The sequence below is a fragment of the Ylistrum balloti genome, unplaced genomic scaffold, assembly GCF_031769215.1.
Source record: "Ylistrum balloti isolate Yb309-2 unplaced genomic scaffold, AGI_CSIRO_Ybal_v1 Utg369580, whole genome shotgun sequence".
Taxonomy (NCBI): domain Eukaryota; kingdom Metazoa; phylum Mollusca; class Bivalvia; order Pectinida; family Pectinidae; genus Ylistrum; species Ylistrum balloti.
This window is the reverse complement of record NW_026781871.1, coordinates 52,388-116,252: the sequence shown is the minus strand read 5'-3', so window position 1 is coordinate 116,252 and position 63,865 is coordinate 52,388. Positions and strand designations below refer to the sequence as shown.

Genomic DNA, 63,865 nt, shown 5'->3' with positions numbered 1-63,865 from the left:
CTTGAGTCATTTCAGTTAAACTCACCAGTAAATAATCCTTTGTGTACTTGTGTTATGTCTTCACTACCTTTTTGTAGTTTCAGCTTTTTACCATTATTAAATGAATACTTTTAAATAAAATTTCACTAATTTGAATATTGCGTTCAATTTGGATAAAGTTTTATCTGGAATTCCTCATCTTACTTCAAAGGTTGACAAATGTTGACAATAAATATGTTTCGATAGATCACTGTCTTAAAATTCTGGCAGAATTTATATAACTTGATAACATCTACAAAACATTATCGTCAGAATTATCTAATCCTCCAAACTACACAATATTCATATGAAATCTGACGTTGCAAAGCGTGGCTATTCTCAATCTCGATTATTCCTTTCCTTATGGCTGCTAGCTACCAGCCATTGAACATGTGATTAATAGTGGATCAAAGACAGGTGAAAATCGTAAACTTCACACATCAAAATCTTGGTATTGATTTTGATTCCATACTCATTTCTATTTTCACTCTGGGTACACTTTAAAGTATTTCAGAATTAACACATAATATTACTGTTTTATTATGAATTATGTACAATTTAGTAATTATGACATATTGCATTGCCACTATCAGTGTATTTTAGGAATGCCTGCATCTCTTGAAAAAATAAAATTATTATAAACATTAAAGATATAGAACCACGGACTTAACACAGCATTAGTTTGTTTCTCTGTGAGAAGGTAACACCTGGTAAACACATAATCATTTTGCTGTTGTTAATTATGTACAATATGTTTCTGTTCTGATATGTTGCTGCTACTCTATGTATATAGTATAAAGTGTTCCTTAGAGCAGATTTTGATCAAAGTCCCTGAGAGGCCATCCCATGACTCTTGTGAATGAAGAACATTGAACAACAAATCACAAGTATGAAGTTATTGCCTTTTTTGTAATGAAATAGTGCGCTGGTCTACGTGACATAATTAAGAATGCCGTGTTCCTGACACTGGTTTTCTGTTATTGCAGCAGCAGTTCGATTTAATACGAAAAATAATGGATGCAGACTGACAAGTCTCCATACCCACATCCATGATAATATATTATAACTTGTTCACTTCCGATGTGTACTTTATATTTTTAACATTTAACTAATAATTAGATATATTAATTAACTAATTAGCAGAGATACTCACGCGCCAAACATTGGATATTGGATTTTTTACGAGTAAATGAACACTTACCTTGTTTAAAGAAATTAAATCCCAAACAGTTTAACACAAAGATAAATTTATAAAAAATCTCCTGCTTTCATAATGCAGGGTAATGCATCACTGTCCAGCTTAGAGTAGACAATAACTAGATCTCTACTTCCATTGCTCCTATAAAACGTTGCCTAATTATGTAATTCTCTGCATCCTCCAGATTTCTGGCCACAAGAATATCCAGAGTATCAACAGTTACTCAACTTTAAACACAAACTAGCACCGGACGATTTCAAGAGCGATATCGTCATGCTTGGATCATGTTGGTGACGGACCTTTCAGTTTCACTAGAGCTAATAGCACATTTAGTGCAAGCGAAGTCATCGTCAGACCTCCAAATCCTGAATCAACTGTGTCTGCAAACCCCAACGGTGCCCTTACTTCAGTATTTGCAGGTCCTATTCACGGTGGTTCATTCACAATAAACATTAACAATATAAACGTCCCAGACCAAGGGTGCTGTCCTCTGATTCTGACAGTGATTGAGTTTGAAGTTTCCGGCGGGAACCAGACGACACCACTATATGTGTCTGTATAAAAGCGCGCAAAATAGAGTCCGCGATTTTCTACGATTATATAGACAGTTCAAGTTTATAAGACAACTAATCGTCATTGTGTTATTATGTGTAAACTTTAAAATTGTGAAAATAATGAAGAAATAAATTATTTACCACCATATATATTTTTGAATATTAATTGGAGCCTTTTCACTCCGAGTGATATCTCTACGCCACATTTGCATATTTCAGCAAATTGTTTACATACGTATACATGTATTGGTCTTCGCCTACCGCCTGTGATCTCGAAATAAGAATGGTAGAAACAGATTACACAACGAGTGGTTTTAAATAAACGCCGTATCCAACAACCACTCGTTGTGTAATCTCTATATAACCAATGACAGGCGGATACGTCATAATTAAAGGGCTAACGTTAAGCTAACCAGTCAAGCAGCAGCTTCGCAAATTCCGAACCGTATTCAGTCCAAGATCCTCCTTCATCTTTCGGCATCTATCGATCTCCTGTCTTATATAAATTCTTGTCTGTCCTCTTTTCTGGTCTGCCTCCTTCCTCTTACGCTTTCTGGCACTTTCTGTAAGGTAACTTTTAGGTCCTCGTGGCCTTTTGGTATTACGTGTTACGAGCGGTAATGTATGAATTCGGCAAAGACCGACCAATATACCCGTATTACTGATATTTCAAAATCTTAATATTTCGTGCAAGTGTACCACATAATTATGTGGAAAAGAAACTGTTCTAAAATAATTTGACCACACATTTTCAAAGATACCGGAACAATGATGTAGAAATAAAATAGTTTTTCCCCTCATATCAATATAAAAAGAAAGTATATTGAGTTGCTTTGTTTCAAGGTGAAAATATACACTACTTACAAAAAAAGGACACTCAGCCACGGATAATGTTTTACTGGTTGTGCATTAGTTACTGTAATATCATCGCACAATGTGTAAAATCTTGTATTTGAAGCAGACAAAACTTCCCAGACATGATACCAGTGTAATTGCCCTGTAATTATCCAGCTATCTATGACCACATTTATTATAGATAGGTTTGATCAATCCTGTAGTTCCACCTTCTGTTGTTATGATAGTATCTTATATAAGGTTAAATACATCCTCATATGTATGCATCATTACGCCAACTCTACTCTTCATATACTCATTTATTGTATTATCTATACTACTACATGTTTTATTATTATTTTTTTTTCATAGCTAGAATAATCTCATCAGTAATTCTGCTATTATCGGAGAGAAAAATCACAGCATCGTCACCTCGTCAGGTGCACTTTTTTATAAGCGAGATCAGTGTTTTTCACTCTTAAATTTAATCATTCTTATTTTACATTATAGCATATAAATTTGAATAGATAAATAAAAAAATAAAATGGAGCTTAAGAAAGCGGGGTCCGCGTTACCAAGCCTTGGGTGCACGCATTGTGTAGCTAATGCTTCCAAAATATACCTTTTTATTTATATGTGCATTATTTATCTATATTTATGAAATAATTATTTACGCGTATTTTCATTTTCATATTGTTTTTGGTTTATTTTATATGAACAAATCTTATTTATACAAAAATTGTTTTTACGTGATGTATTTCATTTTTTTATATAAATCTTTTATTGTTTAACTTTAATGTTGTATATCAAACGGTTTGTAATTATATTTATATAATAATTATTTCCGCATGATTTTATTTCAATATGCAAATGTAAGTTGTTTATTTTGTAATGTTAAAACGTTGGATTTTCTGTTGTTCTCGTTGTCTTCTTTTTATCCTTGCCACAATCAACTTTCACTATCTTTTTGGGGAACTATGAGAATATGCCTTGCATACTTTGTCTGAGAATTCAGAATTTTGAGAAAGTTTCGTGCAAATGGGACCAGGATGCTGCTTTAGAAAAAAATGTATGTAAATTGATAGAGTGAATAATTAAACACATTAAAGGATTTGCGTTAGTCATTTTATTAAAACGAAAGATGCATATAACCAATATAATTTCATGTTATATATCAACAATATATATACCGTAATTCTATAACAAAGCGTAGAAGTGTATTTCACAGTTTATAACGGGGCGTCCGTTTCTGCACGTTCCCGCTTCATTTTTGTCCGTGTTTGCTCGTTAGCCTATATGGCATTACGGAATTCATATGAATTGCCTTAGTAAAAGGAAGCTGAAATAAGACAAAGATAGTCTATTTGATCATGTGTATATCGTTTATTAGTAATAAAATATAATACCAGGAACGTATATATAACAGATATAAGTCCCTGATAATACAGGACCCGTTACGGCCCGTTCCTGTCAATCGTCGGGCCGTTTTCTCTCCCGTGATGAATCGTATTCAGTAGATTTGATAATATTTGGTGCAGATTTGGGTATATTTGGTATTTGGGTATATTTCGGTAAGATTTGGCTTTATTTGGGTAAGATTTGGGTATATTGGGTAAGATTTGGCTTTATTTGGGTAAGATTTGGGTATATTGGGGAAGATTTGGCTTAATTTGGGAAAGATTTGGCTTAATTTGGGTATATTTGGGTAAGATTTGGCTTAATTTGGGTACATTTGCGTAAGATTTGGCTAAATTTGGGTATATTTGGGCAAGATTTGGGTATGTTTGGGTAAGATTTGGCTTAATTTGGGTATATTGGGGTATGTTTGGGTAAGATTTGGCTTAATTTGGGTATATTTGGCTTAATTTGGGTATATTTGGGTAAGATTTGGGTATCTTTGTGAAAGATTTGGGTATATTTGGGTAAATCGTCGCGCCCGGCAAAGACCGCAATGTTTACATTCTTTATTTTTTAGATATCAATAAAAAAAACTAAAAATGCTTGCAGAGACTTTTCATTTTAGTAATTAATTGAAAGTCTTAGTTTTGTAACATACTATTGAAAAATAGAACGCACGCTTTTCCCACAAATTTACGATTGGTTCTCAGAATTTTACTAATAATGCTATTTTAAGAACGGAATTTCCGTTCGCAACCGAGGCCTTCTTTTATGTTGGCAAGCCTTTTTTTTAATGTTAGAAAATATGTTTTCGGAGAGATATCCTGCCTGACCATAAGTTATGTAGAGATTCTTATGTGTTTCCTGTAACTAACTCCTCATCCCATTGCTAGTTTGACCAATCCGGCTACCGTAGCGGCCTGAGGAGATAAACTCCAACCGGCACATCTCAGGAAGCCGTTTGGACCGCAATGCGATGTAAATAAATAGCAAGAAGCGTCATTTGCGGAAGTAGATACAATGGAGAACTGGCGAGTTCAATGTGCCCTTTTTTTCCCTATTTTAGCCATCGTTTTCGGCCAAGGTAATTATTATACCTATATGTATTATTAATGTTTACGCATATATATCATAAATTTTTCACACTCGTCTCATGGTTAACTTTCAGATCGTTGCATGAATCTGCGATAAGCAGCTCTCAGAAATATTGATTAAATCCTAGTAATCTCACTGGTTGATAAGACTTTAATCTGAAATAGGTTAGATCTGCATTCTACTGCAACAGTGTTTGAGGTTTACACGACGAGAAAATTCTGACAGAAGCCAGTCAGCACATTATATGCCCTGGGTCCCCTAGGCCAGTCGGGGTACCGTAATTATGAAGTCGGTTACAAACATTAGAACCGGAAGTCCGGATTTGGTTAAATTAATTTTTGTTTTCTTCTATTGAGGATATGTATATATATATGCCAAAGATAATATTTTTTTTCAGTTATTGAAGTTTCATTTTAAGGACCAAGATTTACATGATTAACTATCTTTTCTTACATGTATTATTGGTTAAATGTCCCTTTCTATACCCTAAGTATTTACTTTTTTCCCAAATTGGTCTACAGAAATATCAAGATAAAACTTAACAGTTACACTGTATGATGATAGCATTGGCTGTCCACTAACATTCCATCTGTTACAATAACTGAAAAAACATACATCATAACTGAGTTTTAACTTGCTGATGATGCTATAGAGAATGCCTCTAAAAGTATGTATTTGTCTCCTGATTTTGGATTATTTCTTTGTAAACACTAAGGCTGACCTGAGGGGTCTGAGGGTCAGGGCCAAAAGGGTAAAGTTTGGCTATATTGATACAAATGACTTCTCCAGAACAATGCATTGATATATTGAATCACAATGATTCTCTGAAGGAAAACAAAGAAGATGTATTCATATATATAATTTTCAATATAATGATAATAATAATAATATAATATTTTATCATATGCCCCATTACAAATATCACTCACTGTCAATATATATATATGATGAAAATATAAATCACATATAAATATATGAATAAAGTAGACAGCACTAATTATAAATTAAGTTTAGACCTACATGTATCTATATAGATATATTAGAAATTTATTCAAAAGGACTGATATTTATATCATCAATGAATTATTAGCAACACTATGGACAATAAAAATGAAAGCAGAGCACCTGTCTAACATGCATGCAATGTATTTGTATAAATATGTATAATACAATCATGGATCTATAAACAACTTTGTGTATCATTTGAGTATAAACAAATCAAAATGTCAGATTAACAAAAAGAACATGAAATGATAAAACAGAATTGGTGTGTAACTTTCCCATTTCATACCATTTTATCAATGATAGTGTAGAAAACATTAGCTACACCTCATATCCATATAGTTGTATTGTGTACGGAGCGATGACCCTTGTTTCAGAAGTCCCATATTTTATTAGTATAACATTTATTTACAGTAAAAACATATTTTAATGATGTAATATCACTATATTCATTCAAAGAAATATTTTGAACAAGTTTTCATAAACCTTGTGATGAGGTATTTAAGCTGTTGTTCATAATAGCCCGTTTTGTTCTTGATTTAGCAAAGATGGATGTAAGATTCATTAAGAAAATACAAGAACTGTCTACTTATTCCTTTAAATTGCCAGCAACTTGATAAACAGAGGTGAATAATATATGTTTATTTTTAGGCCCACTCTGGATGAATTTTTAAATGAGATATGGGTAACAATGAATATAGACTACTATAACTTATATACATTCTGTTATTTATATTTGTGTCTATCAAGAAGGCAGTGTTCCAGCAAATGACCCCTACTGTCTCCAGACAGCATCCTAGGTATGAGCCCTACTGTCTCCAGATAATGCCCTATGTATGAGCCCTTCTGTCTCCAGACAGTGCCCAAGGTATGAACCCGTCTGTCCCTAGACAGCGCCCTAGGTATGAGCCCTACTGTCCCTAGACAGTGCCCTAGGTATGAATCCTACAGTCCCCAGACACACCCTAGGTATGAACCCTACTGTCTCCAGACAGTGCCCTAGGTATGAGCCCTACAGTCATCAGACAGCGCCCTAGGTATGAACCCTACTGTCTCCTGTGGTCCGATTGAGTATAAGCACAAAGGCATTGCTTCTTCTTTCATGTAGTTTATTTAGGTACAAGCAGAGTCATAGTTTGTGAGAGATGGTGTTCATTTCTCCAGCGCTCCTCGACCTTCTCCGACAAACCTCAATATCTGTCGTCTATTTAACCCCACTGCCAAAAATGACCGTTGATCAAACCCCACTTAATCCATGTATCTTGAATCATGAATTTTTCGCTAATGTTAGCTAAATTATTGCTGACCAACACAACCCGTAAATCAATACATACTAACTTTACATAGGAATAGGTACATAGATAATATGTATATAGAAATAGATACACATACAAATGTATACTGCGTAATTTAATGTGATGAAATCTTCCTGTTTGTAAAGTAATCCTACTTCACCTGCTTATAGTGTCCAATGTCTTGCCACATCAGCGTAAATCTTATTAACTAAAGATACACATTAGGTCTGATAATAAATATTAGATCAACGGTACATTTATTACCTTAATGAAATCAATAATTGATTCTATTTCTGCTGTATTTTTTTATAATTTGATAGTACACAATTTCCCTATAAGCCATCTGGCTAAACTCCAGACAGCACCAGGTTGTACGACATTATAATATCCCTGATGGAACAGATTTCCTAGAATTACCTCCCTTTGTATCGCTCTATCAGATGGTGTAGCGATAAGTTTGACTGACCAACATCAACTGAGAGTATCTACAAAGGATGTTGTTACCAATGTGAATCCATTATCCACAGAAGAATTCTAGGTAATGGCTTAAATTTAGCTGTTGACCACTCAAAAATACAGTTCATATGTACTTAAAAGTCTCTCTTTTTTAACTTTGAAATGAAGCAATAAAAAGAAAGTCTTGTTATATGTTTTTGTGATGGTATTTTAAGTTTATTTACATATATGTAGATATTACACAAGAAAGAAGCATACATGCCATTATTGGTATTTTCAACCTGTGCAATTTTGAAGTATACTTCAATTCAATTTTCAATACTTATGCCATTTATTTAATACGATAAGAAATGTCAACCTTGATAATATCAATTTACAGTAAATTCTGACATTTGTTATGTCCAAAATGAAAATACCCTTTAGAAAACTCTGAAAATGTAATCAAGGCACTGCGAACTACAAAAACAAAACCATCAAAAGAATATGGCGTTCAAGGATGGACTTTGATCGATAACACAGGAAAAAAAATAAAATAACCGGAAAATGTGGCCTCTACAATTGCAAACACACAAAGAGTTAGAAGTTGATTCCTTATATGTTAATCATATTCAATGCATTAATGATGCTAGGTACTCAAATTTTAAGAATTATTACCTTTTTTTAACCTTGCTTAACATTCGTTCATCTGCTCTAGGTAAAATGTACTGACCAATTGATATTCTTCAAGGAGTATGACCATCAAATTTTTATTTATTTTTTTTTTCTTAAATTCTCTTCAATCTTAGTAAAACAGTGGCTATAACATTCACAAGAAAACATATCAATCATCACAAGTACTCTGTACTACTAACTACCCCTCCTTTGAGTAAGTTTGGTCTCTCTGGATTCTGAAGTTGGAAATCTCAGGATTCTTTAACAAGAAATTTTGTTTCATTATCTTCCTTCAAAAATGAACTTTGCTTAACTATCTCTTTAATGTTTCTTAATTGCATTCTAAAAAGTATCCATGCTATTATCTGTCAATTGTTAAATTGTCAAGTACTTAGATTATTACAAATCTTCGATGGTTTGTCTGCTTGTGGTGCTTATAATGAAAACCTTCTCCATTGTTCTTTCACTGTCCTCTTCATAATGATAAGTTGTACTAATATAAGGTTTCCTCTGGAATTCGAAACTACAATTTTGTGTTGTTTAAACAATTTAGAAAGCTTAGATATAATCAAGGTTTTTTTTCTTTTTATCAGATATCCCATCAGATAGAACGATGAAGGTATGTACTGGATCTTCTCTAAGATTGGATTTTGATGGTGCATCCTACAATGAAAAAGTTCTATTAAACTGGCTCTTCACACCAGTGGGAGGCAAACGAAAAGACATTGGCCTGAAAACAACTGAGAGTGCCTTCAGACCTGTTGGTGACTATGTTGGCCGTGGAGTAGAGAGAGTCGGTGTTATTGGAATAATTATCCCACATGTAACAGCAGCTGACAGTGGGCTTTATGAGTCCCAGGACCCAAACTTTATATACAACATAACAGTACAAGGTAAATGGCTGTAAAAGCCTCTATGTCATGGTTGTAAGGCAATGCCTAGCAATACTGACAGGAAGAGTCATAGAGAAATAGAACCTACATAACCAACCAACCAAAAAAGGGAAAACTTAGTTGATGGTTTAAGGTTGAATCACCCTTTTTGTATCATGCTGTTTCATGGGGATATAACTGCAATTTTCATTGGCTAAGAATGACACATTTATATACATATATATATATATAGAAAAAAACTTGATTTGACGAGATGCGAGTAAATTATAAATAAAAATGATTTTTGACAAAAGAAGAAAGACATTACATTTTGCACTAGCGCTTTCACTGTAATAGATCTTCAGGTGCATAGTAACTGTACATAATGGTGTGGCGTCACAACATGTTATCTGTTGATGACGTCATAATATAAAAGGGGCATAATTATATTTTGCAAACTTTACAATGCGGTTAAACATTAATATTCAAGTCTGGTTTTAAAATGTTTATAATTTCTGACTCCTTGGCTTCTCTTTGTATCTGACTCCTTGGCTTTTTTCTTCTACACTTCTAGACTTGAATATTAATGTTTAATGCTACCATCTTTCAAAACTATGTTATGCATTCATACGGTCTCAATGAGACAAGGAAATATTATACTAAAAACTGAATGAAAGTGACAGGCAAAGTGTTCCTGGAACTATTCAGTTTGAGATTTGTGTCAATCACAAACTAGCATTCCTCTGGTTTGAAGTTGATTCTCTGAGACGGGACAATACGGCAGAATACACAAGATTATGGGATCAATTACATCTATTCTACATTTTGTACCAAGTGTCATGTTGATAATTGTAAAACTGGTTGAGTAATGGAGAGATTAATTTTACTCAAAGTTTCTGTTTCACAGTCAGGATGATTTTACACTAACAAGATAGACAGCTTTGTACATGCATGTATGTTTAATACATATAGCATGAGAAAGGGTGAAGTGTCTCATGGCACTATTGCCTTAATACAAATGTACTCAAAAAGTTAGCAATGTGAAAAGATATATTGTTGATCAAAACTCATCTATGTACCAAGTTTCATGATAAAATTGGTCGAGTTACAGAGACATGGAATCCCATTGTTGAGTTTTTTTAGAAATAATTCATCCCAGTATCATTTTAAGACTTGTCAGTGATGTATATATAAACATCTCTGGTTTGGTAATCGTCATCACACAATATTATGCTTTATACTTTACGACTAGAATTGAACCATGTGCAAAACTTCCAAATTATAGATCCTGGAATACTGTAAGGTTGAAGTTGTAGTGATGATTAAAATCTCTGTTTCAGATCCATGTTTGAACATCTCACATGTTGTTTCTAGGGATGACAAAAAATGTGTAGATATACATTGTGCCACAGGATATGATTTCAATAGGATCGAGGTAAGACTGATAGAAGCATTGTATTGAATGTATATACCTTTATAGATATATGTGCCTGCATTAGATGGTGAACAGTTCATTAGTCTATTAATATATTTTGTGAACACTATTCTCCTAGAATCACTGAAGGGTTTGTGCCACAATTTTTGTAAAATAGTTGTACAATATTCAAAACATCTGCCTCAAAGCAAGCATTTTGGATTTTTAGCTCACCTGCCTTAAGGGCAAATGAGTTTATGCTGTGGTGCAGAATCTGTTGCTCATATGGTGTCAATTTTTTCCTTTAGGAATTTTCTTCTTAATAACCAAAAGGCCAAAAATGAAGATATTTGGCTGGTAGACTTCTTGAATGAAATCCTACAAGTTTGCCAAATGAAATGTTTAAGGTCACAAGTCGTACATTTTGAACTTCAATGGATATAAAGATGGCTGCAAATTGCCATTTTGTTGCTTTCAACAAGTATAATATATTTCACTTATATTTTATATCAAGAAACATGATAAGATGAGAGAACCAACACTCTTGAGGTTTAAGAAGGCGGCAATGTTCCTGAATGACACTAATGCAAGCTTTCTGCTGAAATGGGAACAAGCCCACATTCATTTTTATTTGGTTTGAAGAAGACCTATACCTCTCCTCTGATGACAATGAAGAAGAGCCATATGAAAACAGACATTACTCTCTTTTTAATTTTATGACTGAAAATACAGTGTTAAACAGTAACCTGAATGACACTTTCTGTCTAGATGAAAAGTCTGAACATTTGATAAACGAACAAGTATCTGTCCACAGAGTTTATGGCATATTTACGCCCACTTTGTAAATGTACTTGCGTTTTCAGTTATCACCATGAAGTATTGTTAATTATGACATCATCATTTGAACTGCAAATCAGCACCTTACGGGTAGACTGCATGTTCTTGGATGTTGAGATTCCTATATTTAACTATTATGTTATATTCTATATATTACTTCCAACATGTATGATATTATTTACACATTACTATTCTTATTAAAAAACTTTTGCTTGATTCATTCTCCCTTTATTATAAGTGGTCATACAACAAAGGTTGAGTGCCTAGATTCTTCTACTTTGATCTCTGTTGTATTTAACAAATGACAGGTAACTTCTAGGAGGTTAAGGTAAAGGCTACTACATCGTTGTCAGAACACAAGGTTTAATCTGTTAAAGGCACAACAGGTCTCTTAATCATTGTTTTGTTGTGATGATGAAAGATGTCATTTTGTGTGTTTACAGGTAACAGAGGGAGGTGACCTGCAGCAATTTGACACCGATTCAATTACATTCTGCAGTACTTCTGTTATCGCTGTGGCCTGCGTTGCTGATAATCAAGGTCAGGAGATGTCAGATACAACGACTGTTGTTCTGACAATCAAAAGTGGTGAGTTATTTCTCAAGATTAAGATTACGCCCCTCACCTTCAATAATTTTTCTCAAATTAAGGTACATTGTATCTTATAATTTATTTTGGCCCACAGTAACTAGGTGGATGATCTTTTTGTTAATGAGGTAAATTTCATATGAAGGTTCTGGTGAGTCTCTTTTATGCCCTTGAAAATTTTCGGGGGAGCATAATAGCTAGTCTCTGCATTGTTCGTCCATCCGTCATTCTAAATGTCCATTGGTGTCTGGGCATAACTTTGCCCAAAGTTAACAAGCAGGGGTCCGGAAAAGCACTCGTCCGGTCGTCATGGACGGGTGAAAATTGTCTCGGACAACCAGATTTATCTTTGTCAGTCGATGTTCGTCCATCCGTCATGACAAAAAGATCAAAATTACATTTAAAAAGTTGTTTTCTGGGATCCATGGTCAAGATCACTTATCACTTCATATTTAGAAATTAACCAAACAATTACTACTGGTAATTAACATACTGCTGAGACATTTTTTAATTGATATTATATTAGTGCATTAATGAAAATGGTTACCTTTTAAATTTTTTCTGTAACTTACTTTTCCCCTATCAAACAATAATTTCCTGTTGAACCATATCACAATCAAGGATCTGTAGTTTGTATTACTGCCACATTCTGTCTATTATATCAGAAATATTTGTTAAAAATTACAGATGATGACTATAATGAAAAGGAATCTGGTGAGTTTCTAACTTTATCATAGTCCCTTAAAGTATAGCTAAACAAGCAAATTCTTTTACTAAAAATAAATCAGTAGTGATTACAAAACTTACATCAGAGACGTATATATCACAGACGTGATATATACGTCTCTGCTTACATGTATGGAAACTTAAAACTTCAAAACCAAAACCAGTGCAGTCTTCATTTGTTAAAACACAAATAATAGCATAATAGCTAGTCGAGTACTTTTTTCCGATGAAATTAATGTTACAACTTAAATTTCAATAAAAATGTAAAGAAAATTTAAAACAAAGAAACATGTTCACGGTACTTCAAAAACAAAATATTCCAGTCTGCACTCTAACTTTTGATTACACCGGAACTCCCATGACGTCAGTCATTTACCTTAGTCATTTTCATGCTATCATACTGATGTCGGGTGCTCTCAGGCAGTACCAACATGTACCGGTCTGTATTTAGCAGCACCTAGTCAGTAGGATATAAACAAACTCAACAGCTAGACCTAAGTCGCGCACAATGTCTGATGCAAAGCAGCCATCACTGCATAGTTTTTTCACTAAAACTTTAAATAAAACTAGAAAAAAGTCACATGTCTCATCCTGGCTGATTAAGTTGCCATTTCATAGCTGAATTTGGACTTGTTAATTTCCAATCTGGACGAGTACATTTTTCAGTCCACAAGCCCTGTGCCTAGTGGTTTAAAACATTTTTCAAGACCCCTGACAAGGATCATGAAATTTGGTGTATACAATGGGCATACTAAGACAATGTGCAGTGTATCAAATTCAGGGCTCACAACCCTCAATTACAGAGTTATTGCCCTTTCTGTGTACCAAATACAGGGTCAGTGACTGCTCAGTTAGGATAATGAAAGTTGTTTTCAGGCAGCATTTACCAGTTTCACTGATACTCATGTCCTTTGAAATTAATTTGAACAACATGACAAAATGATCAAGAATACATTTAAAAAGTTGTTTTCTTGGATCCATGGTCAAGATCACTTATCACTTCATATTAAGAAATTAACCAAACAATTACTACTGGTAATTAACATACTGCTGAGACATTTTTTAATTCATATCATATTGGTGCAATGATGAAAATGGTTACCTTTTAAATTTTTTCTGTAACTTACTTTTCCCCTATCAAACAATAATTTCCTGTTGAACCATATCACAATCAAGGATTTGTAGTTTGTATTACTGCCACATTCTGTCTATTATATCAGAAATATTTGTTAAAAATTACAGATGATGACTATAATGAAAAGGAATCTGGTGAGTTTCTAACTTTATCATAGTCCCTTAAAGTATAGCTAAACAAGCAAATTCTTTTACTAAAAATAAATCAGTAGTGATTACAAAACTTACATCAGAGACGTATATATCACAGACGTGATATATACGTCTCTGCTTACATGTATGGAAACTTAAAACTTCAAAACCAAAACCAGTGCAGTCTTCATTTGTTAAAACACAAATAATAGCATAATAGCTAGTCGAGTACTTTTTTCCGATGAAATTAATGTTACAACTTAAATTTCAATAAAAATGTAAAGAAAATTTAAAACAAAGAAACATGTTCACGGTACTTCAAAAACAAAATATTCCAGTCTGCACTCTAACTTTTGATTACACCGGAACTCCCATGACGTCAGTCATTTACCTTAGTCATTTTCACGCTATCATACTGATGTCGGGTGCTCTCGGGCAGTACCAACATGTACCGGTCTGTATTTAGCAGCACCTAGTCAGTAGGATATAAACAAACTCAACAGCTAGACCTAAGTCGCGCACAATGTCTGACGCAAAGCAGCCATCACTGCATAGTTTTTTCACTAAAACTTTAAATAAAACTAGAAAAAAGTCACATGTCACATCCTGGCTGATTAAGTTGCCATTTCATAGCTGAATTTGGACTTGTTAATTTCCAATCCGGACGAGTACATTTTTCAGTCCACAAGCCCTGTGCCTAGTGGTTTAAAACATTTTTCAAGACCCCTGACAAGGATCATGAAATTTGGTGTATACAATGGGCATACTAAGACAATGTGCAGTGTATCAAATTCAGGGCTCACAACCCTCAATTACAGAGTTATTGCCCTTTCTGTGTACCAAATACAGGGTCAGTGACTGCTCAGTTAGGATAATGAAAGTTGTTTTCAGGCAGCATTTACCAGTTTCACTGATACTCATGTCCTTTGAAATTAATTTGAACAACATGACAAAATGATCAAGAATACATTTAAAAAGTTGTTTTCTTGGATCCATGGTCAAGATCACTTATCACTTCATATTAAGAAATTAACCAAACAATTACTACTGGTAATTAACATACTGCTGAGACATTTTTTAATTCATATCATATTGGTGCAATGATGAAAATGGTTACCTTTTAAATTTTTTCTGTAACTTACTTTTCCCCTATCAAACAATAATTTCCTGTTGAACCATATCACAATCAAGGATTTGTAGTTTGTATTACTGCCACATTCTGTCTATTATATCAGAAATATTTGTTAAAAATTACAGATGATGACTATAATGAAAAGGAATCTGGTGAGTTTCTAACTTTATCATAGTCCCTTAAAGTATAGCTAAACAAGCAAATTCTTTTACTAAAAATAAATCAGTAGTGATTACAAAACTTACATCAGAGACGTATATATCACAGACGTGATATATACGTCTCTGCTTACATGTATGGAAACTTAAAACTTCAAAACCAAAACCAGTGCAGTCTTCATTTGTTAAAACACAAATAATAGCATAATAGCTAGTCGAGTACTTTTTTCCGATGAAATTAATGTTACAACTTAAATTTCAATAAAAATGTAAAGAAAATTTAAAACAAAGAAACATGTTCACGGTACTTCAAAAACAAAATATTCCAGTCTGCACTCTAACTTTTGATTACACCGGAACTCCCATGACGTCAGTCATTTACCTTAGTCATTTTCACGCTATCATACTGATGTCGGGTGCTCTCGGGCAGTACCAACATGTACCGGTCTGTATTTAGCAGCACCTAGTCAGTAGGATATAAACAAACTCAACATCTAGACCTAAGTCGCGCACAATGTCTGACGCAAAGCAGCCATCACTGCATAGTTTTTTCACTAAAACTTTAAATAAAACTAGAAAAAAGTCACATGTCACATCCTGGCTGATTAAGTTGCCATTTCATAGCTGAATTTGGACTTGTTAATTTCCAATCCGGACGAGTACATTTTTCAGTCCACAAGCCCTGTGCCTAGTGGTTTAAAACATTTTTCAAGACCCCTGACAAGGATCATGAAATTTGGTGTATACAATGGGCATACTAAGACAATGTGCAGTGTATCAAATTCAGGGCTCACAACCCTCAATTACAGAGTTATTGCCCTTTCTGTGTACCAAATACAGGGTCAGTGACTGCTCAGTTAGGATAATGAAAGTTGTTTTCAGGCAGCATTTACCAGTTTCACTGATACTCATGTCCTTTGAAATTAATTTGAACAACATGACAAAATGATCAAGAATACATTTAAAAAGTTGTTTTCTTGGATCCATGGTCAAGATCACTTATCACTTCATATTAAGAAATTAACCAAACAATTACTACTGGTAATTAACATACTGCTGAGACATTTTTTAATTCATATCATATTGGTGCAATGATGAAAATGGTTACCTTTTAAGTTTTTTCTGTAACTTACTTTTCCCCTATTAAACAATAATTTCCTGTTGAACCATATCACAATCAAGGATTTGTAGTTTGTATTACTGCCACATTCTGTCTATTATATCAGAAATATTTGTTAAAAATTACAGATGATGACTATAATGAAAAGGAATCTGGTGAGTTTCTAACTTTATCATAGTCCCTTAAAGTATAGCTAAACAAGCAAATTCTTTTACTAAAAATAAATCAGTAGTGATTACAAAACTTACATCAGAGACGTATATATCACAGACGTGATATATACGTCTCTGCTTACATGTATGGAAACTTAAAACTTCAAAACCAAAACCAGTGCAGTCTTCATTTGTTAAAACACAAATAATAGCATAATAGCTAGTCGAGTACTTTTTTCCGATGAAATTAATGTTACAACTTAAATTTCAATAAAAATGTAAAGAAAATTTAAAACAAAGAAACATGTTCACGGTACTTCAAAAACAAAATATTCCAGTCTGCACTCTAACTTTTGATTACACCGGAACTCCCATGACGTCAGTCATTTACCTTAGTCATTTTCACGCTATCATACTGATGTCGGGTGCTCTCGGGCAGTACCAACATGTACCGGTCTGTATTTAGCAGCACCTAGTCAGTAGGATATAAACAAACTCAACAGCTAGACCTAAGTCGCGCACAATGTCTGACGCAAAGCAGCCATCACTGCATAGTTTTTTCTCTAAAACTTTAAATAAAACTAGAAAAAAGTCACATGTCACATCCTGGCTGATTAAGTTGCCATTTCATAGCTGAATTTGGACTTGTTAATTTCCAATCCGGACGAGTAGGAAAAAATCGAAAAATAAATAGAATCACACCGTAAAATTAACTATTAAGTAAAAATGCAACATTATCTGTATCTTCTAAAAGAAAAATTTGCTTTTGGCATGCTGTTGTTTCCATAAGATGAAATTTCTTTATTTCTAAATGATTCTGTAAATTTACTGTTTAATCTTCTGATACAAAAAACATCTATTATGACTTGCTCCATCCCAGATTTCATGATGCAGAAAACTGGTGCTTGAGAAGGGGATGAAAGTATGTTGCTATTCCTGTCTTTTTTTTTTTTTTTTTTGAGCTTAACGTCCTTGTTCTGGTTATAACCGAGCCTAGGACACTAAGGGGGAGGGGCTGGTAGGGCCGAGGCATTAGGGTGTGCAATTCCTGTTGTTCATCTGTCTGTACCTTTTTATGCTAAGAGCATTGCTCTTCAGCATGTTGCTGTCGCCCCCGAGTATCAGTATTTCGTTTTCATTGTTTCATAAATCGAAAGTTTACTCCTACTCCATCTGCCGGACATTACCGTAATCATTGGATTATCGCCCCTACAAGTTGCTGATGCGAGTCATTAAATGAAACAACCTTATCGACATTTTCTTCATTACTTGTACATCAAGAAAACGTTTTGTGTTGTGTATTAATGATAATCAGACATCGAAATTTGTAAATACAATGACAAAGACTCACGTTTTATGGTGGTAAATTTTGCGAGGCGATGCCAATATGGCGGCTTAACTTTCTTTTCCGCGCGATGCATTGTGGGTGTCATATACATTTGTATTACTTTCTTTTTTTTCTTTTTCGAAAATTTACCTCCCGTTTAATACTATTGAAAACTATTAAAATACTGAAATATGTAGTTGAAAATAAAAATGAAACTAAAATAAGAATGATTTAGAGTAGCATAGAATACTGTATCTAAAAACTGAATAAAACAAGATATAAGCATCTTTATCATATTTTTATTATTATTATTATCATTATTATTATTATTCCATGATGTCTGTCCACATGGAATTTGTAAGCACTCTTGTGCATTCTTATACCACCAAGAGGGTGGGTAAATCGAATCAAGTTGTCTATCTGTCCATCCATCTGTTTGTCTGTCTGTAGACACATCTTGTCTGGACAACTCTAATGAAACTTTATAGTAATATTCGGGACAATGTGTAGATGTGCATGCACCATTTCCCTCGAAATATTGATTGCCATGGCAACTGGTCAATATAGACAGGTTTTGCATGTCGGTCAACTTCTAAACCTGTGGGCCAATTTCAACAAAACTTCGCAGGAATGTTAGGGAACGTGCACATGCTGCTGTGTTTCAGAGGATGTTTCTGTGCAAAAGGTCACCATGGGGAGATAACTAAGGCTCTGGGTGTTGGGGGTATTAGTTATCATTTTGGATTACAGTTTCAGTTATCCCTGGGTAATGTGGAGAGGATATAGTAATGATTTTGAGGATTGAATGTACTATATGATTACCTTGTAAACGCATTGAGACCAAGACAGTATACCTTTATCAAATTTGGAACATGTATCCCTTATGAGAAGTTGGTTTCTTTAGAAATTCAGGGTCGGATGTCAAAGATCAAGGTCACAGTCAAAAAACGGATAATTGCATGGGGTGTTTTCCTTTGCATTACCCTCGTTTTTCTATCAAGTTTCACAACCTAAAAGATATTCACATCTTGCAAATTTCAAGGTTCATTGTCGCTGTAAGGATGTTAAAAAATGATAATACAAGAGGAATAAAATATCTTGCGACAAGTTTTAGAGAACAAAGAATATATAAACATGTCAACAGAATTGTAGAACCAGCAAAACAAGTGTAAAATTGAAACAAAGACAATATCTACTTGAAGATTCCCTGAAAAAGTACAAGGAGAATAAGACCAGGTGTTCCGGAAGAATAGGCATCTTCTATTTTAAGTTATGGTGACAAATCATGTTTGTTTTAGAAAATTGGCACTCTTATGCAGCCTTTTACAAACAATCTGGAAAATGAAGCTGTCCAAAATTTGTATGTAGCATGTTATTTGCATGATGGTCTAACTAATGGTCTTAAACCAATAAGATACGCAGTCTTTAAAGTGATAATATGGTGTCCAAGATCAACATTCCCTACAATGTATCCAAAGAAATGGACAACTTCCCTATCATTGCATCTTGGAGCCTACTTGGAACATGTATTACATAAGTAATACTACTATGCTTGTTATTTCTGATATCTGCTGGTCATTTTTTATGGGCTGCAATGATTTACTGCTTGCATATAGTGTAACAAAATGAGTAAAAAATGGGTTTAATGGTAATTTTGGAATGGTGTGTATCGTAGAGAGCAGCATCTTAGTTTAAAGTACATCAGGTCAAAAGTCAGTTAATCCCGTGAGTGATAGATAGTGATGCACGCCTGATAACGGGCGGGGTGTGTACCCAAGTGGTGAAGCACCATGGCAGAATATCGCCAGTATGATTGATCAGGACAGAAAGATGCTCTCTTTTGTATGCCTCGCGCTGGCGAACATATTTGTAAGTAAACAAGATAAGAAACAAGGTATAAGGTAGATCGAAGATGGGAAGTTGATAACGGGTACTCCTAGTCGCACGTGACTTCATAATTAGATGCTCCGGGGGCTAGGTTATTGTTGTCCAATTGGGACTAGGCTTAAATTAAGTATTTGGGTATTATGTATACAAAGATAATAGCCGGCAGAAGGTAGTCGAGTCTGGGATCGAGTAGCTAGAGAGAGTTGGGAGTCGGACGTGGAGACGGGCAGAGTCCCGTATGGGACCTGCTCCGCGATGGAGCGGGTCCTGGCCAAGTTGGCCCATGAAATTTTGTATGGAACTCTTTGATATGGACGGGCAGGTTTTTCATTTTTGTCTGCCTTACCCAGGTGTTTAGTTTTGGTGCCACGACATGATGCTGTATGTTGATTAGGAACTATCTTTTGTAATGGATACTAACGCGAAGTACTAACTATGGAAAACCACTATACGATGAAATAAAAGTTTCGGTCAACCCAAGTAAACACTGTGTTTAGTCATTGTGTTACAATAGTTGGTTTCACTATATAGCAAGCTAATAACTAAGAATTTATTTTTTAATGGTCTTAGCATACCAGTACTTTCAGTACTTTGATTATGTTTGCCTTTATCCATAGCTGCCTCCGAAAAGATGTTTACTTTAGATAACTGTTCAGGTCAAGAGGTCAAAAGTCATAGTCAATGTTACTATGATTAGAAAATCGGTTTCAGCTCAATATCTTCTTTCTGGCCATTTCCACTTAAATGTCATCCAAGTGCTGCCTCATTGAGAGTGTTTGTTTTGGACAGTGTCTATGATATGTTGTTGAGATGACACCAATGTTTTTGAGTAAAGAAGAGTATCTTACTACATTATGATAAAATAGTTACAGAAAAAAAACATCCTGGTTAAGAAATTGCTCTCAGGCCACTTAACTGTTACACAATTAAAATGTAAACTAAGAAACAGCATCACTTGAATGATTAGGAATTCAAGCTTTGTACTTTATTTTATTGTTTTGCAGGAGGACTCCGAGGAGAGATAATTGCAGTCATCGTTATCTCTAGTTTCGTTGCTATTGTTGCCATAATTGCAACAACTGTTTTCTTTGTCAAGAGACAAAGGGGCAACGGTAGAGGTAAGTTATCTTATTTGTGCTTACAAACATCAACTAAACGTATTCTCATGGCAGTTTACGGGAATTAGTCAGGCAGTAAACAAGTTTCACAATCTTACTTTATTACCTTGTAATTGGAGAGTTCCATTAGAAAAGGAGGTGCAGTCGGTGAAAACTTCCCTTGCATAAAGAAGTAAAATGTAGACGTGTGCAGATTGAGCATTGTTTTAAATGTGACAAGAGCACCATGTTTAAGAAGATAAGACTGGAGGCCCATTGAACTGATCAGTCACCTGACTAATCTAAACCAAACTTAAAAGTAAAGGGCAATAAGTCTGAGTTGCAATCAAATTAGTCTCATTGTCAAAGTCATCAGCATTCTTAATGATACAAGACCGTATTCCACATTTCTGAAATCTGTTCGTATTTAATGAGGATGTCTTGTTCAATAGGTCCAATGATAGAAAACCTGCAAAGAGCAATGATTCTGTAACTAATGAACAAATAAGTCCAATTGCTGAATTCCTCTGAGATATTATTGATATAATACAGCATACTACTAAGTTTCATCAAAATCTGGTCATAAAACTACAAAGGGCCATAACTCTATTATAATATACATCAGTCTGAAGTCCTGCTTTTTCAACAAAATGAAGACAAGTGTTCAAATTTGCCAATCTCATATTTACTTTTCACATCAGTTCTAAAACTCTTTCTCTGTTGTTTGGTAAGGAGATAGGATTGTGACTTGTCCTATGATTTGAAGTTGCTAAGCAACACTTATGTGATTATGACTTTCTCTGGAAAAGTAGAAGGGTAGAAAATGAAAGTAGACTTTATTTCACACGTATGATGCTAGATGTACTTGAATGGTTTAAAATGGATGGCCATACTTTTATGTTACACAATTGATTCATCATGTCATAGAAAAGCCAAGCAAAAAGTCAACAAAAAAAAAAACCAAATAAATGCAAAAAAAAGATTTTTTTTTTAAAAGCTGATCAGGATGCACGCTACCCATTTCCATCTTCATTCTCAACGAGCTTGTTTTGTTAATTGCAATAATCATTTTTCTCTGATTCGCAAATTGTGTAAAAGCTTTTCTTCACGTTCTCAGAGGTTTCAATTATGTTTCATTGTTACATTCCATTGAATGCCTCATGTTCAAAACCAGATACAAATAGGTTGGTTTTTCTTAAAGTAGTAAGCTAGACACCAGATAATTCATAGGTTAGCTTCTTATGTCTTATGGCACAAAAATGTCAATAAATTCAAGGTGTGGTATCAGTATAGATGTAAACAAAGAATCGTGGCAGGTCGTGGTGGCTGTGTAGATGTAAACAAAGAATCGTGCCAGGGTGTGGTAGCTGTATAGATGTAAACAAAGAATCGGTGCAGGATGTGGTAGCTGTATAGATGTAAACAAAGACTCGTGGCAGGGTGTGGAAGCTGTATAGATGTAAACAAAGATTCGTGCCCGGTTTGGTAGCTGTATAGATGTAAACAAAGAATTGTGGCAGGGTGTGATAGATGTAAACAAAGAATCGTTCCAGGCTCTCAGTTGAGTTGTTCAGTGCACTGTGTATGATACATATTTGTAGAAACAACATAATTTGCTGCTGGTATAATCAAGGATAAACCCAAAATAAGTTATTAGTGCAACACTAAATGAAGCTAATTCATCTGAATATAATTACCAACCAATATCAGTCTGCAAAAGGGACTCCTTTCCTTTGTGGCAGGATACTGGTTGGGGACCCAGTATCGTCATATGCAGTAGTGCTTTTGATGGTTCTGATTATTTCATCGATTCAACGTCAGATTCTTTTTGTGGTAGAATTAATTTTTAAGATAAAAGTTTTAATTTTACCAGCATTTTTGTAAATTGAATAGTCATTTGTGGAAAAACAGTAGCATTAGTTATATCTTGAAAACTGATTTTCTTGCTCTGCGTATTAGGCCTACATTTTGAGATAAAACCAGTTTTTGAAAACTTTACCTATGCATTTACGACATGTTCTTTGTTGATGCTAAGTTGAAATTACCAATGAATAATGACACAACTGAAGTTTCCTTCAATATTTTTGGTTGTTATTTATGTTGTTAAGTTTTATATTAAAGTTTATATATTGCTAAGTTAGATTAAAAGCTGTTATGATTAATAATAATTGTGAAATTAAGGCAAATAAAGAAAAGAAGGACCTGTCAGGAAACTTTTTGGCTCGTGATGTTTCAATAAAAGGTACAAAAATTACATTAGTTACACTCTATCGTCCAAATACAGACACGCCAACCTTTTATGATATTTTAGTTGATACAGTTGATGGCTTGGGTAATGAAAAGTTTATTATAAGTGGAGATTTTAATTTAGTCCTAAATCCAGAGTTAGACTATGACAGAAGTTATAAGAATGTTAATAATCGGAAAGCTAGAGATCATTAAAAGCCTTTGTCTTGTTGATATTTATAGGGAACTGCACTCCAATAATAGATGGTACACCTGAAGAAATAGGCCTGATTCGATTTTTTTCTTATATTAGAAAATTTGTTATCAGGTATTATTAACTCAGTAATAGAACCAGGGTACAGGTCAGATCATTCACTTCCTAAACTTCATTTAAAATTTAACGATTTTAAACGGGGAAAAGGATTATGGAAATTTAATTCATCTCTATTATACGAGGAAGAATATCTGAAATTGGTTAAATAAGGCATTTTAGATACAAAATTTTGGCACTGTTTTCCTGTTTATAATAGAAACACAATAGATAGTATTTCTGACATAGATATTGAGTTTGTTTTTGATGATCAGCTGTTTATAATAAAAACGCAATAGATAGTATTTCTGATACAGACATTGGGTTTGTCATTGATGATCAGCTGTTTATAATAGAAACACAATAGATAGTATTTCTTACACAGATATTGGGTTTGTTATTGATGATCAGCTGTTTATTGAAACATTACTGATGGAAATTAGGGGAAGAACCATAACTTATTCATCCTATAGAAAAAATACAAAATAGAAGTGAAGATATGCTGAAGAAAACGATATGATGCATGGAAGAACTAGAGCAGGTAGATAGTGAAGAATTAGAAATAAAGAAAAAAGAATTAGGAAAATTTAGAGTTAATAAAATTAAAGATAGTATAATAAGATTAAGAGAAAGATGGCAAGAAGAAGGAGAAAATCAACCAAATACTTTTTTAATTTAGAAAATAGAAACTTTATTTCCAAAATAATTCCCAAGATAGAAAAGGAGAATAATGTAATAACACAGCAGGATGATATTCTAGAAGAGGTTCATTTTTACTATGAAAAATTATATGATGACAGTTATGAGATATTGACTTCACAGAATTTTTAGACACTTTTGAAGTCCCAAAATTAGTATTGAGGATTATAACATTAGATGAGGCAGCTAAAATCCGGAAAAAAAACCATAAAGAATAATGAAAGTCCCGGTACAGATGGTTATACTGATTAAATTAAGTGTTTTGGAAGCAGCTGGGGGTTCTCATTGTTAGCTCTATAAGCTGTGGATATAAAAAAAAAGTTGACTTTCAGTAACTCAAAGACAACATGTTATTACATGTATTCCTAAGGGAGGTAAACCTAGGCAATTTTTTTTTAGATTGGAAACCCATAACATTATTAGCTGAAGTTTACTTTGATATTTTTGGTTGTTATTGATGCACACCCACTGTAGTTGTGTTGAGTTTTATATTAAAGTTCATATATTGCTAAGTTAGATGAAAGAAAATAAATAAGGTTTTGGCATATCATTTTCTCAATTGACCTCCAAGGAAAGGTCCAAACAAGATCTTGAAATGTAGAATGCCTTTAGACACTTAGTCACCCACAAGGGCCTGGCTGCACTTTTCCAGAAGGGTAGTGGGAAGTAGTATTTTTCATCCGCAGAAGCATCCTATCACATATAAAAAATGTTTGTCTCTTTAACTATTGTCTTGATGGAGAGAGCCTTATTGTAAATCAATATTTAGTTTTAGAATAATCAAGTCAAAAAGCTTTTGTACAAGGCGACAGAATTATTCCATATTTGTAAACTTTCTGAAAACAATGTATTTTCATAAATTCAGCAGAGTATGCTTAGAGACCTTAACATGTTTTATGGAGCTTTTTATGTAACAGTGTTATTACTAGGATATCAGTTTGATAGAAATTAATATTCAAATAAAGCGATAACTTATTACTGAATGAAATTCTTATTTGCTAAAGAAAAAATTGTGTGGGGTCCAAAAGGGGAAATTTTAAAATCCTTCTCCTCTTGTTGAAATGATTGGATTTTGCCCAAATTAAGTGTAACACGTTGTTGGGTCAAGGGGAATCTGTTTTGTATAAATGGTAGGTCTCAACCAGCTAGGGGCTTAGAGGTGATCCCAATAGAGGAAATAGAGCAAATTCTTTAAAATCCTACTCCTCCATGTTGAATGATTGGATTTCACCAAAATTTGGTCGGAAGCATTGTTAGGTGAAGTGGAATCAATTTTGTATGAACGATGGGTCTTGGGGGCCTCCTGGGGCTTGAGGGGTAGGGCCAAATAACGGTAATATAGCATTTTTTTTTTTTAAATCCTTCTCCTATAGGAATGAGTGGGTTCTGCCCAAATTTTATCTGAACCATTGTTAGATGAAGGGGAATTAATTTTGTGCAAACAATTGGTCTCATCTCCCTGGGGTGGAAGGGGTGGAGCCCAATTGGAAAAATAGAGCAAATTCCTTAAAATCTTACTTCTCCGTTAGGAATAAATAGATATTACCCAAATTTGGTCAGAAGTATTCGTTGACGATGGGGAGCATAGTTTGTGTAAGGATTGGTTCACAATGCCCATGGGCCATAAGGATAGGACCAGAAAGGGGAAATTTTGCAAGTTCTGTAAAATCTCACTTCTCCTATAATGATAATTGGATATTGCCCAAATTTGGTCAAAAGTAATTTTTATGAATAGTGAATCTGTTCACTGTTTGACCACAGGAGTGAAACCCAATAGGGAAGTTATATCAGAAGTTGTTTGTCATATTTGAAATTCTTTATCAAATGGCTGAACAGCTAAATTAGCCAGGTAAGCGATGCAGGCCTCTTGTTCTCTTAACTGACACCTTTCCACTTCTCACTCAACATGTTTTAGTACAAGGAAACCCCAACAAAAATTGATCAAGACAAAAGTAAGTTAAAAAGACAATTAAATTGAAAAAAGATCACTCCTTACATATTTTTTGCATGTATTTTCCACAATGCCACTAAATAGTTCATCTTAATAGAATTGTATATATCAGTTTCAAAATAGAGTGTAATTCAATCAAATAGATTTTGATTCGCAAAAGAATGAGAAGTTAAGGTTGACATATAAAGGTGTCGGATCGTACAGATTGCCTTACCAAATACTCAGTCCTTCAGTCAATTAATTTCTGATTAAAGGTACAAACATACAGTGATTAAGTATTTGTTATTTGGCATGGCTCGACGGCATTTTTATATCTGCATTTTACCTGAAAGTGTGACTTTAAAAAAGTATGATGTTTGTTTCTTTACATGTGCCTAATGACTTAAGCATGCATTAGTGATCTGTCTATTTTTTCTTTTCTCTTTTTTTTGAACAAAGAAAACACATTCTACTTTCTTGTCAGATTTCTGCTTTGATATGTGTTAAATAAGTAAAAAGCATGGACAATGTTGATTAAGACTATACTCTTACTTTCGTGCATGTTGTTTGCAGGACTGCACCTACCAATACCTACCTAGGCATTTGCATGGTGCCAGAACATTTGAAGATGGCAGGGATTAGGATTTCTCAAAGGGATGTGAAAAGAGACCAGATAATACCAGACCAGCCTCATTTCATTATTTTTTTCTCTTCACTCCAGCATCTGCCTGTTTTAAGATGCATACCTCCATCAAGGTCATCATGGTAGTCACTATGTTTAAAGTCTGTGTCTGATTTTCCTGTCGTGAATCAAATTCATACAAAACTATTCTCATACAAAATTGTTTTAAAAAGATCTACAAATACAAGTGGAGTATTTATAATATTTATATGCTTCACAACAGGGATATACAATACCTTTCTTCGGTTAATACTACTGAGATATCCTATTTGTACATTTTTGAAAGCTTTTATGAGCACAACATATATTTACAGGTTGACACAGTAATCAATGGTATCACTGGGTAGATAAATTTACAGGTAGCCTTTTGCATCATGGCCATATATAATTTGTAACTACTAACTACCATACAATATATATAGTGGCTGTGACTACCATATACTATATAGTGGCCGTGACTACCATATACTGTATAGTGGGCGTGACTGCCACATACTGTATAGTGGCCGTGACTACCACATACTGTATAGTAGCCGTGACTACCACACATACTATATAGTGGCCGTGACTGCCACATACTATATAGTGGCCGTGACTGCCACATACTATATAGTGGTCGTGACTGCCTCATACTATATAGTGGTCTTGACTGCCACATACTATATAGTGGCCATGACTGCCACATACTATATAGTGGCCATGACTGCCACATACTATATAGTGGCCATGACTGCCACATACTATATAGTTATAAGTATTACTGATAGTACTTTTGTGACTAATTGGCATTATATTATGGCCTTCAATGTGTATTTATCAAAGTATTATATTTGTTTACTTTATACATACATTTTGTATCATGTATATGAGATTTGTGCAATGTGAAGTAAATGTATCAGTTATGCTTTTTGATTAAGCAATAAAACCCTCTCACAGCCAGTGATAGCTTGGCTGCTTTACAGATTTTGGAAGGCCGCCAGAATTTCGTCATAGTACATTGCAACAATACCATGCAATGGTATTTGAATAGAAATTTTTCTGTTAATACCAGGCACACAAAAATGTTTTTTATGCAGTTTTTGGTGAAACATTTCCAGATGAGATTATAATATTCCAATATAGAATATGAGTACAAGGCGATGTCAAAAACAGACATTTCTTAAGTGTCTGCTATGCAAATCTACACTTTAAGGTCCACACTACTTCTATTGGTATAGTATCAGATTATCTGACAATTGAAATGAGGTGTGTCAGGTTCAATCCATACTCAAGGCTGTTTGTCTTTATCAAGAAGCCAATTAACAGTTTTATTGTACTTCATTGTGTATGTTCCATTTTGAAATAAAATTTCATTATTGTATGCATTGGTACAACTCATACAAGTCAATTTTCATGTTATGTTAACATAGGTGAGACTCCATGGGAAGTCTTAAGTAGCCTATTGCTATCACCTTTTGTCCATCACCATCAGTCATGTATCATAAATATTTTACATTTTTGTCTTCTTCTCAATAACAAAAGCCTCAAGATGCTTGCATCTCGCCTGAAGGGCTACCAAGTTTGTTCAAATGAATGACCTTGATCTATATACAAGGTCACAGGGGTCAAATGTGATTAGATCTTTAATTGACATCTCAGATTATACCGTGGGATAGACTTGTTAGGTGAGATTGATCCTGAGGAGTGATGGATGGGGCCAAAAAGGGTAAGATTGACTAAAATTTCAAAAATCTTCTCAACACTTAGGAATGATAGAATCAAATACTTTTCATAGATGGAGGGATATTAAGGTGCTTCACAAAAATTATGAACTTTGTAAACCTGGCGTCTCATATTTTCCTCTGAGTAGGGGGTAAAATTTACCACAGTTTGTTTAGAAAGATCACATTTTGAGCATCATTTATTTACTTGCCTTTCAAAATATTTCAAACTTTGAAGTATGGGATGGCAGATTGATAGTAATAACAGGGTGGGGCCAAAATTGGTCAAATTGACTGAAATTTAACTCATTTAAAGCCAATGGAGATCATGTTTAATGTTGTCATCTTATTAGCCAACTGTCATCCAATGATAGACTATTGAAGTCATCCTAATTCTGTGTTTCGTCAATTCATAAACAATCATTATCTCTATTTCTTGAGAAGCATTGAAGGGATCAGCTTGTGTATGCATATTTATGTTAACTTCGGTCCCTGGTTTTGTCCTTCTGATTTCAGGACTGATAAGAAAAACGAAATAGTCAACTATCTTAGATTGTTCGTGGAGATGCTGTGTGGTAAAGGTGTCTGGCAGTCACTAGCTCACCTCTTCAAGGTCGCAAGTTTGAGGCCAACATGGAGCAGTCACCATGTACTGGCTGCAGGTCTAGATTTTATTTCCAGAAACATTCCTCCACCACCCAAACCTGGTATGTCCTTAAATGACACTGGCTGGCATTAGGGTGTGCTTACACCTGTTTGGATTGTTCGTCCGAGAAACTTTGGGAAAAAGTTTTGCATCAATGTAGGCATGGTTATATTTGTATTGGTTTTAGTGTTTTTAATCACAATGATAATGAGTGTGATACTATAATGTTAATTCTATCAAGGAAATATTTGTTTTTATTAAAAATTTTGAACCATTTCCACTGTTAAACATACTGTTTTAATGTGAAGAGATGCATCGTATTTGTCATATGCTGAACTATGTTTTACTGAGGAGGTTATAGGATGACACACTACTTCTATATTCGTTACATTAGTGCTCACCAATTTGCCTAATATGGTGGAGATAATACCAAAGGTACTAGGCATGAGAAACATTTCAACAATTTTAAAAAGTAGGGTTTTGATAAAACGGTACATAATTAATTGCTTAACATGATTTGTTCCAAGGTATATAGATTTTTTTGTCGCTATTATCAGTTGCTATTGATTATGAATAATGTTTTTTCACAAGTTGATATATTGTGAGCAAATATTGTCCTGTATAATTTGAAATTGTATATTTTTATCATGCTTGAATTTTCTGCTTTCCTAATATTTATCAATTAATAGAGGTGACAGATTTTGAAAAAGAAAAACAATCAAAACATTGATTGAACTTTTATCATTGTGAACTATTTAATATATCACACTATGCTTATACATTGTATCGATTAACATGAGTATTATACAAGACTTGGTCATTCCCATGGAGATGAGTCTTTAAACTTTGTTTTTGTTTCATCAGTTACTTTGGTATCAGTGTTGGGGATTTTTAATTGTATGTGATATTTTGTACTTTTTTTTAACTGCAAATCTCCCCATGTTTATAATTAGTGTCTAGTTAAGTTGTAGTTTGTCAATTAATGGATGACATTCCTTATAAGCATTGGGAGATCATAATTTATGAGAAACATCCTAATCAACATTAATTCTTGTAGCTATGGGTAGTTTTTATTGTACTATAAATTTAATTATCTGTAAATGTTGCAAACCAGACTATGACATGGTACTTCATACGAACTAAACTACATTCTAATCCCTTTGTATTTTGTACCTGTTATATAATGTAGATAGAGATAATGCACAATGTTATAATACCCAGCAGTAGTTATTGTTCATTTCATGATTGTATCTATGATGATATTTTATGCCTGTCTTTCAAATTTGACTCTTTGCTTAATGAATATTTCTAGCAATTTGATTCTAAATTCATAAAATCATTTCTATCATCACTCATATGAGAATAAGTATGAAGATAATTTTAACAATGAATTGTTTTGATTCAAAGACTCCCCAGTATGATTGATAACAGCACTTGAGTTCTCAAGAGCAAATCCAGAATCTTACTACTTTGATTTGGTGATTTAGGGCATGTTGTAACTCAGGTTGAGAATCAATCAGTTTACCCCACCCTCAGGCCATTCTTTTCTTGACTTGTTAAGCAACATTATGATGTAATTGATAGTAACAGTAATAACGTTACTACCTGTAGGGATCACGTCACTAAATAATGCAATTAATACCCATTTAGTAATGGGTTTAGTAATGTTACAAATCTATCAAAGTCTTTTTGTGATATCGGTATCTACCATTCTGTCTATCAGTTATGTCATAATGTTGTTACCAAGTCATTAAAACAATCACCTGAAGATGGCCACTAGGGCGTTAAAGCTTTAGCTAAATTTTATGTTGATTTTATCTTTTAAAATAACTTACCAATGCACAATTTATTTACAAATGATATGTATGTTATTCGGACTTAGATGAAACTTTCAACATTGTATTGCTGTCAAGTGAGAGGAGAAAAACTGTGTGGGTGTGGTATTGTGTGTGGGGGGGAGGGGGGGTGTCCCTGTGTCTTTGTTGTTTCTGTTTTAATCTGTTTGTAATACAATTACAAAATATAGTTCTTATGCTTATGGCTTTCTAATTCTAATTGTTTTGAATTTTAATAGCATGTTAAGACAATCTAAAAGATGAAAAAAGAAAATGATTGTAAACATACAAACTGGCAGGTTTGAAACAAAATAATTTTTTGGAAGAATAGTTCCCTGATTATTAGAGAACTGATACACCCTGATTGGCCTATCCTATCTGATCCAATTGATGAAATTGAATTAAATAAGTGGAAAAAAGTACTTTCTCATTTAGCAAACCAAAACTCTTTCTGAGGTAAATTCTAGTATGATACATTATTGACTGGAAACATCTGCAAGATCCAAATAGTTTAGAAATATGTTGAACAACTCTGTAAACAAAATGGGAAATACAAATTTGGAGAACATCCATATTCTAACTTTTCGAATTAGACTATTTAAGATAACTGTTTGGATGGCAGTATAACTTACTGATGCTTAATTTAGTACCCAAACATATACAGAGTGATTTCCCTTTGTTTATCATCTTGAATTATCCAAGGGCAATTTTACCATATTTGTCTATGTCATGTCTTTGACATAGCTGATTTGTGATATCCAGATTTAGTCAATATCCTTACTGAGCATGTGCCACAGATCTGTTCACTGTCTTTATATTTGAAATATAAGACATTGGATATTATGATAGTAACAACACAAAATATTATGTAAATGTTTTGACAAATTATAGCCAGATACTCATACTGTCTGTGTTGACAAAAACCAGAATATAGATGTTGTTAATTAACCTGTTCATGCTATTGTACGTGTAATATATCCTGCCTGTGAAAATGTGCCTGTCATTGTAGTAAAATGTTTGTAATTAAAGAGAATGATTGTTTTATATGAGTGATCACCATTACAGATATCAGATATTGTGTTTGCTGTTTGATGGTGTGTAATCAGACTTTTTTGTAGATGTTTGTAGTGTGTGTGGTGTTGTCAGTGATTCTGCAATAAATCAGAATTCTCAAACAGTTCTTAGTGTATCATTTCGCTCCAGTTGTAAAGCAAGATTTTTTCTGTTACAATATATTGACAAATATCTCCAGGAAACCATCTTTACGTGTCTGTCTGAGAAGTATAAAATTGACTTTATCATTCTATAACATCAGTGTAGACAGCTTTACACATACATGTAAACCCATAAAGCATCACACTCCACAGATGTTCATGGGAAGGTATTTACATGCTATATATAGAATCAAATTGAGAAATCAAAGTAAGAAAAGACTGATATGTTAGTGTTAATATGGTGGGCATGTACATCTTTGTTCAAATAATGCCAGGCTGTCAAATGAGAACAAAAGTCAACAGTGTGACAACAAAAATAGTTATATGTTAAGGTCAACATGAAAATTAGTTAAAACGTACCATTCTTGCATGCATGTAAACTAAAATTCCATAAAAAGATGTCTTCGTAATTTTTTTCTTCTTCAAGGACGATTTGGGCATGCACATATCACAAACATCTATGTTTGCATGGTCGCTGAAGCTATTGCATCATACTTGAATCTGCATGTTTTTTGCCATCAAGATTAATCAACTCGGCTTTCTTTGTATCCGCTCCCTCCATACTCCAGGGATCATGATCACTCTCGCTCTCTACACCCCTGGAAAAGTACATGGCTAAATAGAAGGCATATAGAAGTATTTTGATTGGTCTAAAGTGGGCTTCAGGAGAGGAAAAAAATGACCAATCACAAACTGATACACTCCTTTGAAGATTATTACGGAGCAAGACTCAACGACAAAACAATTACAACATATCGTTATTCAAACACGTGACTCGCTTGATGTACATCAAATTATCAATATAGTCTTATCGTCTTTTCCATAAGGTGTTGCACATGAAACCTTCAATGTTTCCATGAAGTGTTCCAGGGGAAGTGTTGGGGTACCGAGGATGAGGTGCTTTATATTAAAGATAGTTTATGACATGGTGTGAAGGGCTTTGACGATAGTTTATGACATGGTGTGAAGGGCTTTGACGATAGTTTATGACATGGTGTGAAGGGCTTTGACGATAGTTTATGACATGGTGTGAAGGGCTTTGACTATCCACGATTTTTTATGGTTTATGACATGGTGTGAAGGGCTTTATTTTATCTGGTTGAAGGGCTTATAGTTTATGACATGGTGTGAAGGGCTTTGACGATAGTTTATGACATGGTGTGAAGGGCTTTGACGATAGTTTATGACATGGTGTGAAGGGCTTTGACTATCCACGATTTTTTATGGTTTATTTTCTGATTTATTTATCTTTCTTTTTTTTCCGTTGCGATCGATCAACATCAACAAAAACTGCGGTAGATAGTCAGAACTCTTCGGACTATCTACAACATTGAAAGTAAGTCATTTGTCACAAGTTCTGTTAGATTTAAAACAAAAAGTAATGAATCGATTGCGATATAGGATGAACACATATGTTATTTAAACCAACTTTAGAATTCCCGGACTTCCGACTTTCAGGTCCGAAGTACCACTGACACTGGTCAGGTTGAAAGCACATCTGAAATCATGCTGCTGATATAGTCGGGACTCTTGGCATTTTAGGACTTAAATAGGAGAAAATTGGTAAACAAACTTGGTCATCTTACATCACCCTTGATAGAAATTATATATTTCATAGGATAAATTTTGTCACGTGACGATCGTCAAGTTTGTCAAGACCGCAGCTCGACGTTATGTAAACGAAAGTGTGGTTGCCAACATGAAATGTTACTGTCAATTATAATCAAACTGGTATGTTGATATTTATAAGTGATCGAGATACTACATTTGGGGTTAAAATAAAATGATTTTTATTAATAAATTTCATGTTAGCAATGACGTTAAATGAAATTATATGAATTAAACATCTACTGGATTTCCCCTTTTTCATGATGTCGGGAAAGTTGCTCGGTGAAATAAAAGTGATATTTGGTTAGTGTTTCGCCCGCCCCTATAAGTCTGTCTGATCTATATTTTTTTAAAGAAAGATGATAAATAAACTAATTAATAGAAGTAGATAGTTTGGCGACATAGATGGCAATATGGCCGTCAACGCCATCATGTGGTACTGATATTCGTCACTTCGCCAATCTGACATCATATGGCAGTTGAATACCGTTGCAAACATATCGTTTTTTTTTTTTATCTGGATAAAAACTTTGAGATTTATATAATGGAATTTTCTTGTAGAAATAGACTACAATAACGGGATTTCTCTAAGTTTTAAATTTAATACAATGATGAAGAGTGTTTACTGGATTCCAATTTGAAAGTTGGTCGCTTACAACTGGTTATCTCTAATCAGCCATTGACCAACCGGGGTCTTATTTATAAGGCAACTCGGTGAATACAGGTAAATGGTCTGTTTTTCTGTGACTTATACTTTTGATGATAGACAGGAAGATTCTGTAAGAAAGAATCCAACACGTAATCATATACACGTAAGACATGTAGTAAATGTCCGTGCAGTACAGATATACATTTACATAAAAGTCGTATTCATTACACGTCTATTTCTAATTCTTGAGAAAATAACCTTGAAATATGAGAATTTTGTCAAAAAAACATAATAATCTTTGTGACTCTGGTCTTTAAGTATTGCTTAAGAGCATTCATGATTATCAATGGGTTATCATTGTAGATTAACGGGGCAAACACACAAATACGCCATTATGATTAATATAATGGCATTGCACGCTTTAAGTATTCCATTCTCCTCTTAATGTAGTAGGGTGAATCTGATATGTGTCACAAGTAGAATCTGGCGATATTAATTTCCTATATAATGTTTTAAGTGATATAGACACCAACAATGTAACTTGATACAGTTATAAGGGAGAAATACAAAACTGATTCCTACTTATTATATATACATTCCAATGTGTGTTTAGTATGGGTCCAATGAGAATCCAGGTTGCATGGGATCAAATGGTTAACCAATGACATATATTGGGCTCCCTGTAAATTATTGTTCAACACTACTACTAAGCAATGAGAATGTATAATACAATGTTATTAAAAGTACCAATTTGTACATTAAACATCAATACGTCACGATGTCGTCATAATATCGACCCAGAGACATACACGTGTGAGGTTCTTTAGTCACATGACATCTGAAATGTTTGTATCTCTAGGTTTTAGACTTTCGGATACATTAATAAAATATTAGAATACAAGTTAACCAACTTGATAAGGTCTAGATATTATAGGTTCATTCTTCAGCGGTATATCTATTTATTTACAATGACACGTCATCTTACCATTTATTCAAGGATCAATGTCGGTCCAAATTTTATATCAATAATATTAGAGATCTTATAAATTACATAATCTATATTATTTAGAAATTGCACTCATTATATATGATAAGTTTATGAAGAAATTGCACCAGTTATATAAGTTATTTCATTTAGAAATTGTGAAGCATAAAATGCCATTTCTAAAAACAAATATCAAAATTATTAAATTAGTAAGATGTTATATTTTGTATTTAGCAAAATATGAATATGATTTATATCAAAAACCTTATCGTCATTAAGCCCAAAGGCTACAGACAGATTAAGTGTTTTCATAGTAGAAATAAATGTTTTCTTAGGTAAATATGTCAAGTAACCAGGTATAAACGGTACCAATATTATATCATTAGATCCTATATGTTTGACAGGTTACACGTGTTTGGTCTGGTTATCTTGATCATTCATTCTTTTATGGATCACTCATCCTTGTTAGTAATGGTAATTAAACCCTTTCTGTATCTTGATGCTGAGCCAAATCCCTGCTACATACCGCAGAACACTCTCTGTACGTATCACACTACCACCGATAAACAAGAACACTACACTTGTGAACTTAATCCTCCTGTCATACAATCATCATACTGCAACAACTGCACTAGTTATGTAAGACACTTATTTAGAAATTTCACTAGTCAATAAATATCAGACATTTATTTAGAAATTTCGCTAGTCAGTATGTATCAGGTATTTATTTAGAAATTTCAATAGTCAATATGTATCAGATATTTATTTAGAAATTTCGCTAGTCAATAAATATCAGATATTTATTTATAAATTGCACTAGTTATATATGATAACACTGATAATACAGGCGATGAATCAGTTTATATTACACTAATACTAGTTGTACATACACTGATAATACAGGCGATGGGTCAGTTTATATTACAGTAATACTAGTTGTACATACACTGATAATACAGGCGATGGGTCAGTTTATATTACAGTAATACAAGTTGTACATACATTGATAATACAGGCGATGAGTCAGTTTATATTACAGTAATACAAGTTGTACATGCACTGATAATATAGGCGATGGGTCAATTTATATTACAGTAATACAAGTTGTACATACATTGATAATACAGGCGATGGGTCAGTTTATATTACAGTAATACAAGTTGTCCTCTCTTATGATAGCTTTTTTATCTGTATAGCAGTGATTTATTGAATAATGTTCAATCATTAATCAGACAACTATTAATAGATTCTGTGATAAATGTTCAACATTGTTTCGATAACATTTGTTCGCTCACCTGGTCCGAAACTAATTCTTCTAAATACCTAATGGATCAAATGTCTTGATATTTGGCTTATATGTTCCTATGATGAAGCCCAACAAATTTTGCAAAAATAAATGACTCTGACTTATATTCTAGGTCATAAGGGACAACTTTGTTAAAACATTTAAACAACTGCTTTTCATAAATTAAATGGTCTAGAGGTATGATATTTGGCTGGTATGTTCCTAGATGGAAGCCCGACAAGGTTTGCTAAAAGAAATTATTTTGACTACATGTTATTCAAGGTCACAGAGGTGAAATTTGTTAAAACCTGTAAATGACTTCTTCTCATGAACTAAAAGGCTTAGAGACATGATATTTGATTGGTATATATATACAAGATGTGCACTGAAGGCCCTTTGGGCCTCTTGTTAACTTTGTATACGTTTTATTATTACGAAACTGCCGTTTTTCTTGGTTTTTGATATTGATTGTCATGTAATCATGTATTTGTTAATTTCAATAGATTTTGTTTTACTGATTTCTTGTAATGATGTTACGGTTGTTATTTTCAGGATGTATGCCGTGAAAAGTTCAAAAGAACCATCATTCCAGCGGTACAAGATGGTAGGAACCATCTGGGTGTTGTTTGAAATATATTCATATATGAAAATTGCTCTAGTCGGCTAAAATTTTTATATTTCAATATTTATCTCATAATGCTTATTTACATAATTATTTGTATGATATGTGCTTGATTCACTGACAAGAATTAAATCAATGTATTGTTAATTATATGTTAGTTATTCAAGTCTATAGTGTCATGGACACGTATTATCATCTTCATAACATTGTAATTACGCGGCACATATTGGATATGAACACATTTCGACAAACGTTTGTAGGAAACAAGTTTATACTATAGTTTGATCCTATCTTTGAAATTTAATTCTTTATATCTATCGGTGTTCAGTATTTGACAGAGCACTATAACACGTGCCAAAAATGATTTGGGTCCAAAGGAGAATGTAAGAAATGGCGCTCCGAGGACAAGAGATACTAGGTAATATTGTTAAAGGGGTCCATCTTGTCGACATCTAATGAATGAACTGTCAGCAAAATGTGCATGTTGTGGCCGATAGAAGGAGATTTAGAAGGGGGGACAGTGGGATTCAGCTGAAAAGCGTGCCTAAAATGATCATTTTAAATTCTCTGACCACGAGGTGTTATTTTTGTGACGAATCTGAAATCGAATAGGGCCACTATCTTGAAAAAATTATGTTAAACTTCTTCTCTTCACGAGTTCCACTGGTGCCTCTGAACTGAAAAGTGGTGTGGTGGGGATGTTAAAGAAGGAAACTTGAGAAAGTGTTGTCATTTTTCAGCTTTTTCGTCAAAAGTTCAATATGTCTGTAACATGATTCCGCAATCCGGATGGCCTTTTCCCACCACTATTGCTGTTATGTCATATACAGGTTTTGATAGTGAGATGACCATTAAGGTTTATGGACCTTTTCATTTAACGTTGATAATCCATTGAGTAAAGGCTCATCTCCCATTGGGGTTGTGAAAAGGCGTACATGTTACAAACATAATATGCCAAATGGTTACATGGTTTATAAAGGACTAGCTATATTAAAATTAAATAATATGTTTTATGCGTAGATAATTGATAACAAAAACATAATTAAGAGAACATGTAAATACATTGACTCGTTATCATTATATACATTTAACTAATACACGCATGGTCTTATTCTTGTGTTTTTTCATGAGTCTCCGTGTGAATTTTTCTTTTGTTCATACCTTGCCCTAGTTTTAAGGGATTTGAGTTTGGATCATGACTATGCTAACATGGTAGCATTTTCTGTTTCTTGAGTACCCACCCCACATGTATCATTCTTCTTTTGAGACAGATTTATATCTGCTAGTCAGTGCAAGGTTGAGTAGTTTCATAATCACTGTAACCCTTACAAATAAAAGATGAACAAATAGCATCGAAGGAAATGAAAATTTATTGTGTTTTTTTTTTAAGATTAAAAGCCTATTTCTATGACCCCGGTGAAATTCATCACAGTCCATCACCCTATGAAATAGAACTGTCTGTACTTATATATCATGTGACATGCAGTTTTGTTATTGGAAGATTTCGTACTTCCTTTTTAACCTTATATATGTACATATATGTATTTATGTAAAGCATGTTTTCCCTGCATTCATTTAGATATTTCTAACTCATCATAATAATGATGTAATGTAATTACAAGTTCATAGTTTATATCAGAGGACAACATCCTTGGAGGTTACATTAATTAATCAATAATTTTCATTAGTTCACGTTTACATTCATAACTTTGTTTGATTTGTCTTACAGACCTTGGTTAAATATATCCCTTAACAATGATTGTCTTTGTAAAAGTCATACCTCCCAGCTTCTAGTTTAACGAAAAGTATATATAACCTTTGGCGTGCTTCTAGTTTTCACAGAGAATGCAGTGAACCGCGTATATTTGTAGATATATAAGATATGTATATGATTAACTTCTTGACTGATACTTAGATAAAAGATGTATATGTGACCTTTCATTACAGATACTACATATTCCATTATATTTGAATCCACAATGATATGGTTTTAGCTTCTTCAGTGGATTGCACAGCTTTGTGTAGGTATGGTGATACTTACCTGACTAATTGTAGAGGCGTCACGTATTAAATTAACGATCCGAACACTGTTTAAGATACAGTCTGTTGTTATCATGCTCAACATGTCTAAACTAATGTTTTTAATGATGCAATTATTGAGATTTATATTGATGTAAAAAGGGACAGCATACAAACAGGTTCTATGACTGTGAAACAGATTATATCAACTAAAAATTTGAAAGAAAAAAAAATAAATTTTATATATAGGTTCTCATTGGTCCCTAGTTGTGCCAGTTTGATTTTGGATCTGATCAGGGGGAAAAACAAAAATTGGCCAACAGACGCCTGTCTCGGATTTTGACTTTGAAAGTTTGTTATCGCTCTTTATTGAGAACTAGATCTTTCTCAAATATCATTGTATATTTTCCTTGATACCTAGTTGTTTGATTTTGCAGATAGCATAATGAATTGTGTAAGTATATATATGTATATACCATCAGAGTGACCGTAGAGTAAATTAAAATTACATGAGTTGTATGTTTGTTCTTTGTTACTAGACCAGAAAATCACAACGTGGGTATCGTCTTATTAAACTGACTAAGGACACTTATGTAAATCTTATATGCTGATATGTTCTACCTGTAAACATGCCATTTCTTTTCAAAAACAACTTAGTTTGTATATAGTTTCTTCTTTCTAAAATACTTAAATTGATATTAAAAATTATTAAGTTATATATATATATATATATATATATATATATATATATATATATATATATATCAATGATGCTTTAAAATAACTAATCACCGATCATTGGATTTTTTAAATTCTCAAAATTGTCGATGTAGACAATATGATATTATAAATACAAAAGTGATTGGTTAATATGAAAATATTTCAAGGAATTTCTAGTTAACTGTACAATGTACGAACAAGGTTGCAGTACAGATTAATTTCATTTTCAAACATGCCACTGAACTACTCAACTACTCGACTGTTATGTTGTATGAGTGAATAATGGAATGATTATAATGATTTTCTTAGAACGATTATTTCGTATTTGCTAAAATGTTTTGTAATTTTTAAAAAGATTTTTTTATAGAATCGTGTAAAGAGTTCACATTGTTTTGCACTTAAACATTTAATTTATATTTTATCTATATTGACATATCTTATTTTGTATTCATATAATTTATGTATTCCAGTACATTTTTTAATATCTATATTACTATTGCAACATGTCTAGAACTTCATCCAATTTACACATGATTATGGTGTTTTCTGAATTCACGTCTTTGATACGAACTTATGTGTATCTAGTTGAAACCTCATGGAATGATTGTAAATTAATGTCGACGACTTGTAGGTTATGTTTTGACTATATAATTGGAATGGAGATATCTAAAATATATAAAGATGGCAACATTGAAGACTGACATGAATAGCCATATGATAAAAGGAATATCAAAGGAGATATGAAGATCAGAAGACCGAAATTTCTTAGTTTAAACATTTTGTTCTTGTTTTGAGTTTTAAAAGGTTTGATTTTAGTAATGTTGAAAAAGTCAAAATGTTGCTCTATTTCTTTTTTCATTACAGGCATCATAATATATTGAAAATGAAATTTTCATTGATTCCCTTTATTTTTGTTCTAGGTTAGAGGTAATCTTTATCAGCAACATGTTTCCAATTTCATTGAAATGAAGTAGACTAATTCTGAGATGATAAAAAAAGAAATGTTAAAAAGCTGAATTTTCATTCGATTATATAGGATCTAAATTGCAAAGCAACAGAATAATGAGATTTTGAAAAAAAAAAGTTGTAATCTAATACTTGAAAATATTCTAAAACTTCAATTTTCTGAGTTGTTTCTGCTTTATTTTCGCTGATTTTCGGTAATGATGTTTTATTTTCAACAGTAAAATATTCAATAACTTGCGATGAAATGAATGATTAGAAAGTCACGACTCACTAAGAGTTTACATTATCCACTAAAGTTGATAACAAGATAGTTAATACCGAAAATCAGCGGGAAATGTGTGACCAACATTCAGCTTTTTTGTTTATACCATTTATGTTTCCCTAAACATACTTCCCATTTTAATCAGGATTATTAAATGTATCGTGTATTTTGTTTGTATATCCAGTATAATTTGATAATAAAACCAACACTTCCTATTAATGTTTTGACTTCTTATATCACAGAATCTGAAACTATAAATATAAAGGTGTGACTGTCGAACGATTATGATCTCATGTCATAGAAGGTCAAAGGCTATTCATTCCAACAAAACAAAAAGTTTCCCTTAATTACTTTATAAATTATCCCTTTAGTCCGTTAAAGGTCATAATCGCTAAAGAAAATGTTAATTTTCCAATAGAATTGAACAAAGTATTTTTTTTATTGAATACTGTATTCCACTTATCCCCTATCATCACGTCTTCTCTGGGTTTACACTTATCTGGTACTTATAAAGGGTTTCGTTCTTATACAGTGTGATTAGTATTGCTATAATGGCTGTGGCACAGTTTACCTTTCTCTTAACAATACGTAAACCTGTTATCCGATGACGTAAAATTGTATCTCGGGGCAATGTGAACAGTGACATATTCATCTAAAGGTAATGTTCGATACGCTTTGTCGGAGGCAAAAAAAAAATGGTTTTCGGAAGTTTTTTTTTTTTTTTTCAAATGTGAACTCTGGAAATACAGATCAAAGACAGCTGTTAAGATAATGTGTACTTTATTTGTTGGTGTCCAAGTTCAGAGTGTGAAAGAGTATAAATGATGTTTCCGGGTTTTAATTTGCAAACGAAAATTCTTGTTTCGCTACGAAAAAATAACAAATTGACCTTTCCATACAAAATACAGAGGGAATGTGTAATCTGCTACAATGCAATAGTCTGGAAAAGGCTTTTTTTCTTTTAGACAAAAAGTTATACAATTACACAATACAAGACTGTTTATGATGAGCTGATGGCGAAGTGCAGAGAGAGGGAATGGACTGTGTGGCTATTCATATCGAGGTGGCTGCAGATGGTTCTCGGTCCAATCCTTATGGAGGATGCTGCAGACACTAGGGATCACAGGAAGAACTCGAAGTGCAGCCATCAGACGTTTGGCAGAAGCTGCAGAGAAAACATCATACTGGCTATGGCACCGACGAGATGAGCCAATGTGTAAGTCAACATAGACGAGCAGTGGTTTGGCCACCACTGCTGACCTACTAGCCGGAGGATGTTGTGGTTTAGGGTCGAAACATCTGAAGAGGGCTGGATACACCTGATGACGTCGACAGAGGCTTCACAGCGGAAAGCTACCAGTGGCATGCTACACACAAGGAATGTCACAGATAGCAGAATAAGATCATATGTAAGTTATCATCACACTGATAAAGGTCAAGACCAAACCTACACAATCACATTCAATACCTTATTTACTTATTACAGGTGTTTACAGATTGCCTACTTGAAACCTTATCGTTATCATTTATTTTCCGGCCTTTTGCTAGCACACAGTTACTTTCATTTTTTATTCATAATTTGAAACCGCCATATATATTACGATGCATTATTTATATTTTCATATCTCAACCGTGTAAGTGACAGGAAGAAGTTTTACATTAAATGATAGCCAGGTGGCCTGGGGATTAAATTTCAGGTGTAAAGTTTATATACCTATGTAAATAATTATATTCAATTGTCATTCATTTTCCACATATACGTGAAATATGCGTGGTGACCAAAATATGTAATTTAGCACAAGACATGATTAAAATACCGAAGGATTTACTGTTAAAAAGCATCGGTTACAATTAATTGCTTTGGGTTATTTTTCCTCTGTCATTCCATATGCATTAACATTAGATAAGAATTCAGTTAAAAACTTGTCACAAACACCTTGCAAAGTCGTTTAAAGTATTGGCCACGTCCATCGTATGTAACCACTCTACACTACATACTCTTCTTTATCAGCTGCTTAAATTGATCTTTTTCTACAACGAAACCAACATGGACAGCTTTCCCACAGCTGTATGATCAACGTGATGATTTCAATTTACTCATTGTATATTTTCCATTTCTGGACAGTAATACTCCTTCATCCGTAAGCTATGTTGTCTGCATGTCGCAGTTGATTCGATGTTCAACGGCCTGTTCCTGTTATTACGATTTCTTGTAAGAAGTCGCCAACTGACGTACAAACTCGTAACACATGGTATGTTCGCTTTCTCATGGAAAAATATTCTATTTCTTTGTGCGATATGAAAGTGAGCACGTTTGATATTCGTAAGTTTATTTGTTGGTTACGTTGTTTTACAAATTGTTCTCATTTGAGTACGTGACATTACTTACTTGGATTGACCAAGGTTTATATGGCGGGTGTCGTCGATGAAGCAGAAGAAGCTTACTCTTCCGGAATACCCTATCTTATTCTCCTTGTACTTTTTTTCAGGAGTCTCCGTGTTGATCTTTCTTTTGTTCATATTTTGCCCTGGCTTTAAGGAATTTGAGTTTAGATTAGGATTATGTCCACGTGTTGATATTTTCTGTATATTTTTCGATGTATCGGAGTTTCCGCAAAGCTGAAGTCGACCTCCACGCGTCACGGAACTATGACGGAACGCTTCCAAAATTGAGCTTGAAATCCACCTACTTTTGTTGGGCATTGCCATTTCAGACATCGTTGGCAACTGTGTTCAATTTGAAAGGTGATTGAGTAGGCTTGAAGAAAGTTCCTGTTTGGCCTTTACCGGTTTGATTATAAACACGCTCTTTTCGCTTGTCACTACCATAACTACTTACAAAAATATTAGAGAATATATTGCGCGGATATGATGGATATGAAAATTGCATGCTATATTGATATGGTGTCTTTATATTCATTAAGTGTATGGTTGAGTGATTATGTACACGGCGTGTACATACTCCCGTGTTTATGGGCGAATAGTTTATGTGTGTGGTGACACACACGCGGCCCATATATCTCTGTACATTTGTTCTTCAAATGACAAATGCTTATCACTACAGCATACAGCCAATGTTTAAGTCAGTGTCATGTCAGATCATATCTGCCTTTATGTCTTCTGTCTTCATTGAGGATAACTGGTAAACCATTTACACATTTATATAAATCTTTTGTAGATCGTTATGATATGAATATTAAGAAAAAAAAATATGATACACATTAGAGACCCGGATTGTAAATAAGTGTCAGTAGGAGCAGGTCTGAAGGGACATTGATTGCAGTTACCTGTTCGCCAGTCGCGTGTCACCTTTAAAAGGCTCTGCATAAGCAGATGAGGCTTACATTTACAGGTGAGTTTTCGCACTTTTGATACCCATGTTAAACCTACCTATCAAATCTATCCGAAATACAACAAGGAAGAAAATTGTATATCTGTAAACACGGCTAACCAATCCACGTATTTCAGCTCACATCCATATTTCAATACACTATTGATATATGATATAAAATTCACATATGTCTCAAAAATATTTCACGCTTTCTTCTTGCATTCTTGTTGAGTATGTTGATTTTGTTTAGTTAAAAATAATGAATTGCGTTAACATCTCTAGAGTAAAGGGATTGGACATACATTTATATATACAGGATTTTAATTTCAGAGACAATCTACTCCATAAAAGTTCGATCATATCTATATCATGAGATATTTACCCGATAGGCTTCATATTTCTTCACATAAATTGCCATAGAGGTCGAAAAGCGATCAGTACTAACAGAGATAATTTGTGGCTTTAATAACAGAGGCATTCAAGTATTACCGTCAGAGGTATTCCGATATTACTAACATATGTATTCCGATATTACCTACAGATATATTCCGGTATTACCGTCAGAGGTATTCCGATATTACTAACAGATGTATTCCAGTATTACTAACAGCTGTATTCCGATATTACTAACAGAGGTATACCAATATTATCAACAGCAGTATTCCAGTATTATCGTCAGAGATATTCCAGTATTATCGTCAGAGATATTCCGATATTACTAACAGATGTATTCCAGTTTTACTAACAGAGGTATTCCAATATTACTAACAGCTGTATTCCAGTATTATCGTCAGAGGTATTCCGATATTACTAATAGATTCCGGTATCACTACTAATTAGCTATTTGAAACACGGTCCGTTTACAAGATTATCACTTAAGAAACAACCTTTAGTACTTAAACACTAATAACCCATATTTTGAGGACAAAGTGATAAATAACTAGGAGTCACTGATTAGGTTGACTTATAGGTCATCAAAATAACTGATAAAGTAGACATTATAACAGACTGGTTCTATTTATAGATACATCTACTGTTTTAGACTTAATCGTTCTAGTAGTGTTCAAGGTTGAAGTTCAAAATTCCTTAGGACCTTGTACTCTGCTGTAGAATAGCAGATGGTTTGTAAACCTGACCCTGGTTATCTACGATCACTTACAATATAGTGATTAATTTTCAAGATAGCGTGAGCTCTGTTTGGTAAAATGTAACTGCTACAACTGTTTTAACTGTTAAAAAAGCTCAAACAAATAAATATATTTAAAATGTAAATCAATAAACAAAACAAGAAAAACTGACTGAATTTGTTGACATTGTCAAAGAAAGGTTACTTTGTAACCATTGAAAATTATTTCTATTCCGCATACATAAGTACCGTATTTATCAGTTAGATCCAGTTGATTGAGATAAATCATGGACGTATGAATTCCTGGATTAAGGGTACTCATGAAATCCTCGAAAATAAATCATCCTTGCAATATTGGTGGTTATACAGTAGAATAGTTTGCCAGTGAAAGGGAACGCGTATCGGAACACAAAAAATGTGTTACATACATTCATTGTCCTGGTGATAGTCGTGTCCTTCAGTAGACTTTTCTGATGTATTGATTCTAATCTGTTTGTTGTTTATGTACTACTAAAGTGTAACGTATATCTATATATGTTTAAGATACGTTTACAGACATCATATAATAATATATGTTAACATTATTGTCATACATTATGAAAATATTGTATTACAGGTGACGAACCTAACAAACCTGGATAAAGCTTTCTTTCATAAGGATACATATTTGTGTATTAATTATCTATTCAACGTTCTGAGTGTCCGTTAATACGGGTTTTCGGTCTTCCAGTTGAAGAGAAACGACACGAAAGAGTAGAATGTGATAGAATGATGTTCTGTTGCCTGACTATAGTTTAGCGGTCGACCCAATAGTCTAATATTGTCGGGACCTACATGTAACCCTGACCACAAGTGACAACCCAACACAACACAACACAGAATATGAGAGAATTTGGTTTTTTCAAAGTTCACAGATCTCCTAATGTTATTTGTTATATGGACATATCTTAATACTAAATTCTAAGCTGACAGTGACTTGCTTACTCTTCGTCAACTTAACACAAGGACGTATTTATTGTGCGAGCTGGATATTCTCACACGGAATACCAATGGCAGTCCTATTCGACTAGACGAAAGTGGTTAGTAAGGCACTACTAATGGTTTAGCGTATGTGTTTCTTTATACCGGAAATGGTTAACTTATATTTCAAGTTTTTTTTACCCTAAATTAACGCCGCCTTTGTGTCATTAATATCTATTATTTACCTGTCTACATATCAGTATAGACAATGGTCAGCTCCGTTTTATATATTCGTTTTGGATCTGTTGGATTACCAACCAGCAAAGGGACAATACTACGGATTACCGAGCGTGATTAGAACTGCCATTTCATTGGACATAGATGGACTTCCATCTATAAATTTTACACTTGGAACAGCATTATATACAGACATAATTATCATAACTCTCCAAGCTGCCATTATATTGTAAATTACAAGTTTGAAACAAATGCGTTGAAGAATAATAACCATCCTCATAAATGAACTTTGAACTTCTCGTTTTGTGTCGCGTCATACAATATATCAGACAAATCGTAACAAACAGAGCACAAAGAACCACAAGAAATTATGTTAGATAGATAGAGTAGCAACAAAGTCGCAGCCATGCGATCTAGTTAATCTAATCTATATAATGTTAATGTTTATCTGCGCGGCATTGCTAGACTTCTTAAAAAATATGTGTTTATGATGTGCTCATGCAGATAAATCACTTTTTGTTCAATTTTGAAGAAGTGCACCTGACGAGATGACGAGGATTCCCAATACACATTTATGTAAGGGTATCTAATCCATCTTATTCAGTGAGTGTTAGCAGAGAACCAGAGTGTGTCCTTTATTGTAATATAAAAATAGAGAAACTCAGTTTGAATTAATTCTACATTGACTTCTGGTTGTCTTACTTACGGCAAGTCAATATATATATCTGTGTAGCTCTTATCTTTAACTTGTAGCGACTATAGCGAGTCTTTTCTATGACATTTCAGTACTAGTGACAAGGATATAAATTAATACATCTATTTTATAAGTTTTATCCATTTTACAGGAAATGCGAAGAGATAATTCCGGTGGTGAATTGGGCAGTTTGACCCATGTCGTAAATGATCAACGACGTGAACGAAGCGAAGAAGGCACGAACAATTACCATCATGAAGAGTTCACGTGTCTACTTAATACCAACCTGACCGCCGACGGTATTCACACACAACAGTGTTCTCACAGTGACGTTAATGCCAACAGTCAATTTGATGCCGAAAAACCAAATGAAAGTGTGAAGAGTCAGTCAGAGCAACATTTCTGTGCAAGGATAAAACAATTCAGAACAAAATTCAAAGTGGATAAAAATTTTCGCCATAAATTTAGTTACAGTTTCTTTCTGGTATGGTCGTTCTTCATTCTGGTAAGTATTTTCTCAGCTCTTTCATTGTTGTTGTTTTATATTATTATATTCCAGAGAATTTACTCAACATTGTATAAAATGGCACACATGTGCATAACACATTTTAATACAAATTTAAATGTAGGTAAGTAAGAGCGAAAAAGGGATTGAAATCGCACCATACAGCCGTTAAGCCCTGTATGGGCTCGTCAGTGATGATAAGGGCATAAATTTTGAGGCAGAGGAGGCGACTGGGGAACAAACAAAGTGATCGGAAGAAAGTTGAAAATCTTGGGCTGAGGGGAGTGCGTTACCCAATAAACCGATATATCTTATCAGTTTTATTTAATTTGAGTTTGGATTACGATTATGATAACATGTAAGTAATTTCTTGTTGTATCTCGTGTATCCAAGTGATTAATATCACGTTCCCATAAGGGAAACAACAACAGAAACACCAGGCAACATCATCAAACACGTTCGACTACTTATCTTAACAGGAACTAGATCATAGGTCATTAGGACGACCCCAAAACTTTCCCATTACAGCTTGTATATCTTTAAATCGCGTTTCGTGAGCTTGTCTTCTTGCCGATATTTTGCACGAAAATTGTGATATTGGGAACAAGCGCATGAAAATCGAATGAAATGCGATATGTAAACACAATAAGTTGGGAATGCGGGGTGTTCGAATTTCCAGAAATGGAAAATCTGCGATAGGGATTTAGAGTGATCAGGCGTACCATAAAGCTCGAAGGAGAGCTGTCCATGGCGATTTTGTTGTAGGAAAAGATCAAGATAAGCGGCTGATGTAGAAGAGTCGGTCTTGTCTTAGATGTCTATCTCTGGTATGAGTACGATGGACGTTGTAAATACAGCTCTTGCTGTCTAAAGACGTTGCCAATATATTTTAGAAAGTGAAATTGACTGTCATTGTGACCTTTATTTAATAAATTTCTCCAAATTCTATAAATTTAGCCTCGAATGAAAAAGAAATCATGTCAGCCAAGAAAAGGTCAATTTGTTCCCAAAGGTTTGTTATCAATATGCTGATAGATCTTATCACCTAACTCAAAGAACGTATCGTCAAGCAGAAATTCATTTTGTAGAATTTGTCCTCTGGACATTTCTTCCTTTGTTTGGATGTATTATGTATAAATACACTTCACAATCATATATTTGTACCACAGCTCACCTTCCTTTGGAAGGCAAGCTCTCACAAGAAGCTAACGAAGGTGTTCCTGATAGGTCACGTTATACTGTTTCCTATTTGGAGAACACAGTTTATTTTGATATTCACCTTCGAAGATACCAACATGTTTCAATGTTATTGTGTCGTTATGTGTGCTTAAAACTAAATTAAAAAATATTTCAATTATGGCGTTTTGCTTAAGGACTGCTAAATGTTGATTAGAACGATCATAAACTTGACCACTTCAATAAAATATGTACGTTTATCCTGGTCTTGACACCGCAACCGGTAGTCACATGATTTACACAGTCTTTGGCGCGTGACAGATGATAAACAGCACCAGTCTCGTCTAGGTATCCAAGACACACATCATATTTAGCAATAGCACTGGGAATGCAATAATTAGGTGAAACTAGGTCATTGAAAAATGTTTAACGAATTCCGCCGACTTTCATGATGAGAGATATGAAGTTTACGAATTTTCCTTAATTATGAGGCTAGTACATCCCCTATCTAAATTTGGCCATTTCGTTTAGTCACTGTATTTTCCTTAGTGGCTTCGCAGGTTTATAATTTAGGCCCTAGGCATCACTCTGACGAGTCCTCGATGGCCGAAACCGCTGTATGATGCATTTTAACTCATGGTTTGACTTTATTCTACTTCCTTATTGTTTGCATTAAATGTATCATTTACTTGTGTGTCGTTTGAGCTGCATTCTTTGAATAGAGCATTGTCCAAACATCTCTTTTAACACTTGTCAGATTGAAGACTCTGCTAAAAACAAACTTGTTGAGTATCTATGGAAGAACATTCTAAACATTCAGTAAGCATACAGTTGTTTCGTACTAGACCACAGAAATCAATAATCTATTTCTTAACTTTTGACAGTTGAATATAATTATAATCTACATTTAAATACAGTGACATTGACACACCGCAATAAGTCTTCAACCATAAAAACATAGGTAAAGGAGATACCCAACGGTATAGCTACATAAACATGAGCTTGCAAACCCAACTGACCAGAAACGGCTGAAAAGCTTATTTTAAAAAAGACAATTTGCAATGTTTTTGCTTTGTTGTCACATATTCAGAAACATTGAATGCTTTCAAAATGAAAAACTGTCACGGCCATAAAGTCTATTATGAATGAAATGCACAAGTCATTGCAATCATTGAAAACTGAAATAAATTAGGTAGTTATGTTATTTACCTGGTTACGTAATTAATTGTATATTACATTGAGAATTCTATAAACGAAATGCATGCTTCGTTAACACGTATTCATATCTCAGAGGTATTTGGTTCGTCGACCCTTTTTATATTGCTACATTCTGCTGATCAAACCTTTGGTGGCTATTGTTTGTATTATAGCCTAGCCAAATTGTTTAATGTTCTGTTACAGAACATTGAATTTATACGCTTGCTTTAATAACTAGGGAATCGTAATACATTGTGAAGCCTACATGCGTGCAAATTTACGATAGCTTTTGTTAAAGATTGTACCTTAATTTGCAATGTACCCCTAAAAAGATAAGAAAGTTGATGGTAGGTATACGGGTCATAGGAACAGTCTGAATTCAAACCTATAATTTATTTTTGACATTTAAACAACTAATTGACTCGACGCCATAAATATGATCGAAATCTCTAGGAAGGACTCTAACTAAAATCGAATTAATAAATAAAAAAGATAGGAAGATTAAACAATCACTGAAAGTATCAAATTATGACTACTTGTGAATACAAGATTATGTAAAGAATATGTCGGAAAACAGACATCTGGTAATAAGATTTATTTAAATATTTTTGATACTCGATATTGCATTAATGTCATAATTTTCTTCTAATCACTTCAGATGAACTTTTTAATGTGGTTATTGGAGTGAATTATCTGTTTGTACTCATGTACTGTTGTCATAGCTTTAATTACTTAGGGGCTGATCGGTCGGTTAAAGTGTTGGTCTACGACAGATTAAGTGTATGTCCGTGGTGCAGGGTTCGAAAATCCCTACCCATGGCGGTTTGTGCTTATTAGGAAGCTGCTTAACGTACCGGTCTGTGCTGACTTGTTTATGTCGTAGGCTCGGACACTACCCTTATTGCTTTGAATACTATCCGACGGGGCTCCCGTATGTCGTTCAATTAGATATCCCACCAGTTACTACAAGGAGACCCCGTCTTGAAATTACCGTGGCTGCCTTCTTAAATAATTAACGCTACCCATTTTGATATCAGAAATGATGGTGATCCTTTTATCTAAAATGATTCAGGTTATCATACGAAAACTCGGCTTCGTGGTAACAGTATTAAAAATGTAGACTACGTTTTGCTAAAATGGACCTGTTGCAATATAAAACAGGTTATAACTTAAATGCTTCTATAATAAAATACCAGGTTGGGTGGACAGTAGTGGATAGTATTTGCTCTGTACCGATACAGTTATTCTACTGTGTGATCAAGTCTATTAGTGTTGGATTTTTTTTAAATTTGATTTTTTTTATATAAAATTAACAATGCAATGAAATCTGATAGTGTTGGATTACGCGAGATAAATACAAGCTGTTGTTGTTATCATGAAAACCACTCCATCAGTTGGATCTGATGACAATTTTTAACAATGAATTTACATAACATTTTTACATGTTTATGCATGTACAAACAAACGATAGGCACTTGTTTCACAGATTTATACTGTGGGCAGTTGTTACACAGATTTATACTGTGGGCAGTTGTTACACAGATTTGTACTGTGGGCAGTTGTTTCACAGATTTGTACTGTGGGCAGTTGTTACACAGATTTGTACTGTGGGCAGTTGTTAAACCTAGCGGTAAGAACTGGTTGTAGCTAGGAGGATTGTGAACACACATTGTTTGCAGACTTATAAAAAAACCTATTTACTTTATCAACTCTTACAATAGCCCAATAATTTACTGTAGATATGTGAATGATTCTTAAGTTATATTAATATGATCTTTTCTCGAAAGATTGTACAAAACACACACAAATGATTGGTACAATTTATTACAAGTTTGGATTTGATAAGGCGGAGCCACGCAATTATTCAAAATGCATCATACAGCTGTTTCAACCTTCTAGGTCTCATCAGTGATGCTACATCATACAACTGTTTCGTCCTTCTAGGTCTCGTTAGTGATGCTACAACATACAGCTGTTTCGTCCTTCTAGGACTCGTTAGTGATGCTACATCATACAGCTGTTTCGTCCTTCGAGGACTCGTTAGTGATGCTACATCATACAGCTGTTTCGTCCTTCGAGGACTCGTTAGTGATGCTACATCATACAGCTGTTCGTCCTTCGAGGACGAAATAGTGATGCTACAACATACAGCTGTTTCGTCCTTCGAGGACTCGTTAGTGATGCTACATCATACAGCTGTTTCGTCTTTCTAGGACTCGTTAGTGATGCTACAACATACAGCTGTTTCGTCCTTTTAGGACTCGTTAGTGATGCTACATCATACAGCTGTTTCGTCCTTCGAGGACGAAATAGTGATGCTACATCATACAGCTGTTTCGTCCTTCGAGGACTCGTCAGTGATGCTACATCATACAGTTGTTTCGTCCTTCTAGGACTCGTCAGTGATGCTACATCATACAGTTGTTTCGTTCTTCTAGGACTCGTCAGTGATGCTACATCATACAGCTGTTTCGTTCTTCTAGGACTCGTCAGTGATGCTACATCATACAGTTGTTTCGTCCTTCTAGGACTCGTCAGTGATGCTACATCATACAGTTGTTTCGTTCTTCTAGGACTCGTCAGTGATGCTACATCATACAGCTGTTTCGTCCTTCGAGGACGAAATAGTGATGCTTCGTAAATGTTAGGAGGCGATTAAAGAAACATCCGATGTGGTCGAAAGAAAGGTCAACATTTTGATGGAGAGGTGCACTGGCTCCAAAATTCAATAAATTTCGTGATTTCTAAATATTGATAATTTTAGAAGAACGTCAAGAACATGTGATTTTATGCTGAGCCATGCCACTATTCGAACTGATTGAATGAATGAATAGCATCCAGGTAACAGCAAACCTCGGCAAGGATTTTTTTGTATGATCACCCATTATCTGTACTGTATCGCTAGTGAAGTATTATCAGCATCTTGTCTCGTCTGGAAACAAATACATACAAGTAATTAATATCAAGGTAGGGAATACTTATTGTATGTGTTTTCATAGTAGAGGGTAACATATTATTAGACTTGCATTACCTTTCGTGCAATTCTTTATATAACCAATCCGTTCCGAATACTTTACACAGGACTAAGGGGGACACAATGCTTTTATTCCTTTGTTTTAGCAGTCATTTTACCATCTTTTTCCATACAACATTTCGCTCGTGGATCACTATATTTGTTGTCGCTTGTAGACGAACTGAGTCAGTAAACGTATCAGGTCACAGGTATGTTCGATACAGCTTGGATAATATGGAATGTTATCGATCAGAATTCTGGGTCAATGCTGCCAAAAATAGAACTTCACCATCACACTTATTGTTATCACTCTCACGACTTGTTTGCTATTTAGGTACTTGGGTAAGTTTAAATCACATCATGATTCGGCTAGAACGCTGCGATCCAAACGCTTTTTCCACAACGTTTGTATATCATCAGTGAACAAGGCAGCACAATTATTTCACCCTTTTTACACGATGGGAAGATTTTATGTATTCTGTTTCCAGACCTTTTTTTATATATTCAAAAGAACATAGCTAAACGTGGAGTCCGTGCTGTCGTGCTAAAAATTAAAAAAAAAAACACTTTCTTATTTAAACACACCATTAGCATTTCCTGAGACAGGTCAGTACGCCATCCAACAACAGAATAATTTATTATTGGAATAATATAGGCATTGTAATAGTCTTTTTATGCATCAGTATCTAAATACCAAGACATCGTATGAAGTAAAGGCACTCCCGTGGCTAGTTATAACGATTCTTTTTAACTGATATGCCCAAAAAGGTTTTCACCAATGCATACCCCTAAATCCTTTTGACAAGTTTTATTCACCATCAATGAACAACGCCACACTTTTATTTTTTTTTAATCTATACTTACTAAGAAAAACATACGTGCAATTTTTATTGATTAAGTTTCATATTATTTGTACATCACTTCAAAATAGGATTCAAAAATTTTTCATTGAAGATGACACGCAAGAAGTACAGGCATTGTCCTATACAGACAGGCACTGTCATCTGTATACATATCAGTCAGACAACTTCTTACATATAACAGTATTTCATTTACATAGAAGCATTAATTGTGAACAATAAAGAGACAAGTTTAGATCCTTGTGAAACATTTGATGAAATGGATTCAAAACATCTGTTGTATAAGCTTGAGGAGAGCAAAGTCTGACTAGGGGATGAGACATTTTAAAGTTTTAAAGTTTGTACACGGGTTTAATGTCTGTGAAAACACATCGATGTTTTGCCTTTTTTGTTATAGCAACATGTTTATAAAGCATCGGATGTGCTTACAACTTGTTGAAATACGTCAGTGATCATTAACATATGTTTTTCATCTTATTTATCATTTGGCTAACCCTAAAATAGCATATAGGAAAATTATTTAAATAATATAATGATGTGGGTGAATAGCTCTCAAGTTTCAACTTTTTTTATACGTGCAGGTGAAAAATATATAAATGAGCCTGTCTATACATACGCTTTTGAAACAATACAATAGAAATCGATGACACCTGCCGTGAAAAGCCATGTCATTAAATGACTTGTACTGTATCGATGACAAGTGTTGTTAGAATCCATGTCACTTAGTAGCTTGTACAGTATCGATGAAACCTGCCGTGAAAATTCTGGCCAATAAGAAGCTTGTACTGTATCGATGACAATTGTTGTTAGAATCTATGTCACTAAGTAGCTTGTACTGTATCGATGAAACCTGTCGTGAAAATCCAGGTCACTTAATGACTTGTACTGTATCGATGAAACCTGCCGTGAAAATTCAGGTCACTTAGTGACTTGTACTGTATCGATCACACCTGTCGTTAGAATCCAGGTCACTAAGTAGCTTGTACTGTATCGATGAAACCTGTCGTTAGAATCCAGGTCACTTAGTGACTTGTACTGTATCGATGAAACCTGTCGTTAGAATCCAGGTCACTAAGTAGCTTGTACTGTATCGATGAAACCTGTCGTTAGAATCCAGGTCACTAAGTAGCTTGTACTGTATCGATGAAACCTGTCGTTAGAATCCAGGTCACTTAGTGACTTGTACTGTATCGATGAAACCTGCCATGAGAATCAAGGTCATTCAAGTAATTTCAACGGGAAAGTGAATCGGTTGTTTTATAAACCCCATGAACGACACACATAGTTTAAGTCTTTAGAAATAAAATGTTTAAATACGACTGTGATGAGGAATAAAACACTTTCACGTACTTTATCTTTTAAAACATTTTTGTCTTCTTGCGGGATCGAACGATTTTATTTCTCAAAATAAAAAAATAACACAATCAATATCCTTCCGTAGAGGACCCATTGTTATTATTTCTGTAAGGAATCGATATATATTTATAATTAAAAGACATAGGGATAGATGGGAAAGCAAGGATGAACAAACACCATAACGATAAATGATTCAGGTCTGAACGGAAACTGGCATAGAATCGGACATTGATAGCTTCTGTAATGAATGTAGAGTGCTAATTAGAGAGTTTTTTTTAATTAAACAGTGCTAGTTTCGTCGACTTGTCGATTTGTCGACATAAGCGGACATTATGAGCATCCGTTATGAATATGAAATACTGGTTTGAGGGTTGTTCATTAAAACGTATTAGTTTTGTCGACTTGTCGACAAAAGCGGACATTGCGAGCCCCCGTTATGAACATGAAATGCTGATTATCCTGTTGTTCATTAAAAAGTACTTGTTATGTCGGCTGAAAATGTTTGATTTTTTAATAATAAATCTCTGTCACTGGTCATATTGAAATATGAAAGTTTACTTTTCTCGGATATGATATCTCCATCGGAACATGATAATGGAATAGCAATTACGTTGTCTTTTATCAACTCACGTGCGTTTCACAGAATTAACGCTAGGCCCGCTCGGATAATCAATTATAAAACAATTTTATTTTAATGGATGGTCACACAATTCCTGAATAAAGTAGGGTAATCCGTGTTATGTTATATCTTTATTGCAGGGATGGATGTTGGGTCAGGTCGGACCATCCCTTCTCGACTTACAACTAATCACAAATGTCACTTTGGAAACGGCAGCATTCTATGTGACGTCACTATGCGCTGGATATATGGCAGGATCGTTCTTGGGTGGCATTCTGTATGATCGTTTCAACAAATTTTTACAAGCCTGGCTGTTCTTGATTGGATTGGCAGGGACAGTTTCTCTCGTTCCCTGGTGTACCCACTACGTTGTAATGTTTGCAGTACAGTTCTTAGTAGGCATTTTCCAAGGATGCATTGATACGGGTAACATTATACTATGCATATGCTGTTTATGATACTTCACATATTATCTGGACATAACCGATAATGTCTATATTGTTATATCGGATAACTTAATATATGTAAAATAATATATATATTTTTCTTCTTTTTTTCTCTCTATTATTTCAATACATGTATATAGATACGGTGATAATGTGGTCACAGTTGGTGGATTAAAACTTGTGTATAGATATAAATCGGAAAGTATGGCTTCCCTGCCGGTAGATACATTTAACAGAAAAAAGGGCTACATTTATGAAGTTATATCGGTTAAATAGATTGCGTGTGGAGAATAACCGAAAGGGGATTGAAAATTCTAGCAGCTTTTGTTTAGGTTTGATGATTGCATGTATAATAAATACACCTGTCTTGCAAGATCATCTTGAAAATGATATTCATAGTAGAAATGAATGTCATTTAAATTTTTTACCTGAACAGTCAATGGAGGCTAATGGTCATGCATTAAATATAGTATTGTGTACTAAATAGCATCATGCAGATGTTGTATTGATATACTCTCTTTCTCCCTCTTCATCATATGTTAATTCTTTTCTTACAGTGAGCTGTGCAGAGATGGTATCAATATGGAATAAAAAGACCAGCCAGTCTTTCATGCAGGCTCTCCATTTTGGTTTTGCGTCAGGTGGCATCATTTCGCCTCTAATAACAGCACCGTTTCTAGCCCATAGAAATACTTTGGTTACACCAGCCTTCGAAAACCTTAATTCCAGCGTTGTTCTGTTGACTTCCTCAGTCAAACATCAAGAAATATATTCCGCTCCTTTTACATACAGTAGTGTATCTAATATTTCATACAATGATTCTAGACTGGAATTGGTAAGTAATGTATCATCATTGGAAACCCCTTCGTCTATAGAACATTCCTCAGAATACGAGACATCCCGGGTACATATTGCATATGCAATATCTGGTGTTGTCGCATTCTTGGTTTCTCTGCCATTTTTAATAATATATTTACGAATACGTAGCGACTTTAATCGTCATGGATGTGAGGATAGAAAACGGTCGAACACTCCACTCCCGTTGTCAGTAAAGATAGTAGTTTTAATCAATATGAGTGCATTGTCTATGCTTTACACGGGACTAGAAGAAACGTTCGTTGAATTCCTTTCCGCATTCTGTGTGGAACAAGTGAATTGGACAAAAACACACGGATCCCTGGCCACGTCCCTTTATTTTGGTTCTATAGGCCTGGGACATTTCATCAACATGTTTACTGTCAGAATGGTCGATCATGTAAAACTCATGGGCATGAATTGTTTTATGTTGATACTAGCGATGATTGTACTGACTTTGAGTGCTGATAACATCTTCCATGCCGGTGTGTGGGTTGCACCTCCACTTGCCGGACTTTCTCTCTCTATCATTTATCCCATCATATTTACATGGACAGAGGACGTGTTCATACCCGTCACTGGAAGAATCTCATCCCTATTTATCCTGACAGGGGCTATGGGCAGCATGATCAACCCATTAATTCTAGGGATCTTAATGGACGAGCAAAGTCCTATGTGGTACTGCTACCTCCTTCTCATAGAAAGTATACTGCAGTTTGTTTTTTACCTGTCTGGATTAGCACTGCAGCGATTTGTTAAAACAAGGTATCGTGATGCCGATAGAAAAACAAATGAAATGCACACACATTGTGAGATAACAAAGGCTTCTGAATGCTAATCTTATAACTAGAAAGAACAATGTAAAATTATTGATATGAACTGTGCTACAGATAAATAACATATAGTATTATTTATAGAGATTATCTTGACCAGATAGTGACATGAGACAAAAGTCAGAAATAACAGTATTCAACAGGGAAAGTCAAAACAAAAGCAAGAAACAACAGTAGTCAACAGGGAAAGTCAAAACAAAAGCAAGAAACAACAGTGAGTCACCAGGGATAGTCAAAACAAAAGCAAGAAACAACAGTGAGTCACCAGGGAAAGTCAAAACAAAAGTAAGAAACAACAGTGAGTCAACAGGGAAAGTCAAAACAAAAGTAAGAAACAACAGTGAGTCATCAGGGAAAGTCAAAACAAAAGTAAGAAACAACAGTGAGTCACCAGGGAAAGTCAAAACAAAAGCAAGAAACAACAGTGAGTCACCAGGGAAAGTCAAAACAAAAGTAAGAAACAACAGTGAGTCACCAGGGATAGTCAACAGGGAAAGTCAAAACAAAAGTAAGAAAAAACAGTGAGTCACCAGGGAAAGTCAAAACAAAAGTAAGAAACAACAGTGAGTCATCAGGGAAAGTCAAAACAAAAGTAAGAAACAACATTGAGTCACCAAGGAAAGTCAAAACAAAAGTAAGAAACAATAGTGAGTCACCAGGGAAAGTCAAACCAGAAGTAAGAAACAACAGTGAGTCATCAGGGAAAGTCAAAACAGATGTGAAAAACAACAGCGAGTGATCAGGGAAAGTCAAACCATTTTTTTCAGAAACAACAGTGAGTCATTAGTGAGGAACCATTATAACGAAAAGGACAATAAAAACCTCTACCAGAACATTAGATTTCTAACTCGCGCTGTCAACTGACAACACATACCCAGGGAAATAATAATAATAATATTAAGAACACAAAGAATGCCAAATGAAGCCGTGAGTGGGTTTCATTGCCAACTAAAAGAGAATATGACACATTAATTGGGATTTTACAAAACAATATTTTCAGAGATATTCGTATGTGCATTGTAGAAAACATATCCTGCGAGTTATGTTTTAATTAATCGGAGAAGTAGCACGGGCCAGACTAAACATGTGTGCTTTATTTTCTATTGAGAATATCATATCAGATATATGAAGATTACGACATTTATTTATTTATCGGACTATTTCTCCTTCCCATCTAGATTTTGTAAAATTGTTTATGTTGTGATTAATTAATTATTTATTCCCTTTAAAATCCCTTATCAATCCTGTACGAATAAAGTTATTGATCTATTGAGTTATTGATAAAAATGATTTGGTCTAATTGGCAGCGGGTTGGGTCACAGGATTCAAGATAAACAACATTTGAATCTTGCCGCATGAACGTGGTTAACCGGCGGATGATTCGAGGATTTCCATTCATCGTTCAAGGCTTGGATTTGCCCTTACAAACTTAACGGCTGATTTTAACGTTCTTTCACGCGTTGCCCAAGAATTTCCCAAAATGGTGTCGAATTAGGTGGTTTTGATGATCAATCTTACACCTTCATGTTATTCTGATGCCGCAGGAAAGTCCTGCTGGCATGCTGTCCTGATGGAAGATGAGCTAACACCATATTGTCCTTTGGAAGGTATAACCACTGCTACTACAGTCCGTCCCGATATAGAACGACGGTTAAATTGTCATAAACCTCAACAAGTCTAGTACGAGTCTCCCACTTCCGCCGCCAAGCCGGTCCCGTTCTGCGATGCAGCAATTTGTATGCTGCTCCACTGGCGCCTACAAACTCTGCACTTTTATTCCCCTTGTTGCAGACAAAATCGGAATTAATCTGAAAGTAGAACATTGTTCCATTTTCGTAAGATTCAACGACAGTGCTCTCGGGGTCAGTTACGGCAATTAATACGGTTACATCGCAGCAAAATGGGTCAAATGTAGGGGCGCCACACTATCAATAGGTCATTTTGATCTCCCAGAGTTACTGTCCCTAGTTTCACTCTGTCTGGAGGTAAAGAGATAAGCTTGACAGTCACTGGGGGCAGAGAATTTCAATTGGTGGGCAATCATATTTGAGCACGCATGCATTAGTTTGGTTTGGTTTGAAATTTAAGCGAAGATGCATGTTATTCAGAAAAAACCCGTGGAGCTACTCTATTTATACAGATTTTTAAACTCGAATTTGTTGGTAACCCTTGAATTTTGTAATGTAAACTATTATCATTTTCTAATATTAAAAAGAATGTCATTTCGCTTTCACTCATTTTCATGTTTGCGAAAACATGTTAACATTCCTTTTGACTTAAGCTCGTTATATATTCAAGTTATTTTAAACATAAAACATAAAGTAAAACATCAGGTGAGATAAGCCTTCCATTATATCGCAATGTATGTGTACATTCTGTATACGGGTAAACTTTCGTCAAAGTTCAACTTTCGGCCCGTTTCGGTAAATGGGTCGAATATAATGCAGAAATGCATATAGAATTTAAAAGGATTTTTTTTTCATAAGATATTGTATGAAACAAGTATTAGAAGTTAATGTTTTGAGGGCAGATTTAAAATTCGAGATGAAATTCACAAAATCTGAGACGAAATAAAAGCAAATTTAAGTTTTTTTATGAGATTCATTTTTCAGGTTTAATGTCAAAATGTTGAGAACAAAATCGTACGGATCGTTTGCCTTGAAAACCAAGTAATCTGTCATAGATAAACAGATATAAGTTGGCTGAATATTAATTCATTTTTCTTACAGTTGTGATCATTCGGATTAAACATACAATTATAAAAGTGAGTTGGTTTTTTTTTACATTTATAAAGTATACCCTACACCTGTTGAAGGACCCGTCAAAACCATGAAACCATAACCTTACAAAAGTCGTTATTTTATACCGTGACGTACTGAGCTTCTAAAACAAATTATCAGAAATAAATATGAAAGACAACAAAGAAAACAGCAACACTTGAAATTATTCTTAATTCTAACTCAAATTTAAACAAAAGAACGATTTACAGGAGTCTCATGAAGAAAGTACAAAGGAATAAAAGCATGTGGACAGAAATGGCAAGACAGACGAAAACAAAACACATAGAAGAAACAAGTCTTAGACCATTTTATTGACTCATTCAAAAACACGGATAACAGAATTAATCTAAATCACGTTTGGAGTTATTGAGACGGCTCCTGCTTGCAGACACACGTTTACACAGATAGACAAAACTAAATAAAACACAAATAAATACAACACAGTCCATAGAATATACTGACAAAATTCGAAAAACAACCCCACACGGAATAATCTTACCAATCACAGATAACACCGAAGCAGCAGGACCAGATAGATAGGTACATACACAATCTGGTAGTCAATAGTGATACTGTTACTGGAGATAAAAGCTCACAGAAAGGGGCAATGCAAGCGCGAGCAAGAATTTACAGTGTTATAAGTGAAAGTTATTTAGTAGATTCTCGTGAATATTATGACAATGAAGTGTTTCCGCAATTAATGGAGAAAACATTCCAATACTTTAAATAAATTATGTAGAACATTCTTGTGAATGTTATTAGGCTTCTGATACAACGTGTTTGTCCGTATTCCTTCCATTAGTTAGTCACAATAGTTTTACACAGTTACACTTCAGAATGATTGATTATTATTTTGTCTGTTCATGGTAATCATACAAACTAAAACAAGAGGCCAAGCAGTCTTGGCGGTACCCCAAGTTGAGTAATATTGCATATAAAGATTATTGGGTAAGTAGCTTTCAAGTGTCACGGGGGAAAATGCGACATTGATGATAGCGAAACTTAAGTAATATATTGGGGATCAGTCAGTGTCAAAAAATGTATACCATCAAATCTGTCATCCCATACTTATTATTATTAGAAAGTTATTTCCAATGGAAAATAAACAACTTGATTCTCAAAAATTCAATTTTCTTACCAAAACTAAAGTGAACTTCACGAAAATGTGAGACTGTCGAATGAATTCATAAAAAGAGCATTTGATTTTACATATCGTCAAAAACATTTAATCAAGTGATCACAAAATATAAAAAGGTCACAAAAAGTTATCACAATAGGTCACTATGATTATGATATACAGAGCAACAAAGAAAATACTTACATGTTATCACAATAGGTCACTGTGATTATGACATACAGAGCAACAAAGAAAATACTTACATGTAAATAGAATCAGAACTCAAATAAAATGAGAGCAAAATATGGACAAAAGAAAGAATTACACGGAGATTCTGAAAAAAAAATACAAGGAAAATAAGACCAGGCGTTCTGGAAGAGTAAGCGTCTTCTGCTTCTAGGTCAATCCATGTAAGTCATGTCATGTTCCCACATAAGATGTACAGTAGTGTTACTCTAAAGGAATTAGCTGTCCAGGAAGCAATACCAATATAAACAAATTTTGCCGTGTATGGCAAATGTTAATTCTATCTTGATAACCAATTGAAAATGTATATATTGATGTGCAGTAAGCGGAATCCGTTTTGCTTGTGATGAGAACATGAAGAGTACATGACAAAATGTCATTTTGCCCGCACGGTTCCTCGTAAATCATTCGGAACTACTAGCAATTCTTTCAGACATATCTACCTAATACCGTACCTACGTGAAGATATAAATGAACTTTGTATTTGAATGTGTTAGGAAACAAAAGCATTTGGTTTCTATTTGAAGAAAGAGACCATCTTTACGCATTGTTAGAGCCCTGAGGTAAACATGTTGATTTTTTTTCTTACTGTCAATAAGGGTCACTTGGTTTCGGTCCAGGCCAAGTGTGTTACATTTTCAATCAGGTTCCGAAATAATGATAACCTCTTTGACATGTTGTGTCCTTTAACCTCTGAAATATCATCATTCGTTTCAATACAAGAAGACACTGAAATGTTAGAAGATAATGTCGTCTCAGAAACATTATAAAAATTGTTACTTTGTTATTTTTTATCTATCAGTGTCAGCTTGAAGGTCTCCTTAGCAAAATAGCAATTATATCTTTTATGATTCCACGTGCTCATTCGTTGTTTCTCTTAGTCGGAAGAACGAAATATTTATCCTAAAATGCTGTTATTGTGCAAAATACTACATGGTTTCCATGAAATCCGGAAGTTTCATTACTCATAACAAAGAAATGTCGACAGATTGTTAAACGTAAATCAAACCAAATGAACTGATGTCGTGTGTGTACATGTACATTACAAATATATGCAACATTTTGTTAAAAAGAAAAAA

At 34.2% G+C, this 63,865-nt stretch overlaps 2 protein-coding genes across 5 annotated transcripts; both read left to right on the top strand.

Moving 5' to 3' along the window:
• Positions 1–5,007: 5,007 nt before the first annotated feature.
• On the top strand, positions 5,008–41,650 carry LOC132543320 (uncharacterized). 4 transcript variants are annotated; one of them, XM_060206819.1, is made up of 8 exons: positions 5,008–5,086; positions 9,095–9,394; positions 10,714–10,808; positions 12,068–12,212; positions 12,900–12,926; positions 14,181–14,207; positions 20,985–21,098; positions 37,399–41,650. In XM_060206819.1, the coding sequence occupies exons 1-8, from the start codon at positions 5,023–5,025 to the stop codon at positions 37,410–37,412; spliced, it is 786 nt and encodes a 261-aa protein (XP_060062802.1). In that variant the 5' UTR covers positions 5,008–5,022; the 3' UTR covers positions 37,413–41,650. The 4 variants fall into 4 exon arrangements, with proteins under 4 accessions (XP_060062802.1, XP_060062795.1, XP_060062810.1 ...); XM_060206812.1 differs by lacking the exon at positions 37,399–41,650 and adding an exon at positions 29,141–29,955; XM_060206827.1 differs by lacking the exons at positions 12,900–12,926; positions 37,399–41,650 and adding an exon at positions 29,141–29,955.
• Positions 41,651–46,949: 5,299 nt separating this feature from the next.
• Positions 46,950–58,648, top strand: LOC132543428 (sodium-dependent glucose transporter 1-like). Its single transcript, XM_060206932.1, has 4 exons — positions 46,950–46,971; positions 47,935–48,288; positions 56,650–56,935; positions 57,513–58,648. Exons 2-4 carry the CDS (start codon positions 47,938–47,940, stop codon positions 58,646–58,648), a joined length of 1,773 nt encoding a protein of 590 aa, XP_060062915.1. The 5' UTR covers positions 46,950–46,971; positions 47,935–47,937.
• Positions 58,649–63,865: the final 5,217 nt, after the last annotated feature.

What these genes read in the sequence shown, in the direction of transcription:
- LOC132543320 (XM_060206812.1), top strand. Translation starts at nt 5,023, where the DNA reads ATGGAGAACTGGCGAGTTCAATGTGCCCTTTTTTTCCCTATTTTAGCC. An exon ending in ATACAACATAACAGTACAAG is followed by an intron (nt 9,395 to 10,713) that starts GTAAATGGCTGT and finishes TCTCTGTTTCAG; the next exon opens with ATCCATGTTTGAACATCTCA. An exon ending in ACAAAGGGGCAACGGTAGAG is followed by an intron (nt 21,099 to 29,140) that starts GTAAGTTATCTT and finishes TTCTGATTTCAG; the next exon opens with GACTGATAAGAAAAACGAAA.
- LOC132543428 (XM_060206932.1), top strand. Translation starts at nt 47,938, where the DNA reads ATGCGAAGAGATAATTCCGGTGGTGAATTGGGCAGTTTGACCCATGTC. An exon ending in TATGGTCGTTCTTCATTCTG is followed by an intron (nt 48,289 to 56,649) that starts GTAAGTATTTTC and finishes TCTTTATTGCAG; the next exon opens with GGATGGATGTTGGGTCAGGT. An exon ending in CCAAGGATGCATTGATACGG is followed by an intron (nt 56,936 to 57,512) that starts GTAACATTATAC and finishes CTTTTCTTACAG; the next exon opens with TGAGCTGTGCAGAGATGGTA.